This window comes from Molossus molossus, unplaced genomic scaffold (assembly GCF_014108415.1).
Source record: "Molossus molossus isolate mMolMol1 unplaced genomic scaffold, mMolMol1.p scaffold_m16_p_2, whole genome shotgun sequence".
In the NCBI taxonomy this organism is placed as follows: Eukaryota; Metazoa; Chordata; class Mammalia; order Chiroptera; family Molossidae; genus Molossus; species Molossus molossus.
Window position 1 is genome coordinate 64,180,127 of NW_023425355.1, and position 72,089 is coordinate 64,252,215.

The following is a 72,089-nucleotide window of genomic DNA, read 5'->3' on the forward strand; positions in this document are numbered from 1 at the left end:
CTCTGATCTTTACTATTTCCTTCCTTCTACTTGCTCTGGGGTTTTCTTTTTGTTTGCTTTCTAATTCTTTAAGTTGTGAGGTTAGACAGTCAATTAGAAATTTTTCTTGTTTTTGAGGTAGGCCTGTAGTGCTATGAACTTCCCTCTCAGAACTGCTTTCGCTGCATCCCATAGATTTTGTGTTGTTGTGTGTTCATTTTCATTGGTTTCCAGCAAGTTTTTAATTTCTTCCTTGATCTTCTCGGTGACCCATTCATTGTTTAATAACATGCTATTTAGCTTCCATGTGTTGAAATGTCTTTGCATGTTCTTGTTGCAATTGATTTCTAGTTTCATGCCATTGTGATCTGAGAAGATGCTTGATATGATTTCAATCTTCTTGAACTTGTAGAGATTTCGTTTGTGTCCTATCATGTGGTCTATCTTTGAGAATGTCCCATGTGCACTTGAGAAGAATGTGTATTCTAGTAGTTTTGGGGTGTAATTCTCTGTAGATATCTATTAAATCCATTTGGTCTAGTGCTTCATTTAGAGTCTCTGTTTCCTTGCTAATTTTTTGCCTAGAGGATCTATCCAGTGCTGTCAACGGGGTGTTGAAGTCCCCTGCTATGATTGTATTGTTGTCGATTTCTCCTTGGAAGTCCTCCAGAAGATTTTTAATATATTTTGGTGCTCCTATATTGGGTGCATATATGTTTATCAAGGTTATATCTTCCTGTTGGATAGATCCTTTCAATATTATGTAGTGGCCGTCTTTGTCTCTAGTTATGGTCTTCATTTTGAAATCTATTTTATCAGATATGAGAATTGCTACTCCAGCTTTTTTTTGCTTTCCATTTGCTTGGAAAATTTTTTTCCATCCCTTCACTTTCAACCTATGTGAGTGTTTTGTTGAGAGGTGGGTCTCTTGTAAACAACATATAGATGAGTCATGCTTTCTTATCCAATCAGCTACTCTGTGTCTCTTTATGGGAGCATTCAATCCATTTACGTTTAAGGTGATTATTGATATGTACTTATTTATTACCATTTTTGTTTAATGTGGTTCTATTTTTCTTCCCATTTCTACTGCTAATTACAGCAGTCCTTTTAACATTTCTTGCAGTGCTGGTTTCGTGCTAATGTATTCCCTTAGCCTTTTTTTGTCTGGGAAACTCTTTATTTGATCTTCTATTTTGAATGATAGCCTTGCTGGGTAGAGAAGACTTGGATTCAGATTCTTGTTTTTCATGACTTTGATTACTTCATGCCATTCTCTTCTGGCCTGTAGTGTTTCTTGGGAGAAGTCAGCTGAGAGCCTTATGGGGTTCCCTTTGTAGGTAACCTGTTGCTTATCTCTTGCTGCTTTTAGGATTCTCTCTTTGTCTTTAATTTGTGGCATTTTAATTACTATGTGTCTTGGTGTGGGCCTGTTTGGGTTCTTCTTACTTGGGACTCTCTGTGCTTCTTGAACTTGAATGCCTTCTTCCTTCACCAAATTAGGGAAGTTTTCTCTCACTATTTTTTTGAATATATTCTCTATCCCTTGCTCATTTTCTTCTTCTTCGGGGACTCCTATGATGCGAATATTATTACGTTTCCAGTTGTCCCATAGTTCTCTTAAGCTGTCTTCCTGTTTTTTAATAGTTTTTTCCTTTTGTTTTTCTGATTGGTTGATTTTTTCTACCCTGTCTTCTAATTCACTGATCCGGTCCTCAGCTTCCCCTACTCTGCTTTTTAAACCTTCCCGTGTGTTTTTCATTTCGGATATGTCATTTTTTATCTCTTCTTGTTGGTTTTTAATTTCCATTTGGCTTATTTTCAGTGTCTCTATGTCCTTACTCATGCTGTTCAGCTTCCTCAAGATCATGGCTCTGAATTCTAGCTCTGTTAACATGCCTAATTGCTCCACATTGATCTCATCTTCGGTGGAGGTGTCTTGCTCTTTCATTTGGCTTCTGTTTCTGTGTTTCACCATTTTAGCTATCACTGTGGGCTTTGGAGCCTGTCAAGTTCTCCCTGTGGGTGTTGGTGTTCTGCTGTTTGTGGCTCCCTCTCCTGTGTTTAGATGAGCGAGGGAGGACCCGCGTTGAACACCACTGTCAAGTCTTACTTTCCTGGTTAAAGTTGCCAGCCCAGGAAACGTACTGTTATCCTCTAGCTTTTTGCCTGGAGGCTAGCAGTCTAGGTTAATTGATCAGTTTTGGGTTGTCAGTTGATTGAAAAACTCCCTCTGGTGCTCAGGTAAGGGGCTTTCAGGAGGGTGGGGCAGATGCTGGTTGTTAGTGAGCCTCAATTAGCACTTCAATGGCCCACAGGGTGGGGTTGGATCTCTGAGGAGGGGCTGCTGCCTCTCCCCAGAGCCCTGGGAAGGAGCAATGTGGCCACCGTCCTGAGTGGCTGCACTCAGCCAAAGCTCTGAGCGCCCTCCAAACCCAGAGTGTCCCGACACAGCTCCAGTCCAGTCCGCCCTCCCTCCGCCGGAGCCCAAGGTGAGTGGCTGTGGCTGTTTCAGCCTCTGTCCCGGCTCTGCGCTGCGGGGCCGCCTGGGAGTGTAACCTGCGGGCGCCGCTTATAGCTGAGGCCGCTGCCGAGCTGCTGACCGTGCGCTCCTGGCCCCGTCTCGCGCCTTCACAAGCCTACCGGGATCGAGTCGGTGTCCCTCGTTGTATGGTCCTCGCAAGCTGCTTTTCTGTTGCTTTTTCCTGTCGATTTGTCTGTGTTATAGTTGTAATTCCAGTTTGGTTCTGGGAGACGGTCTGTGTAGCTCCGTTCACTCCGCCGCCATTTTTCCCGTTCCTTGTTCCTGTTCTTAATGGAAATGTTTTTAGTTTCTGTCCATTGAGTATGATGTTGGCAGCAGGTCTTTCATATATGGCCTTTATTATGTCAAGATATGATCCCTCTATTCCTACATTGCTGAGCGTTTTTATCCGAAATGGATGCTGGATTTTGTCGAATGCTTTTTCAGCATCTATTGATATGATCATGTGGTTTTTATTCTTCATTTTGTTTATGTGGTGTATCACGTTTATTGATTTGCGAATATTGTACCAGCCTTGCATCCCTGGAATGAATCCCACTTGGTCATGGTGAATAATTTTTTTGATGTATTTCTGGATCCGATTTGCTAATATTTTGTTCAGGATTTTGGCGTCTATGTTCACCAGGGATATTGGCCTGTAGTTTTCTTTCTTCGTAGTGTCTTTTTCTGGTTTTGGAATTAGAATTATGCTGGCTTCATAGAACGTGTTTGGAAGTCTTCCTTCTTCTTGATTTTTTTGAAACAGTTTGAGGAGAATGGGTGTTAGTTCTTTTTTTAATGTTCGGTAAAACTCCCCCGTGAAACCATCTGGGCCTGGGCTTCTGTTTCCTGGGAGAGTCTTGATTACCTCTTCAATTTCCTTAGTTGTTATTGGTCTGTTCAAGTTTTCTATCTCTTCCGGGAAGAGTTTTGGGAGACTGTGTGTTTCTAGAAATTTGTCCATTTCGCTTAGATTGTCGAATTTGTTGCCATATAGTTGTTCATAGTAGTTGTTAACGATCTTTTGTATTTCCGTGGTGTTGGTTGTTACTTCTCCTCTTTCATTTCTGATTTTGTGTATTTGGGTTCTCTCTCTTTGTTTCTTGGTGAGTCTAGCTAAGGGTCCATCAATCTTGTTTCTCTTTTCGAAAAACCAGCTCTTTGTTTCATTGATCCTTTGAATTGTTTTTTTGGTCTCTATGTCATTTATTTCTGCTCTGATCTTTACTATTTCCTTCCTTCTACTTGCTCTGGGGTTTTCTTTTTGTTTGCTTTCTAATTCTTTAAGTTGTGAGGTTAGACAGTCAATTAGAAATTTTTCTTGTTTTTTGAGGTAGGCCTGTAGTGCTATGAACTTCCCTCTCAGAACTGCTTTCGCTGCATCCCATAGATTTTGTGTTGTTGTGTGTTCATTTTCATTGGTTTCCAGCAAGTTTTTAATTTCTTCCTTGATCTTCTCGGTGACCCATTCATTGTTTAATAACATGCTATTTAGCTTCCATGTGTTGAAATGTCTTTGCATGTTCTTGTTGCAATTGATTTCTAGTTTCATGCCATTGTGATCTGAGAAGATGCTTGATATGATTTCAATCTTCTTGAACTTGTAGAGATTTCGTTTGTGTCCTATCATGTGGTCTATCTTTGAGAATGTCCCATGTGCACTTGAGAAGAATGTGTATTCTATAGTTTTGGGGTGTAATTCTCTGTAGATATCTATTAAATCCATTTGGTCTAGTGCTTCATTTAGAGTCTCTGTTTCCTTGCTAATTTTTTGCCTAGAGGATCTATCCAGTGCTGTCAACGGGGTGTTGAAGTCCCCTGCTATGATTGTATTGTTGTCGATTTCTCCTTGGAAGTCCTCCAGAAGATTTTTAATATATTTTGGTGCTCCTATATTGGGTGCATATATGTTTATCAAGGTTATATCTTCCTGTTGGATAGATCCTTTCAATATTATGTAGTGGCCGTCTTTGTCTCTAGTTATGGTCTTCATTTTGAAATCTATTTTATCAGATATGAGAATTGCTACCCCAGCTTTTTTTTGCTTTCCATTTGCTTGGAAAATTTTTTTCCATCCCTTCACTTTCAACCTATGTGAGTGTTTTGTTGAGAGGTGGGTCTCTTGTAAACAACATATAGATGAGTCATGCTTTCTTATCCAATCAGCTACTCTGTGTCTCTTTATGGGAGCATTCAATCCATTTACGTTTAAGGTGATTATTGATATGTACTTATTTATTGCCATTTTTGTTTAATGTGGTTCTATTTTCTTCCCATTTCTACTGCTAATTACAGCAGTCCTTTTAACATTTCTTGCAGTGCTGGTTTCGTGCTAATGTATTCCCTTAGCCTTTTTTTGTCTGGGAAACTCTTTATTTGATCTTCTATTTTGAATGATAGCCTTGCTGGGTAGAGAAGACTTGGATTCAGATTCTTGTTTTTCATGACTTTGATTACTTCATGCCATTCTCTTCTGGCCTGTAGTGTTTCTTGGGAGAAGTCAGCTGAGAGCCTTATGGGGTTCCCTTTGTAGGTAACCTGTTGCTTATCTCTTGCTGCTTTTAGGATTCTCTCTTTGTCTTTAATTTGTGGCATTTTAATTACTATGTGTCTTGGTGTGGGCCTGTTTGGGTTCTTCTTACTTGGGACTCTCTGTGCTTCTTGAACTTGAATGCCTTCTTCCTTCACCAAATTAGGGAAGTTTTCTCTCACTATTTTTTTGAATATATTCTCTATCCCTTGCTCATTTTCTTCTTCTTCGGGGACTCCTATGATGCGAATATTATTACGTTTCCAGTTGTCCCATAGTTCTCTTAAGCTGTCTTCCTGTTTTTTAATAGTTTTTTCCTTTTGTTTTTCTGATTGGTTGATTTTTTCTACCCTGTCTTCTAATTCACTGATCCGGTCCTCAGCTTCCCCTACTCTGCTTTTTAAACCTTCCAGTGTGTTTTTCATTTCGGATATGTCATTTTTTATCTCTTCTTGTTGGTTTTTAATTTCCATTTGGCTTATTTTCAGTGTCTCTATGTCCTTACTCATGCTGTTCAGCTTCCTCAAGATCATGGCTCTGAATTCTAGCTCTGTTAACATGCCTAATTGCTCCACATTGACCTCATCTTCGGTGGAGGTCTCTTGCTCTTTCATTTGGCTTCTGTTTCTGTGTTTCACCATTTTGGCTATGACTGAGGGCTTTGGAGCCTGTCAAGTTCTCCCTGTGGGTGTTGGTGTTCTGCTGTTTGTGGCTCCCTCTCCTGTGTTTAGATGAGCGAGGGAGGACCCACGTTGAACACCACTGTCAAGTCTTAGTTTCCTGGTTAAAGTAGCTAGCCAGGAAACGTACTGTTATCCTCTAGCTTTTAGCCTGGAGGCTAGCAGTCTAGGTTAATTGATGAGTTTTGAGTTGTCAGTTGATTGAAAAACTCCCTCTGGTGCTCAGCCAAGGGGCTTTCAGGAGGGAAGGGCAGATGCTGGTTGTTAGTGAGCCTCAATTAGCACTTCAATGGCCCACAGGGTGGGGTTGGATCTCCAAGGGAGGGGCTTCTGCCTCTCTCAGAGCCCTGGGAAGGAGCAATGTGGCCACGTCCTGAGTGGCTGCACTCAGCCAAAGCTCTGAGCACCCTCCAAACCCCGAGTGTCCCGACACAGTTCCAGTCCAGTCTGCCCTCCCTCTGCCGGAGCCCAAGGTGAGTGGCTGTGGCTGTTTCAGCCTCTGTCCCGGCTGCGCTGTGGGGCCGCCTGGGAGTGTAACCTGAGGGCGCGGCTCCCAGCTACGGCTGCTGCCGAGGTGCTGACCGTGGGCTCCCAGCCCCGTCTCGCGCCTTCGCAAGCCTACCGGGATGGAGTCAGTGTCCCTCGTCTGGTCCTCACAAGCTGCTTTTCTGTTGGTTTTTCCCGTCGATTTGTCTGTGTTATAGTTGTAATTCCAGCTTTGTTCTGGGAAACGGTCTGTGTAGCTCCGTTCACTCCGCCGCCATTTTTCCTTTTTTTCAATTTTTAATTTTTTGAGGTAACACCATATTGTTTTCCATAGGGGCTGCACCAGGCTGCATTCCCACCAGCAGTGTACTAGAGTCCCCTTTTCTCCACACCCTCGCCAACACTTGTTTTATGATTTGTTGATGGTGGCCATTCTGACAGGTGTGAGGCGATACCTCATTGTTGTTTCAATTCGCATGTCTCTGATGATTAGTGATGATCATTTCTTCATATGTCTCTTGGCCATTTGTATGTCCTGTTTGGAGAAGTGTCTATTCAGCTCCTCTCCCCGTTTTTTTATTGGGTTCTTTGTCTTCTTTTTCTTGAGTTGTATGAGCACTCTATATATATTGAAAATTAACCTCTTATCTGATATATCATTGGCAATGATGTTCTCCCATTTAGTGGGTTGCCTTTCCATTTTGATGATTGTTTATTTTGCTATGCAGAAGCTTTTAGTTTGATTTACTCCCATGTGTTCATTTTCTCCTTTGTTTCTGTTGCCTTAGGTGATGTATTAGTGAAAATTCTGCTGCGTATGATGTCTTAAATTTTGTTGCCTACATTTTCTTCTAGGAATTTTATGGATTCATGAATGATATTTAACTCTTTTATCCATTTTGACTGTATTTTTGTTAATGGTGTAAGTGGATGAGCTAGTTTTATTTTTCTTGCTTGTAGCTGTCTAATTTTTCCACCACCATTTATTAAAAAGGCTGTCTTTACTCCACTGTACACTCTTGCCCCCTTTGTCAAATATTTATTAAGCATATTGCCTTGGGTCCATTTCTGGCTTCTCTGTTCTGTTTTACTGGTCTATCTAATTGTTCTTGTGCCTCTGCCTGTCTTCTTTTGATTACCCTGGCTTTGTAATATAGCCTGAAATCTGGCAATATAATCCCTCCTACTTTGTTCTTCTTATTCAAGATTGGTGTGGCTATTCAAGGTATTTTTTGGTTTCAAATGAAGTTTTGAAGCATTTGTTCTATTTATGTGAAGTGTGTCATTGGTATTTAAATGGGGATTGCATTGAATCTATAGATTGCTTTGGGTGGTATGGACATTTTAATGATGTTAATTCTTCTAATCCATTAGCAACGTATGTTATTTTGTACTCTATGTCATTTATTTCTGCTCTTATCTTTACTAATTCCTTTCTTTTACTTGTTCTAGGGTTTTCTTTTTGTTTGCTTTCTAGTTCTTTAAGTTTTGAGGTTAAATAGTCTATTAGAGATTTTTCTTGTTTCTTGAGGGTGGACTGTAGTGCTATGAACTACCCTCTCAGAACTGCTTTCACTGCATCCCATAGATTTTTTGTTGTTTTGTGTTCATTTTCATTGGTTTCCAGGAAGTTTTTAATTTCTTTTTTGATCTCGCTAAGTCATTTGTTGTTTAATAACATACTATTTAGCTTCCATGCGTTCAAATATCTTTGCATATTCTTGTTGCAATTGATTTCTAGTTTCATGCCATTGTGATCTGAGAAGATGCTTGAAATGATTTCAATTTTCTTGAACTTGTAGAGACTTAGTTTGTGTTTTAATATGTGGTCTATCTTTGAGAATGTCCCATGTGCACTTTAGAAAAATGTGAATTCTGTAGTTTTGGGATATAATTCTTTGTAGATATCTATTAAATCTATTAGTTCTAGTGCTTCATTTAGAGTCTCTGTTTCTTGCTAATTTTTTGTCTAGAGGATCTATCCAGTGATGTCAGCAGGGTTTAAAATCCCCTCCTATGATTGCATTGCTATCTATTTCTCCTTTGAAGTCTTCCAGACAATTTTTAATATATTTTGGTGCTCCTATAATGGGTGCATATATGTTTATCAAGGTTTATCTTCCTGTTGGATAGATCCTTTCAATATTATGTAGTGGCCTTCTTGTCTCTGGTTATGGCCTACATTTTAAAATCCATTGTATGAGATATGAGTATTGCTACCCCAGCGCTTTTTACTTTTCTGTTTTTTTGGAAGATTTTTTTCCATCCCTTCTCTTTCAACCTATGTGAGTCTTTTGTTTTGAGGTGGGTCTCTTGTAAAAAACATATATATGAGTCATGCTTTCTCATCCAATCAGTCACTCTGTGTCTTTTTATAAGAGCATTCATTCCATTTACATTTAAGGTGATTATTGATATGTACTTATTTATTGCCATTTTTGTTTAGTGAGGTTATATATTTTTTTCTATTTCTTCTGCTAATTACAGCGGTCCTTTAACATTTCTTACAGTGCTGGTTTTGTACTAATGTATTCCCTTAGCCCCCCTTTTTTTTTTTGGTCTGGTAATCTCTTTATTCGACCTTTTATTCTGAATGATAGCCTTGCCGGATTGAGTAGTCTTGGATTCAGATCCTTGTTTTTCATGACCTTGATTACCTCATGGCATTCCCTCTGGCCTGTAGTGTTTCTGTTGAGAAGTCTGCTGATAGTTTTATTGGTGTTCCTTTTAGGTAACCTGTGGGTTATTTCTTGCTGCTTTTAGGATTCTCTCTTTGTCTTTAATTTTTGGCATTTTAATTACTATGTGTCTTGGTGTAGGCCTGTTTGGGTTCTTGTTTCTTGGGGCTCTCTGTGCTTCTTGAACTTGAAAACCCTTTTTCTTCACCAAATTAGGGAAGGTTTCTGTCACTATTTTTTCAAATATATTTACTAACCCTTGCTCATTTTCTTTTTTATCAGAAACTCCTGTGATGCAAATATTATTACGTTTTCAGTTGTTTCACAGTTCTCTTAAGCTGTGTTCCTGTTTCTTAAGTGTTTTTTCCTTTTGGTTTTATGATTGGTTGATTTTTTCTACAGTATCTTCTAATTCACTGATTCAGTCCTCAGCTTCCTCTACTCTGCTGTTTAGACCTTCCAATGTGTTCTTTATTTCTCATATGTCATTCTTCATTTCTTCTTGGTGGTTTTTAATTTCCAACTGGTTGATTTTTAACATTTATATGTCTTTATTCATGGTGCTCATGTCCTTACACATGCTGTTGAGCTTCCTCAAGATCATGGCTCTGAATTCTAGGTCTGTTAGCTTGCTTAACTGCACCTTATTTATCTCATCTTTGTTTTTTTTTTATTTGGCTTTTGTTTTTGTGTTTTACTGTATGGCTATCACTGTGGACTTTAGAGCCTGCCACATTTTCCCTGGGGGTGTTGGTGTTCTCCTGTTTGTGGCTTGCTTTCCTGGGTTTGGATGAGCCAGGGAGGACCCATGTTAAACACCACTGTCAAGCCTTATTTTCCTGGTTAGAGTTGCTAGCCCAGGAATAGTTCAGTTATCCTCTAGCTTATTGCCTGGAGGCTATCAATACCGATTGCTTGAAAAGCCTTGGCTTCTCAGTTGAATGAAAATCTCCCTCTGGTTTTAACCATAAGGAGATTTCCCAAGGGTGGGGCTGATGATGGTTGTTAATGGGCCTCAATTTGCATTTCAATGGCCTCCTGGTGGGTTTGAATCCCCCAGCGAGGGGCCGCTGCCTCTTTCCTTAGCCCTGGGAAGGAGTAAGATGACCACTGTCTTCCATGGCTGCAATCAGGAAAAGCTCTGAGCATCCTCCAAATCTCAAGTGTCCTCACACAGTTTCAGTCCAGTCTGCCCTTCTTGCCAGAGCCCAATATGAGTGGCTGTGACTATTTTAGTGTCAGTCCCGGCTCTGAGCTGTGGAGCTGCTTGGGAGTTTAACCGGAGGGTGCTGCTAACAGCTAAGGTCGCTGCTGTCAGTAAGCTTCCAGCTTTTCTCTTGTGCCTCCGCAATCCTACCAGGATTGAATCAGTTCCCTGGTTATGTAGTTCTCTAAGCTGCTTTTTCCTAATGACTTGTCTTTATTTTTGTTGTAATTCCAGTTTGGTTTTGAGAGATGGTCTGTGTAGCTTCCATCCACTCCACTGCCATTTTGGAATCTCCCCTGTAATTGTTTTTTCTTTCCAGTTTTCTGATTAGTTGATTTTTTCTACCATGTTTTCTAATTCACTGATCCAGTCCTCAGCTTCCTCTACTCTGCTGGTTAGTCCTTCCAATGTGTTCTTTATTTCTGCTATGTCATTCTTCATGTTCACTTTGTTGGTTTGCATTGTTTCTATATCTTTACTCATGGTGCTGATGTCCTTACTCATGCTGTTGAGCTTCCTCAAGATCATGGTTCTGAACTCTACCTTTGATAATTTTCTTAACTCCATTTCATTTATCTCATTCTTGATAAAGTTCTTTTGTTCTTTCATTTTGGACTTGTTTCTTGTTTCACCATTTTGGCTATAGCAGTGAGTTTTGTAGCCTACCTAATTATCCCTGTGGTGTTGGTGTTTTGCTGTTTGTGGCTCTCTCTACTGGGTTTGGATGGGCCTGGTCGGGCCCATGTTAAATACCAATGCCAAGTCTTACTTTCCTGGGTCAATTTGCAAGCCCAGGAAAGTTTCAGTTATCTTCTAGGTTTTTGCCTGGAGGCTAGTAGTCTCATTTAGTCATTTCCTTGGAATTTAACCCAGGTGTTTTGCATAAGAGGATTTCCACAGGGTGGGGTTGATACTAATTGTTAATGAGCCTCAATTTGCATTTCTTTCATCTCCTAGGTGGGCTGAATCTCTGAGAGGAGGGCTTCTGCTTTTTGCCACAGCTCTGGGAAAGAGCACACTGGCCACCGTCCTTTGTGGCCACAACTCAGAAAAATCTCAGTGCCCTCCAAATCCCAGTTGCATCACTTGGGATGTTTCCACAGAGTTCCAGCCCATTCTGCCCTCTCTCTTTCATAGCCCACAGGTGAGTGCCTGTGGCTATTTTAGCACTCTGGCCCAGCTCTCTGCCACTGTGGAGCGGGCTTGGTCTTTATTCCCCAAGGGCGCTGCTCACAGTGAAGACTTCTGCTGTCCCTAGGCTCCCATAATGCCACCCTGTTGTGTATCCGCAGATCCTATGAGTTTCCCCAATTATATGTTCCTGTCCTGCTGTTTTTCTGTTGCTGTATTCTGAGAATTTGTCTTTATTTTAGTTGTAATTCTTGTTTGGTCATTGGAGATCATCTGTGTAGCTTCTATTCACCTTGATTCTATTTTCACATCCTTAATGCCTGATCTGTTGCTTTTCTTGCTGCCTTTAGGATTCTCTCATTTTCTTTAATTTTTGTCACTAGTTATGATGTGTCTTGGTATGGGCCTCTTTGAGTTCTCACTTGAGGCTCTCTGTGATTCTTAAACTTGTATGTCTTTTTCCTTCTTTAAGATAGAGAATTTTTCTGTCAATATTTCTTCAAATATACTCTCTTACCCTTGCTCATTTTCTTATTCTTCTGTAACTACTGTTATGTGGATGTGGTTGCATTTTAGGTTGTTCCACATTTATCTTAAGCTGTTTTCCTGTTTTTTTATTTATTTTTTCCTGCTTGGTTCTCTGATTCGGTTATTTTTTTCTACCCTGTCTTCTAATTCACTGATCCTGTCTTTGGTGTCCTCTACTCTGTTGGTTATTTCTTCCAATGTATTCTTTATTTCTGTTATGTCTTTTATTCTGCTTGGTGGTTTTTCATTTCCATTTGGTTGATTTTAATTGTTTGTATGTCTTTACTCATAATGTTGAGCTCTTTACTCATGCTCTTGAGCTTCCTCATAGTCATTATTGTAAACTCTACCTCTGATAACTTGTTTAATTTCATTTTATTTATCCCCTTTTCTGTAGAATTCTCTTATTCTTTCAGTTGAGATTTGTTTCTTTTTTTCACCATTTTGGCTATCTCTATGGATTTTGGAGCCAGCCACATTTTCTCTGTGGGTGTTTGTGTTCTCCTGATTGTGGCTTTCTCTGCTCTGTGTAGATGAGAGAGCCCATATTAAACACCGATGTCAACTTTCACTTGTGTAGATTCTCAGGCCAAGCAAAGATTTAGTTATCCTGAAGCTTTTGGCTTCAGGCTATTAGTCTCAATTATTTGATAACCCTCAGGTTGTAGCCTTCTGCTGAATAAAAAAATTTCTTAGTGGATGAGGTACAAGTATTTCTAGTGGGTGGGGCAACTGCTTTCTTCTGGGTTAAAGTTGCTTTAATAAGAAAGTGGTTTCTGGGGTGTGGATTATTGGCTCAGTACACTGGTTCAGGCCTCTGCTTTCACAGCTCAGTCCCCAGAGCCACAGCATAGTGTTATTTTCCTGAGGGAGGAGCAGTTGCGTCTTCCAAGGCTAAAACAAAGGGCTACCTGACAGAGATGGCTATGAAGCCATCAGGGATCTCAGTATAGAAACTCATGCCTGAGACTTCACAGTTCAGTTCCTAGAGCAGGAACCCTAACTATGAGAGCCTGGTCCAAATTTCAAGTCTTTCTCAGATACTGTTTTTTTCTTTTCCTTGCTTGCTGGTAGTCTCTAGCTGTTAATGAGCCTCAATGTGTGTATCTCCAGACTGGTGGTATTGAATTCTTGAGGGAGGGGCTGTTGCTTTTCCCCAGGGCTCTGGCAAAGGCTTTTTTGAGTAATATTGCTACTGTCCTGTAATGGAGAGATTCAGTATAAAACACCTTATGGCCTCCTTCCCAGCTCTCTCCCCAGTGCCACAAACCCTGACTCTCTTCACATGGATTCTGACCAGTCTACCCTCATTCTGACAGAGCCCCACCTGAGTGGCTATAGCTGAATTAGTGCACTTGCTTCTCAGGGAAGTGCCGGTGTTCTTAGGTCCTCTACTCTGGTGATTTTCTGGTGTTATGTGGGAGCCTTTCCCTATTCCACTCTGTGTTGTAGAACTGGCTTGGGGTTTTAACCTCAAACTTCTCAGAGGAGACTTCTAACACTATGCCAGCCCTCAGCTGCTGCTCATGAGCACCCAGCCAGCCCTCTCACACCTCCATAGCTCTTACCAGGCTTGATTTTATGTCCTCTTTATGTCCATGGTTATAAGGCTTCGTTTCAACTGCTCTTCAGTTGGTTTTTTCCAATAACTTCTCTTTATTTTAGTTATAATTCCAGTTTGGCCCTCTGAGATTGTTTGTGTAACTTCCATTAACTCCAGCATCATTTTTCAGATCCCCTATAGTGGCCTTTTTGTCTGTTGGTATGGCCTTCATTTTGAAATTTATTTCATCAGATGCATCTATTGCTACCTCAGCTTTTTTTAAATGTCCATTTGCTTTTAAAATTATTCTCTATATTTTAAGGATGGGGGTTTGGTGGATGAACAAAATGTAACCTTGTGATATGCATTTTTGTGACCTGGCCAACCAAGGATCAAAGTATGTGTGTGTACAAATAAGGTTTGCCAGATGGGCAGGATAACCACCCTGTTTGAACTGATTGGATTGTTTACACATGAATAGATTAGGTTTGCATGTCGATGGGCAGAAAAACTGCCCTGAAAGGACAATGGGCAAAAAAGCCCAAGCATAAATGAATTTGTTATTTTATATCTTCTTTGATGTTTCTTTGCTGAAAAAAGTGAGAGACATGGCTTGGCTTTATGGTCAGCAGAGATGCCATTTCAAGGAAATAATAACCTAAAACAACATGTAACCTGGGGAACCTCTTTGCAAATAAATTGGGCTGCATACAGAGATCTGGAGCATTTGCTCCCTTGCTGTGCTCCCTCTCACTCCAAGCAGCATGTGCTTGTAGTTCATTACAATGCAACAACCTCTGGCAGGCTGAGAGAGATGGAAAGTGGTGACCCCGATGTGACTCAAATATGCAGCAACATGATTCGTCATGTCCAGAAATGTAGCAGCATGGAAAAAGGAATTAGAAAGGAAATTAGCAATGTGGATCAAAAGTAAAAATATGCTCGAGTTTTCTTGAGTGAGTAGCGCCCAGCTTGGGACAGCTGCCCTCATATCTAGTGTCATGAGGGTTTTTTCAGTAAGATATCATGGGCTTGAGATTTTTTTAAAGATCAGTGACTTAATGCACAAGTCTTACAACAGCTGCAGAAAACAGCTTAATTTTTCATATCAGAGCAGAAGCTCTTGCAGCTTCTAAGGGATGTGCAGGAGTACTGCCCATGGTTCCCTAAGAAGGGCACCCTGGATTCTGGCATGTGGGTCAAGGAAGAAAAAAACTTTTAGAATGCATAAAGATTTAGGATGTACGCACTCTACCTCAATCCTAGTTTTATGGCAACTGGTATTTTCAGCATTGCCATTGCTAACTAAAGAAACCAGTCCCAGCAGTGCAGTGACTCCAATCTCCCTTTCAGAGGAGACTTTGAAACTGATCACCCCCACGTGGTCAACAAAGGAAGAAAATTCTCCTCACCTTCCTCCTTTTGTGGAGGATTCCTCAACCTCTCCACACCCAGCAATGTAGGGCTGTCTTAAAGAGGCCAGGGAAGCCGAAGATTTTGGAGCTTTCCCAGCTATAATATGGCCAGGTCAACAACCTGTGCACAAAAGTTTGCCCTATCAGGTTTTTAAAAAATTCAGGCAAAGTATAATGGAAAACGGTTTGAAAAGCTTCTTTACTGTAGGGATATTAGAGGGAATAGCTGGTAGTTATCAGATGACATCCTGAGATTGGATGGCGCTCATAAAAACAGTGCTGATGCCAGCCTAGTTTGCAGTGTGGAAGTTAGAATATCAGGAGGGAGCCACGCAACAGGCAATGAAAAATCTTGGAACAGGGAGTTCTATTGTACAAGACATATCACTAGAACAAAAAAACTATTTTGACCACTGAGTATAGGAAAGGCAAGATGCTAGATTGTTTTGTCAGGCCTCATATTTAGCTACTAAAGCTTGGTGAAGAATTTCAGAGTCTGGAGGAAAAACAGGGTCTTTTGCTACAGTTAGGCAAGAAGCACAGGAATCTTATGTGTCATTCATTAATAAGTTGCAAGCAGCAGAAATTAGATAGGTAGATAATGCAGAAGAAGCTGATACATTGTTATTACAATTAGCCCAGAAGAATGATAATGCAGATTGTCAGGCAGTACTTTCTCCTTTGATGGGAAAAACCTCAAAGGCAGGGGAATATATAAAAGCATGTCAAAATGTAGGGACAGAAACATATCGGTCCAGAACATTAGCTGTTGCTCTTGGGATGTTTCAATTTGGAAAATCAGTAAAGGACAACAAGAGTAAAAATTAGGTTTCAATTATGACAAGCTAGGACATTTTCAGAAGGAATGTAAAAAAGGAAAGGCCAGAACCAGTGACATTCCTACTAAGCTTTATTTTCAATGTGGCAAAGGGGGCACTGGGCCAATCAGTGTAAGTATAAATCTGACAAAATTGGAAATTTCTTGTAAGGAAATGAAAGGAGGGGTGAAAGACCCAGCACCCAGAGAGCTCCTTGGGTCCTTACCTTTAGGCTTTTTCAGTCAATTAAGCAGAGGGTTGGAGACCTCAGAGCCTCCACAGCAGGAAGTGCTGGCCTGGATCTTATCATTACCACAAAATTAACCCATAAGGAGTCTGATGTTAATTATTTAGCTCCTATCAGGGTTTATGGCCCTTTGCTGGAAATAAAGGTGCGCTTGGTGATTGGAAGATCTAGTTTAACAGTGAAAGGAATACAAGTGATGCCAGAGATAATTGATTCAGACTTTGAAGGAGAAATTAAAATTATGCTTAAGGCAGTGGGCTCTCATGTATTAAAACTGGGAACCTGAATAACTGAACTCCTTTTGTTACCATACTGGGTCCCTTAAGCCACTTCCACAGTAAGAGGAAATGCAGGATTTAATTTATTTATTTTTTATTAATTAATTTTTGTTACAGATGTTTCTCCACTTTACCCCACTGATTCCCCCCTCACCCTCCCTCCCTGCCCTGTCCCCAGTTTGTTGTCCATGTCCACTGTTCATGCATACATGCATATGAGTTCTGTGGTTTATCTCTCCCCCACCAACCCCTCTTCTGGGGACTGTCAGTCTGCACCCAACTTCCACGTCTCTGGGACTACCCCATTCCTCAGACTGTTATGTTCATTGTATTCCACAAATAAGTGAGATCATATGATACTTGTCTTTCGCTGTTTGGCTTGTTTCACTTAGGACGATACTTTCCAGGTCCCTCCATGTAGTCTCAAAGGATAAAAGATCTTTCTTTCTTACAGCTGTGTAGGTCTCCATTGTATATATGCACCACAGCTTTTATATCCATTCGTCTACTGATGGACACTTGGGCTGTTTCCAGATCTTAGCGATTGTAAATAGTGCTGCTACAAAGATGGGGGTACATATATTCTTTCTGAGTGGTGTTTCAGGCTCCTTAGGGTATATTCCTAGAAGTGGAATTACTGGGTCAAATGGAAGTTAAATTGTTATTTTTTTGAGGTAACACCATATTGTTTTCCATAGTGGCTGCACCAGTCTGCATTCCCACCAGCAGTCTACTAGAGTCCCCTTTTCTCCACACCCTCGCCAACACTTGTTTGATGTTTTGTTGATGGTGGCCATTCTGACAGGTGTGAGGTGATACCTCATTGTTGTTTTAATTTGCATCTCTCTGATGATTAGTGATGATGAGCATTTCTTCATATGTCTCTTAGCCATTTGTATGTCCTGTTTGGAGAGGTGTCTATTTAGTTCCTCTGCCCATTTTTTAATTGGGTTCTTTGTCTTCCTTTGTTGAGTTGTATGAGCACTCTATATATATTGGAAATTAACCCCTTATCTGATATATCATTGGCAATTATGCTCTCCCATATAGTGGGTTGCCTTTCCGTTTTGATGATTGTATCTTTCGCTGTGCAGAAGCTTTTGAGTTTGAAGTAGTCCCATGTGCTCATTTTCCCCTTTGTTTCTATTGCCTTAGGTGATTTGTCAGTAAAAATTCTGCTGCTTATGATGTCTGAAATTTTGTTGCCTACAGTCTCTTCTAGGATTTTTATGGATTCATGAGTTACATTTAAGTCTTTTATTCATTTTGAGTTTATTCTTGTGTAGGGTGTAAGTTGATGGTCTAGTTTCATTTTTCTGCAAGTAGCTGTCCAATTTTCCCAGCACCATTTATTAAAGAGGCTGTCCTTACTCCACTGTATGCTCTTGCCACCTTTGTCAAATATTAATTGAGCATATTGCCTTGGGCCCATTTCTGGGTTGTCTGTTCTGTTCCACTGGTCTATATGCCTGTTCTTGTGCCAGTACCAGGATGTTTTGATTATGGTGGCTTTGTAGTATAACCTGAAATCTGGTAATGTGATCCCTCTAACTTTGTTCTTCCTTTTCAAGATTGCTGTGGCTATTCGAAGTCTTTATTGGTTCCATATGAACTTTTGAAGTATTTGTTCTAGTTCTGTGAAGTATGCTGTTGGTATTTTGATGGGGATTGCATTGAATCTATAGATTGCTTTGGGTAATATGGACATTTTAGTAATGTTAATTCTCCCAATCCATGAACAGGTTATGTGCTTCCACTTTTGTATATATTCCTGTATTTCTTTCTTCAATGACCTTTAGTTTTCTGTGAATAGGTCCTTTATTTCTTTGGTTATGTTTATTCCTAGGTATCTTAATTTTTTTTTGCTGCATTGGTAAATGGGATTGTTTTCTTAGTTTGTCTTTCTGTGAGTTCATCATTGGTGTGTAAGAATGCATTGATTTCTTGACATTAATTTTGTATCCTGCAACTTTGCCAAATTCATTAAGTCTAGTAAATTTTTGATGGTGTCTTTGGGGTTTTGTTCGTATAGTATCACGTCATCTGCAAATAATGAGTTTTACTTCCTCCTTTCCAATTTGGATCCCTTTTACTTTTTTCTTCCTGTCTGATTGCTGAGGCAAAGACTTCCAGTACTATATTAAATAAGAGTGGCGAAAGTGGGCATCCTTGCCTTGTTCCTGTTCTTAAGGGGAATGCTTTTAATTTTTGCCCATTGAGTATGATGTTGGCTGTACGTCTTTCATATATGGCCTTTATTATGTCTAGCTATGATCCCTCTATTCCCACATTGCTGAGTGTTTTTATCAGAAATGGATGCTGGATTTTTTTGAAGGTTTTTTCGGCATCTATTGATATGATCATGTGGTTTTTATTCTTCATTTTATTTATGTGGTGTATCATGTTTATTGATTTGTGAATATTGTAGCAGCCTTGCATCCCTGGGATGAATCCCACTTGGTCATGGTGGATAATTTTTTTGATGTATTGCTGGATCAGATTTGCTAGTAGTTTGTTCAGGATTTTGGCATCTATGTTCATTAGGGATATTGGCCTGTAGTTTTCTTTCTTTGTAGTATCTTTTTCTGGTTTTGGAATTAGAATTATGCTGGCTTCATAAAATGAGTTTGGAAGTCTTCCTTCTTCTTGAATTTTTTGAAATAGTTTGAGAAGAATGGGTGTTCGTTCTTCTTTGAATGTTCGGTAAAACTCTCCCGTGAAGCCATCCGGGCCTGGGGTTTTGTTTTTTGGGAGAGTCTTTTTTACATCTTCAATTTCTTCTGTTGATATTGGTCTGTTCAAGTTTTCTATCTCTTCCTGATCCAGTTTTGGGAGACTATGTTTTTCTAGAAATTTGTCCATTTCGCTTAGATTATCAAATTTGTTGCCATGTAATTGTTCATGGTAGTTGTTAACAATATTTTGTATTTCTGTGGTGTCAGTTGTTACTTGTCCTTTTTCATTTCTGATTTTGTGTATTTGGGTTCTCTCTCTTTGTTTCTTGGTGAGTCTAGCTAAGGGTCCATCAATATTGTTTATCTTTTCGAAAAACCAGCTCTTTGTTTCATTGATCCTTTGAATTTTTTTTTTTTTGTCTCTATGTCATTTAGGAAATGCAGGATTTAGGAACACTGGTCAGTGTGATGTTTTCTGGATAGTTGCTATTAACACCAAAAAGCCCTCACTCTCCATTAATATACAAGGGCCACTATTTTTAGCATTAGTGGACAGAGGGGCAGACATTTCTATTATAGCAGGTATGGAATGGCCTAAGAAATGGCCTTAGGCCCCAGTACCCCTCCTAGTAACAAACGTGGGAAGAACTCAAGCCTTTAACAAAGTACTCACTCCCTACTTTGTGTAGGTCCAGATTGACAAAAGGGATAAATTCAACCTTATGTCATGGAGCCTCCCCTAAATTTGTGGGGAAGGGATCTTGTCTCTCAGCTGGGAATGATTATTCAAACCCAGCCTTTTGGCTAGTGGTCACTGGCAAAATTCCCCTCTTTTCATTGGCCTGGAAAACAACAGAGCTGGTATGAGTTAATCCGTGGCCCTTAAAAAGGGAAAAGTTATTACAAGTAAATAAATTAGTAAAAAAACAATTAGAAGTAGGACATATATAACCTTCAGTCAGTCCCCGGAACACTTCCATTTTTGTTATTCCTGAAAAAGGTGGTAAATGGAGATTAGTACGATTTGAGGGCCGTCAATGCTATTTTAGAGCCCATGGGAGCACTACAACCTGGGCTTTCCAATCCTGCAATGATTCCTAAAAAATGGCATGTACTTATTATAAATCTTAAGGATTGTTTCTTCACCATTCCTTTAGTCCTTACAGATTGAGAGAAATTTGTTTTTTCTGTTTCTACAATGAACAATAGTAAACCAATGCAACAGTTTCAATGGAAGGTACTACCCCAAGGAATGATAAATAGTCCAACAACTTGTCAATACTATGTCCATCATGCTATTGATCTGGTAAAAAAAAAAAAAAACGATTTCCTGCCATTTATTTATACCATTATATGGATGATATTGTGTTAGCTACCTCTACCCCAAAATAATTGAATCGGGCCTATATAATGCTTCAGGAGACTTTAAAAGAGGCAGGATTACACGTTTCTTTAGACAAGGTACAGCAATTAGAACCTTGGCAATTCTTAGGGTGGATATTAGGGGCCAGAATTATATGCCCCCAAAAACTTACCATTCCAGTAAAAGTGACAACATTAAATGAATTACAAAAATTTTTGGGAGCCATCAATTGGCTTCAACCTATGTATGGTATCACTACACAACAGTTAGCTCATTTAATCCTCTCAAAGGTGATCCAGCACTAAACCCACTTAGAACTTTATCTATAAAGGCACAGCAAGAATTTAGAAAAGTAACTACTCAAATACAAACCCAACAAGCTCATCAGCGGTCATTAAAGGACCCTATTCAGCTATTTGTATATCCAACTATGCCATACCCTACAGCATTATTAGGACAATTAACACCTGAAGTAAAATATCTTGAATGGATCTTTCTTCCAGCTATCCCATCTAAAACAATAACTCCATTTGTCAAAAGGTTAGCAAATCTAATAGCAAAGGTACAAAAAAAAAAAAAAATACAAGAACTGACAGGATATGACCCTCAGATTCTTCATTTGCCTCTTAGGAATAATTTACCACTTTGATTTCCCAGGCAATAGATTTTCAAATAGCTCTACCAGATTTTACTGGGGAAATTTATTACTTTCTTTCAGCAAATAAATTATTGCAAAATTATCTCAATTACACCTTAACTTGGTGCAAAATTCAGTAATACCCCATTACCTGAAGCTAGAACTGTGTTCATTGATGAATCAGGTATATCTCACAAAGCATGAGTAGCCTGAAAAGAAAATATGGAATGGATAATTATTAGCAGGCTTGAGCCTGGGTCAACTCAGCATGCTGAATTATGGGGTGCAATATTAGCTCTTCAGAAATTTACAGAAGAGCCCTTAAATATAGTTAGTGATTCACAATATGTAAAGTGTTACAAAGAATAGAACAAGCCTTTAGCTGATCAACATCTATTAACTTTATTCTTGATTCTCCAAACTTTAATAAACCAATGAAATCATCTAATTTTTATAACCCATATTCTATCTCATATCACACTCACCAGAACTTTAAAACAAGAAAATCAAAAGGTGTAGGCCATAGTAGCAACAACTCTTGCATTTAAGCAAGCACAAATTTCACATGTCTTTTTCACCAGAATGCTCTAGCACTCACAAAAACCTTTTAGTTTACACTCTCAAAAGCTCAAGATATTATTTATTTTACTTTGTTTATTTGTTTTTGTTACATGTTTTTTCCTTTTTTCCCCATTGAAACCCTCCTCCAACTCCCTCCCCGCCCTGTCCCCAGCTTTGTTGTCCATGTCCATTGGTCACGAATACATGCATATAAGTTCTGTGGTTTATACCCCCCCTCTTCTGGGGATTGTCAGTCTGTACCCTACTTCCACATCTCTGGGACTACACTGTTCTTCAGACTTATGTTCATTATATTTCATAAATTAGTGAGATCATACGATGCTTGTCCTTCTGTATTTGGCTTGTTTCATGTAAGATAATACTTTTCAGGTCCCTCCATGTCATCTCAAAAAATAAGAGCTCTTCCTTTCTTATAGCTGCATAGTACTCCATTGTGTATATGTGCCACAGCTTTTAAATCTATTCATCTACTGATAGACATTTGGGCTGCTTCCAGATCTTAGCTATTGTAAATTGTGGGGCTATAAACATGGGAGCACATATATTTTTTCTGATTGGTGTTTCGGGCTTCGTAGTGTATATTCCTAGAAGTGGGATCACTGGGTCAACTGGTGATTTAATTTTTAATTTTTTGAGGTAACACCATATTGTTTTCCATAGTGGCTGCACCAGTCTGCATTACCACCAGCAGTATACTAGAGTCCTCTTTTCTCCAAACCCTTGCCAACACTTGTTGTTTGATGATTTGTTGATGGCGGCCATTCTGACAGGTGTGAGGTGATACCTCATTGTTGTTTTAATTTGCATGTCTCTGATGATCAGTGATGTTGAGTATTTCTTCATATGTCTCTTAGCCATTTGTATGTCCTGTTTGGAGAGGGGTCTATTTAGATCCTCTGCCCATTTTTTAATTGGGTTCTTTGATTTCCTTTTGCTGAGCTATATGAGCACTCTATATAATTTGGATATTAACTCCTTAGCTGATGTATTATTGGCAATGATGCTCTCCCAAAGAGTGGGTTGCCTTTCTATTTTGGTGGTTGTTTCTTTTGCTGTGCAGAAGCTTTTGAGTTTGATGTAGTCCCATGTGATCATTTTCTCCTTTGTTTCTGTTGCCTTAGGTGATGTATCAGTGAAAATTCTGCTGCGTATGATGTCTAAAATTTTGTTGTCTACATATTCTTCAAGGATTTTTATGGATTCATTAATCACATTTAAGTCTTTTATCCATTTTGAATTTATTCTTGTGTATGGTGTAAACTGATGGTCTAGTTTCATTTTTTCTGCATGTAGGTGTCCAATTTTCCCAACACCATTCATTAAACAGGCTGCCTTTACTTTATTGTATGCTCTTGCCACCTTTGTCGAATATTAATTGAGCATAATATTTTGGGTCCATTTCTGGGTTCTCTGTTCTATTCCACTAATCTGTGTGCCTGTTCTTGTTCCAATACCAGGCTGTTTTGATTACAGTAGCTTTGTAGTATAACCTGATATCTGGTATTGTGATTTCGCATACTTTTTTTTTTTTTTTTCAAGATTGCTGTAAATATTCTGGGTCTTATTTGGTTCCATATGAACGATTGAAGTATTTGTCCTAGTTTGGTGAAGTATGTCGTTGGTATCTGGATGAGGATTACATTGAATCTATAGATTGCTTTGGGTAGTATGGACATTTTAATCATGTTAATTCTTCCAATGCATGAACAATGTATGTGCTTCTACTTTTTTATACCTTTCTCTATTTCTTTATTCAATATCCTGTAGTTTTCTGTGAATAGGTCCTTTATTTCTTTGGTTAAGTTTATTCCTAGGTATCTTAGCTTTTTGCTGCAATGATAAATAAGATTTCTTTTAGTATCTTTTTCTGTGAGTTCATCATTGGTGTGTAAGAATGCCGTCAATTTCTTGATGTTAATTTTGTATCTTGTGTCTTTGCCAAATTCATTTATTAAGTCTAGTAGATTTTTGATGAAGTCTATGGGGTTTCTGTGTAATATATCATGTCATCTGTGAATAATGACAGTTTCACTTCCTCCTTTCCAATTTGGATCCTTTTTATTTGTTCTTCATGTCTGACTGTGTGGCTAAGACTTCCAGTACTATGTCCAATAAAAGTGGCAAATTTGGGCATCCCTGTCTGCTTCCTGTTCCTAAGAGAAGTACTGTTAGTTTTTGCCCTTTGAGTATAATATTGGCTGTAGGTCTTTATATGTGGCCTTTATTATGTTGAGATTTCATTTCTCTATTCCCACATTGCTGAGCATTTTTGTCAGCTATGGGTGCTAGATTTTATCAAATGCTTTTTCAGCATCTATTGATATGATCATATGATTTTTATTTTTTATTTTGTTTATGTGGTGTATCAAATTTATTGAATTGTGAATAATGTACCAGCCTTGAATCCCTGGGATGAATCCTACTTGATCATGGTGAATGATTTTTTTGATGTATTGCTGGATTTGATTTGCTAGAATTTTGTTCAGGATTTTGGCATCTATAGTCATCAGGGATATAGGTCTGTGGTGTCTTTGTAGTGTCTTTTTCTGGTTTTGGAATTAGAATTATGCTGGCCTCATAAAATAAGTTTGAAAGTCTTCCTTCTTCTTGAATTTTTTGAAGTAGTTTGAGGAGAATGAGTATTAGTTTTCCTTTGAATGTTCAAAAAAATTCCCCTGTGAAACCTCCGGGCCTGGGCTTTCGTTTGCTGGGAGAGTCTTGATTACATCTTCAATTTCTTCTGTTGTTATTGGTCTGTTCAAATTTTCTATCTCTTCCTGGTTCTGTTTTGGGAGACTGTGTGTTTCTAGAAATTAGTCCATTTCGCTTAGATTGTCAATTTTTTTGCTGGATAATTGTTCATAATATCTGTTAAAAATCCTTTGTATTTCTGTGGTGTCAGTTATTATTTCTCCTCCTTCATTTCAGATTTTGTGTATTTGGGTTTTCTCTCTTTGTTTCTTGGTGAGTCTAGCTAAGGGTCCATCAATCTTGTTTATCTTTTCAAACAACCAGCTCTTTGTTTCATTGATCCTTTGAATTGTTTTTTTGGTTTCCATGTCATTTATTTCTGCTTTGATCTTTAGTATTTCCTTCCTTCTACTTGCTCTGGGGTTTTCTTTTAGTTTGCTTTCTAGTTCTTTAAGTTGTGAGTTTAGATGGTCTATTATAAATTTTTCTTGCTTTCTGAGGTAGGCCTGTAGTGCTATGAACTTCCCTCTCAGAACTGCTTTTCCTGCATCCCATAGATTTTGTGTTGTTTTGTGTTCATTTTCATTGGTTTCCAGGAAGTTTTAATTTCTTCCTTGATCTCCATGGTAACCCATTTATTGTTCAATAACATGCTTTTTAGCCTCCATGTGTTCAAATGTCTTTGCATGTTCTTGTTGCAATTGATTTCTAGTGTCATGGCATTGTGATCTGAGAAGATGCTTGATATGATTTCAATTTTTTGAACTTGTAGACACTTAGTTTGTGCCCTAACATGTGGTCTATCTTTGAGAATGTTTCAAGTGCACTTGAGAAGAATATGCGTTTTGCAGTTTTGTGGTGTAATTTTCTGTCAATATCTATTGAATTCATTTGATCTAGTGCTTCTTTTAGAGTCTGTGTTTCCTTGTTAATTTTTTTCTAGAAAACTTATGCAGTGATTTCAACAGGGTATTGAAGTCCCTGCTATGATTTTATTGCTGTTGATTTCTCCTTTGAAGTCCTCCAAAAGATTTTTAATATATGTTGGTGCTCCTATATTGGGTGTGTATATGTTTATCAAGGTTATATCTTCCTGTTAGATAGATCCTCTCAATAGTATGTAGTGGCCTTCTTTGTCTCTAGTTATGGCCTTCATTTTGAAATGTACTTCATCAGATATGAGTATTGCTACCCCAGATTTTTTTTTTTCCTTTCCGTTTGCTTGAAAGATTTTTTTCCATCCCTTCACTTTCAACCTATGTGAATTTTTTGCTGTGAGGTGGGTCTTTTGTAAACAACATATATGTGAGTCATACTTTCTTATCCAGTCAGCTACTCTGTGTGTTTCTATCGGAACATTCAAACCATTTACATTTAAGGTGACAATATGTACTTATTAATTGCCATTTTAGTTTAGTGTGGTTCTATTTTTTTTTTCATTTCTTCTAATAATTACAGCAGTTCTTTTAGCATAACTTGCCATGCTGGTTTGGTGCTAATATATTCCCTTAGTTTTGTTTTGTTTTGTTTTGTTTTTTGTTTTTGTTTTTTTTTGGTCTGGAAAGTTCTTTATTTGATTTTTTTTAAATGGTAGCTTTGCTGGATAGAGTAGTCTTGGATTCAGATTCAGATCCTTGTTTTTCATGACCTTGATTTGTTCATGCCATTTTCTTCTAGCCTGTAGTGTTTCTCTTGAGAAGTCATCTGAGAGCCTTATGTTGGTTCCTTTGTAGGTAACCTGTTGCTTATCTCTTGCTGCCTTTAGGATGCTCCCTTTGTCTTTAATTTTTAGTCTTTTAATTACTATGTGTCTTGGTGTGGACCTGTTTGGGTTCTTCTTACTTGCGGCTCTCTGTCCTCCCTGAACTTGAATGCCTTCTTTCTTCACCAAGTTAGGAAAATTTTCTTTCAAATACAGTTTCTAACCCTTGCCCTTTTTTGGGGGCAGGAACTCTTATGATGATAATGTATTTTGTTTCCAGTTGTCCCACAGTCTCTTAAGCTGTCTTTCTTTTTCTAATTTTTTTTTTTTTTTTCTGATTGGTTGATTTTTTTCTACCCTTGCTTCTAATTCAGTGTTCTGGTCCTCAGCTTCCTCTAATGTGCTGGTTAGTTCTTCCAATGTGTTTTTTATTTCTGCTATGTCATTCTTTATTTCCACTTGGTTGGTTTCTAATGTTTCTGTGTCTTTACTCATGGTGTTGATGTCCTTTCTCATGCTGTTGAGCTTTCTCAAGATCATGGCTCTTAACTCTACCTTCTATAATTTGCTTAACTGCATTTTACTTATCTTATTTTCCATAGTGTTCTGTTGTTCTTTCATTTGGGATTTGTTTCTTTGTTTCACCATTTTGGTTATCTCAATGGGTGTTGGAGTCTGCTAAATTTTTCTTGTGGGAGTTGGTGTTCTGCTGATTTTGGCTCCCTCTACTGGGTTTGGATGGGCCTAGGTGTGCCCACATTAAACACCAATGTCAAATCTTACTTTCCTGGATAGATTTAAAAGCCCATGAAAGGTTCAGTTATCCTCTAGCTTTTTGCCTGGAGACTAGTAGTCTCAGTTACTCAGGGCCTTGGAATGTAGCCCTAGTGCTCTGTGTAATAGGATTTCCAGACAGTGGGACAGATGCTGATTGTTAATGAGTGTCAATTTGCATTTTTTTTTGTTTGACCTGGAAAAGGTTAAATATTTGAGGTTGGGGCTGCTGCTTTTCCTCTGAGCTCTGGGATGGAGCAAGCTGGCCACTGTCCTTTGTGGTCGTGACTCAGTAAGAACTCTGAGTGCCCTCCACATCCTAAGTTTTTCCACAGAGTTCCAGTTCAATCTGCCCTTCCTTTTCTGGAGCCTCAGTGAGTGGCTGTAGCCAATATAGTGCTTTGTTTCTTCCATCTGCACTGTGGTGCAAGCTTAGTATTTTATCTTTGAGGGCACTGCTCTGAGCTAAAACTGCTGCTGTCTTTGGTTTCCCAGCCCTCCACCTTCTGTCACCTCTGAAGATCCTACTGATGCTTCTGGTTATATGGTTTTGTCCCATTGCTTTTCTGTTGCTTTTTTTCTGAAGATTTGTTTCTATTTTTGTTGTAATTCTCATTTGGTCCTGGGAGATTGTATGTGTAGGTTCCATTCACTTTACTGCCATTTTCCTCAGTCTTGCTGAAGATACTATTAAGGCTTGCCCAGATTGCCAACTTTTGGGAGGGACTCCAACATCAGCAGGAGTCAGTTTTCTGGGTTTAACCCCTAATGCCTTGTGGCAAACAGTTGTAACACATATTTCATCATTGGCTGACTTCAGTGATACATGTTACTATATGCATTCCAATTTTCTGAATGCAACCGCTACTTCCGGGGAAAAAACCCCAAAAATATTAAGCATCACTGACTGACTTGTTTTGCATATATTGGGGTTCCATTAGAAATTAAACAGATTATAGGCCAGCCTATACATCTCAAAGGATTAAATTTTTTCTCCGACAGTTGAACATTGGGTATCAAACTAGCATCCCCTGTACCCTACAGGACAAGCTATTGTTGAACGTGCTCATGTTACTTTAAAATTATTAATTATAAAACAAGAAGGGGAGAGTATTGGTTAACCCTCTGTAAATCAGATTTTTCTGGCAATCTATACCTTTAATTTTAAAAATTGAAATCGCTTTGGCACTACAACTGTGGAGTGAAATTTTCAACAAAAAGCTTCTGCCACAGGGCCCAAGCTTTTAGTCCGGTACAGAGATCCACAGCAAGGGCTGGACTGGCAATGTCCTGCAGAGTTATTGGCTTGAGGGTGAGGGTACGCTTGTATTTTGTCTCCCACAGGTCCCAAGTGGCTGGCGGTTCAGTGGATAAATCCTTACCATGAACAGAAAGGACCTGCCCTTTAACTCGATTCCTCAGATGGCATAGCTGACCTTGGACGTTAATTGTAAAACTCACACTGGTTTTGAGGGCTTCTCTCGAACCTTTCCTGGGGTTACCTGGGGAGTCTTTAAGCAGTTACAACAAAATTTTGAGGAAATATTAACTAGAGTGGGGGCTTCTCCTACCCCAGAGAATACTTTTTTGGATTACCTATTTGTAATTTCCACAAAATCTAAGGTAGGCATTTTATGCTGTTTACTTATATCATTGAACCCAACAGCAGCAGAACAACACTTATATTGGACTCATATTATGGACCTTCCTTTTTTTCCACCCTGTCACTTGGTGGGATTTGGAGCCCCTATTATCTAGCAATGACACTTGCTAGACAGGAGGAATTTGACATCCGCCAGATGGGCTGTTACAAGAGAATGAGAATTGGTTTCAGGCCAATGCCACTGTTTCATTTCTATTGGAGCCACCCACCATTTGTTCATCCATCCATGAAACCCCTGGTTGTGTTCCAACACAATTACAATAGCATTTGTACTATATGCTGGCCACATCAGGCCAGACTGCTAACTTAACCTTTATTACAGGTGTTGAGATTAAATCACAGAATGTCTCTCAAAATTCCAAACTCCCTGCATCTATCCCCACCTGCACTAAATTTCACGGAACTACCCTTGAGTCCCTGGCCCCACATTGGAAACCTTGCCTCTTGAGAGAAGGACAGCCCACAGCTAGCCCCAATTTGACTCTTATTATTGAGGACTGGGGTCCTCAAGAATATTTATCCGGTAATCATCATGAGTTAAACTTTTTCACACCCTGCAGTGCCTCTATTTTATAGACCAATGGAGATCTCTCAGGACCTGTTCTCAGGGCTATCTATAGGAATCATACTGGCCCCTGGCATACAGGAATTTGGAGACTGGGTTTACCTTTCTTCATGAGATATACTTCTCATGGAAATTATACCCATAGTAAAAATTTTATTATGACATTGATTACCAAGCATACTCATTCAGATTTACACCTCTCACCAATATATGTTCTTGGCTGCCTTTTCTATAACCATCTCTGCAAGTAATGATAGGTTTAACATTTCTGTTAATCATCCTTATTATCTAAGTTGCATTACTCATGAAAATATTACTATGCTTGATATTACTAGCATTATTCCTATGGGTTGTAGAGCAGAAGTATGGATACCAGGAAAACTTACTTGACTATGGGAAGGTGAATCTGGCCTAGCCCAGTTAGTTGAAGCATTTGGACACCCCCATAAAAGGAGGTTTATTGGGTAGCTAATAGCATTCATCATTTCAGCTATAGTCATTGCTGTTACTGCAGCTGTTTCAGTCACGGCCTTCACAGAATCAGCCCAAACGGCACATACAATGGCTAAAGTAATGACCAATGTTACTAAAGATATGACTTCTCAGAAAGAAATTGATCAAGGAATGCTGAATCTATTATATGCCTTAGAGGAAGCTGTATTATGGATAGGAGAACATGAAGAGGCCTTAGCCACTTGCTCTACGTTACACTGTGATTGGGAATTTAGTCATAGTATGTGTGTAATTGCATTGCCTAGGAATGACAGCTCCCACAATTGAACAGTATTCAAGCAACCCTTACAAGGAGCTTTTGCTGGCAACCTTGTAGGGCAAGTATCTAATCTAAAAAGGCTCTGGAAACACAGTTAGCAGATATACAACAACTTGCTAAACAAAATGTTTTAAACACAATCTCAGATAATGATCAATGGCTTAATCCAAAATGTTGATTTGACGGTTTCAATCTTAGAATCTGGATTTTTACTGCTGTTGGTTGTTTTCTTGTTTGTGTTGGCCTCATAGTGTTCTGAGGACTCTGGTGAATGATGTCCTCTATGCAGAAGACTAAAAAGCAAGTGATGATGTTCCTGACCACTGCAGCTGTGGTAATTCCTCAATTTCAAGAAAACAAAAAGAAGGGAGATGTAAAAATGAGGGTTTGTGGATGAACAAAATGTAACCTAGTGATATGCATTCTTGCAACTTATCCAGCCAAGGATCAAGTATGTGTGTGGACAGATAAAATTTGCCTGATGTGCAGAAAAACCACCCTGTTTGAACTGATTGGATTGTTTAAATGTGAATAGATTAGGTTTGCATGTCAGGAAAACTGCCCCAAAAGGACAAATAACGAAAAAGCCCAGGCATGAATGGATTTGTTATTTTATATCTCCTTTGATGTTTCTTCCCTGAAAAATATTGAGAGACAGGGCTTGGCTGTATGGTCAGCAGAGTCACCATCTCAAAGAAATAATTACCTAAATCATGTAAACTGGGGAAAAACTTTTTAAATAAATTGGGCTGCATCCAGAGATGCATTTGCTCCCTTGCTATGCTCCCCCTCACTTCAAGCAGTGTGTGCTTGTAGTTCATTGCATTGTCACGACCCCCTGCAGGCTGAGAGACAGCACCATCCCTTCACTTTCAACCTGTGTGAGTCTTTTGTTATGAGGTGGGTCTCTTGTAGACATCATATATAAGATTCATGTTTTCTTATCCATTCAACTACTCTGTGCCTTTGGATTTGAACATTTAATCATTTACACTTAAGGATATTATTGATATGTGCTTATTTATTGCCATTTTTATTTATTATGCCTATGTTTCTTTATATATTTTTATCTGCTTATTATAGCAGTCCATTTAACATTTCTTGCAATGTTGGTTTGGTGCTAATATATTCCCTTAGCCTTATTTTTTGTCCAAGAAGTACTTTATTTTATATTCTATTTTGAATGATAGCCTTGCAGGGTAGAGTAGTCTTGGATTCAAATGCTTATTTGTCATTACCTTGAATTCTTCATGCAATTTCCTTCTGGCCTTTCATGTTTCTGTTGAGAAATCAGCTGATAGCCTTATGGGGGCTCCTTTGTAGGAAACCCTTTACTTTTTTCTTGCTGCCTTTAAGATTTTCTCTTTGTCTTTAATTTTTGACCTTTTAATTCTGATGTGTCTTGGTGTGGTTCTCCTTGGCTTCTTATTGCTTGGGGCTTTCTCTGCTTCCTGACCTTTTATGCCATTTTCCTTCACCAAGTTAGGGAAGTTTTCTGCCACTATTTCTTCAAATAGATTCTCTACTTTTGCTCAATTTCTTCAGCATCTGGTCCTCTTGTGGTGTGGATGTTTTTATGTTGCATGTCATCCCACAGCTCTCTTAAACTCTCCTCCTGTTTTTTCATTTTTTTTTTGTTTGATTGTTTAATTGAGTGACTTTTTTTCTACCCCGCCTTCTAATTTTCTGATCTGATCCTGGCGTCCCCTAATCTGTTGGTTATTCCTTTAATGTGTTCTTTATTTCTGCTATGCTATTCTTCATTTTTGCTTGGTTGTTTATCATTTCCAATTGGTTGATTTTCATTGTTTTTATATTTCTACTCATGATGTTGAGCTTCCTCGTGATCATTACTCTGAAGTCTGCATCTGATAATTTGCTTATCTCTCTTTCATTAAACCCGTCTTCTGTAGAATTCTCTTGGTGTTTTATTTGGGATTTGTTTCTCTATTTCACCATTTTGTATTTGTCAACAGGGTTTGGAGCCTGCCAAAATTATCTCCCGGTGAATATCAATGTTCCACAGACTGTGGCCTCCTCTGCTGTGTTTGGATGAGTTTGAAAGGGACCATGCTGAACACCAATATATAGTCTTACCTTCCTGGGTAGAGTTGCAGGCCAGGAAAATATTTAATTATCCAAGAGCATTTGCCTGCAGGCTGTTAGTCTCATTTACTTAATGAGTCTCAGGTTGTAGCCCTCTGCTGAATGAAAAATCCTCCAGGTGGGCAGAGTAAGATAATTTCCAATAGGTGGGGCTCTTGCTTCTCCATGAACTAAATCTGCTTTGAGAGGAAAACTCTGCTTGTAGAAAATAGTTTCTGCAGCATGGGTGAATGCCTTAGCATTGGGACCCCAGCACCCACCTTCTCAGCTCTGAATACAGAGCCTTAAAACTTAATGATCAATGACCATGAGCTGGGCCTAAGGGTCAGAGTGCTCATCTTTACTTGCAGGCTGACTATCTCTGGCAGTTAATAAGCCTCAGGTTGTGCTTCTCCTGGTTCAAGGGAGGGGGTTAAATTCCCAAGGGAGGGCCTGTTGCTTCCCTCCTGAGCTATAGCTGCTTTGAGAACTCTGCTTGAGAAAAATGGTTTCTGCACCATGGGTTTATGGCTCAGCGCAGGGACACTGACCTCAGCCTTCACAGTTCAATCCCCAGAGCCATGAAACCCAACAATGAGGGTCAGGCCCAGGGTTCAAAGCCTTCAGAGAGACTTATCCCTGCCTACTGGCTCTTTGATAGTCTCTGGCAGTCATTGAGCCTCAGGCTGCACTTCTCCCAGTTGGTGTGGGGTTAAATTTTCAAAGGAGTAGCAGTTTCTTCTTCCCCAGGCTAAAACTGCTCTGATGGAAAAGGGCTGCTTGAGAAATATGGCTACTGTAGCATGGGTGAATGACTCAGCATAGGGCTCTTGATGGCCTCCATCCCTGCCCTTTCCCCAGCACCACAAACCCTCTACTCTTCTCACACAGCTCCAGTCCAGTATAACCTCCCTCTGCAGGAGTCTAAGGTGAGTGGCTGTAGCTGTAATTTAGTGCTCTGGGCCTTCAAGAATATGCCAGTGTTAATAGTGCTTCTACCTGCTGGACAGAGCCTCTGTTCTGGTGATTTTCTCAGCCAGGTGTTATGTGGGAGCCTTTCACTATTCCACCACTCTGTGCCAGGCTTGTGGTTTAAACATTAGACTTCTCAGAGGAAACTTCTCACATCTAAGATAGCACTCAGCTGCTTCCTGTGGGATTCCAACCTGTCCTCTCACACCACTGAGCCTCCTACCAATCTAAATTTGGGGTTCTTTTTATGTCCTTTGTTATAAGGGTTATCTCCAGCTTCTCTTCAGTTGGTTTTTAAAATGACTTTTCTTTATTTCAGTTTTAATTCTAGTTTGGCCCCGGGAAATAGTCTTTTCTTTTTGTTTGCTTTCTAGTCCTTTAAGTTGTGAGGTTAGATAGTTTATTAGAAATTTTTCTCCCTTCTGTAGGTAGGCCTGTGCTATGAACTTTTCTCTCACAACTTCTTTTGCTGCATCCCATAAATTTTGTGTTTTGTGTGTTCATTTTCATTGGTTTCCAGGGAGTTTTAAATTTTTTCCTAGATCTCCATGGTAACCTATTCAGTGCTCAATAACATGCTATTTAGCCTCCATATGTTCAAATGTCTTTGCATGTCCTTGTTGCAATTGATTTCTAATTACATGCCATTGTGATCTGAGAAGATTCTTGATATGATTTCAATCTTCTTGAACTTGTAGAAACTTAGTTTGTGCCCTAACATATGGTCTATCTTTGAGAATGTCTCAAGTGCACTTAAGAAGAATGTTAATTTTGCAGTTTTGGGGTTTAATTCTTTGTAGATATTTATTAAATTCATTTGATCTAGCTCTTAATTTAGAGTCTGGGTTTCCTTGTTAATTTTTTGTCTAGAAGATCTATCCAGTGATGTCAGCAGGGTATTGAAGTCCCCTGCTATGATTGTATTGCTGTTGATTTTTTTTTGAAGACCTCCAAAAGATTTTTAATATATATTGGTGTTCCTCTATTGGGTGCATAGAAGTTTACCAAGGTTATAGCTTTCTGTTGGATAGATCTTTTCCATATTATGTAGTGGCCTTCTTTGTCTCTAGTTATGGCCTTCATTTTGAAATCTACTTTATCAGATATTGGTATTGCTACCTCAGCTTTTTTTTGCTGTTCATTTGCTTGAAAGATTTTTTTTATCTCTTCACTTTCAACCTATGTGAGTCTTTTGTTGTGAGGTGGGTCTTTTGTAAACAACATGTATATGAATCATGCTTTCTTATCCAGTTCGCTACTTGGTGTGTTTTTATTGGAGCATTCAAACAATTTATATTTCAGTTGATAATTGATATATACTTATTTATTGCCATTTTTTTTTAGTGTGGTTTCATTTCTAGTCCCATTTATTCTACTAATTACAGCAGTCCTTCTAGCATATCTTGCAGTGCTGGTTTGGTGTTAATATATTCCCTTACCCCACTCCCTTTTTTTTTTGTCAGGAAAGCTGTTTATTTTACCTTCTATTTTGAATGATAGCCTTGCTGGATAGAGTAGTCTTGGATTCAGATTCTTGTTTTTCATGACCTTGATTACTTCATGCTACTACCTTCTGGTCTTTAGTGTTTCTGTTGAGAAGTCAGCTAAGAGCCTTATGGGGGTTCCTTTGTAGGTAACCTGTTGCTTATCTCTTGCTGCCTTTAGGATTCTCTGTTTGTCTTTAATTTTGGCACTTTAATTACTGTGTGTATTAGTGTGTGCCTGTTTGGGTTCTTTTTACTTGGGGATTTCTGTGCTATTTGGACTTGAATGCCTTCTTCCTTCACCAAGTTATGAAAGTTTTCTGTCACTATTTTTTCAAATATATTCTCTAATCCTTGCCCATTTTCTTCCTCTTCGTGGACTCCTATGATGTGGATGTTATTATATTTCCAGTTGTTCCACAGTTCTCTTAAGCTGTCTCTCTGTTTTTAATTTTTTTCCTTTTTGTTTTTTGATTGCTTGATTTTTTCTACCCTGTCTTCTAATTCACTGATCTGTTCCTCAGCTTCCTCTACTCTGCTGTTTAGTCCTTCCAATATGTTCTTAATTTTTGCTATGTCATTCTTCATTTCCACTTGGTTGGTTCTCAATGTTTCTATATTTTTACTCATCGTGCTGATGTCCTTACCCAGGCTGTTGAGCTTCCTCAAGATCATGGCTCTTACCTGTACCACTGAGAATTTGCTTAGCTGCATTTCATTAATCTCATCGTTGATAGAGTTCTGTTGTTCTTTCATTTCAGATTTGTTTCTATGTTTCACCATTTTGGTATCCCTGTGGGTTTTGGAGCCTGCCAAATTTTTCCTGTGGGTGTTGGTGTTCTCCTCTTTGTGGCTCCCTCTACTGGGTTTGGATGAGCCTGGGTGGGCCCACATTTAACACCACTGTCAAGTGTTACTTTCCTGGGTAGATTTGCATGCCCAGAAAAGTTTCAGTTATTTTTTAGCTTTTTCCTGATGGCTAGTAGTCTCAATTACTCCATGCCTTGGGATGTAGCCCTGCTGTTCTGCATAAGAGGATTTCCAGAGGGTGGGATAGAGGGTGGTTGTTAATGAGCCTCAATTTTCATTTGTTCGCTTCAGTTGGGAAAGGCTTAATTTCTGAGTGCGGGTTGCTGCTGCTTTTCCCCTCAGCTCTGGGAAGGAGCACACTGGCCACTGTTCTTTTTGTCAGCAACTCAGCAAAAACTTTGAGTTTCCTCCAAACCTCAGGTGTCCCCACAAATTTCAAGCCCAGTCTGCCCTCCCTTTGCCATAGCGTCCAGATGAGTGGCTGTGGCTATTTTAGCCCTCTGTCCTGGCTCTTTGTGCTGTGGAGCGTGCTGACTTGGTCTTTTTTTTTTTTTTTTTATCCTCACCTGAGGACATTTTTCCATTTTTTGTTCAGACAGAACAGGAGGGGGAGAGAGGGAAAGAGAAAGAGAGAGAATCGATGTGAAAGGGACACATCGAGTGGCTGCCACCCACATGACCAACCAGGGTCTGGGGCAAACTGCCACCGAGGTACACGCCCTTAGCGGGAACTGAACCCGAGCCTCTCTGGACCGCAGGCCAATGCTCTAACTGCTGAGCCAAACCGGCCAGGGTGCCGACTTGGTCTTTAATCTCCAAGGGCGCTGCTCACTGCTGAGACTGCTGCTGTCCGTGGTCTCCCAGCTTGCCACCCTCTTATGCCTCTGCAGATTCTACCAGTGTCCCTGGTTATATAGTCCTGTCCTGCCACTGTTCTGTTGACTTCTTCTGAGGATTTGTCTTTATTTTAGTTGCAATTCTCATTTGGTTTTGGGAGATCTTCTGTGTAGCTTCTATGTACTCCGCCTTTATTTTTACATCCTCTATCCCTATCTTGTGGGCAGCTGGGTTGCACAGGCCTTTCTGGTATTCCGCACCCTGCAGGTTTTGCGGGCAACTGGATTGCACAGTCCCTTTGCGGACCTCGCTCTATGCCTAAGTTATGGGCTGCTGGGTTGCACAGACCTCTCTGGTGCTTCAGCATTTCGCAGGTCCCCCAAGTAACTGGATGGCTCAGTTTCTGCTGGGTTGGGCTGGCCTCTGTGGTGCTTTAGCACCTCACAGGTTACACGGGTAACTAGATGGCACAGTCCTTGCTGGGTCGCACAGGGCTCTCTGGTACTTCAGCTCCCAGCAGGTCCAGTGGGTAAGTGGATGGCACAGTCCTTCCTGGGTTGCAGAGGCCTCTCTGGTGCTTCAGCACCTTACAGGCCCCATGGGTAACTAGATCGTGCAGTCCCTGCTGGATTGCACAGGCCTCTCTGGTGCCCTTGCACCCTGCAGTTCTCATGGGTAATTGGATGGCACAGTCCCTGCTGGGTCACACGTGCCTCTCTGGTGCTTCAGCATCCCGCAGGTCCAGAGGGTAACGAACATGCAGTCCATGCTGGGTCGCACAGGCCTCTCTGGTGCCACTGAAACCTGCAGTTCCTGTTGGTAGTTGAATGGCACAGTTCTTGCTGGGTCACACAGGCCTCTCTGTTGCTTCAGCACCCCGCAGGTCCAGGGGGTAACGAGGTAGCATAGTCCCTGCTGGGTCGCACAGGCCTCTCTGGTACCTCTGCACCCAGCAGTTCCCATAGGTGGGCTGCTGGAATGTACCAGTCTGTCTTGAGCTCTGGCTTCCCACTGCTCTTGTGAACTGCTGGACTGCACAGGCCTCTGTGGAGCCCCAGGTCCTGTGGCTGGCGGCTGGGGAGTGCTGCTGCTTCGTGGGTCTCAACTCCTGCTCAGCTTTTGCTGTAGTTTTTTGGGATGGGTCTCAGCTGCTGGCCTGTGCTTTTGTTGCCTGGGGATGGATGTCTGCTCCCTAGTCTCTGTTGCTGGGGGTATATCTGGACTCTGATCAGGCTGCTACTATGGGGGATGGTGCTGGGCTTCAGGCTGTCTGAGGCTTCTGCCACCAGTACCTTGGGAGCTCCACTACTGTGCACTGGTCTGTGTTGACACAGAGTGTTTTTTGGTTTGATGGTGCCAGGTGTGCTGGTGAGCTCAAGTGTCTTGGCCCTACTTGCTCCTACTGCCTCCTCCTAGGGAAGACTTGGGATCTTCCATATTGGTGGGACTTCCCTTTGGCGCAGGGAGAATTGCCCTGAAGGGCCTCTTACAGAGGTTGCAGGCTGCTCCAGTGCACAGCACAGGAACTTTCTGCTCAGAGGCTCTTCACTGCTCAGTTTTGGTCATCCACCTTCATGTCCACTCACACTCTCTTACACACTTGCTCACTCACTCTCTCATATCTTCACCCTTCCTCTGGTCCTGCCTGCCACCATCTTCCTTCCCCGCTGTCTTTTAATAATACTACTTACTTATCTGTCTTCTTGCCTTTACTGTAGTGCTTGAGGACACAGAGTGTATTTGTCTTCAACTCTGTCTCCCCTTAGACTTGCAAGAGGTCTGAAACAACAAATGGAGGTACTCTACCTCCAGTGATCTCCACTTTCTTCCTTATCTTTATTATAAGTCTGCTCAAACCAGTTGAATAGTAATCAGGAGGTGTGACAGTTGATAAAAGACAAGTGTTCAAAATGTCATGTGACCCAGTTTTAGCCCCTTGGAACAACTCTTTAGAGTTTTTGATGGTCTTGTCTTGGAAGCCTCTTTGCAAGAACCAATAGGCTCTTTTGCAAGTTTTCATTTTTACAGTCTCCCACCACCATCTCAGTGAGTACTGCATGTTGTGCCCCTCTCCTTGATTCAAATCCCCCAAACACACCCAAACTGTGGCATAGCACTGGGGACTATCTGTCAATTTCTGAGTTTGGGAAGTCTGATCTAGGCTTTGGGAAAAGAGAGACGTGTTTTGGTAGTCCTGGAGTGTCACTAAATTGTAAGAGGACAGCTAATGTGCTTGGGACATGACTGCTCCCCTAAGACGATTTGTCAAGCAAGATGATAATAATTAAATAACACTTGCCAGACTACTAATGTCCCTGAGACAGCAGAAATGATCCAGTGGAACATTTCATGTCATGAAGCAGCCCCAAGGTAATGGGCATCCACAAAATCTGAAAGTCCTGCTTGGTTAATTCTTGGAAACATAGAATTCACATGTTTACTGAAGTTTCAAAGTGGACGAATGATTGTAATCTTCCTCATCCTGCAATTATATATATCCTTCCAAGTGACTAATATGAAATTTCTTTGAAAGCTATCAAAGCTGTACTAATGCAAGGAATTATCACTATGATCATTCAACTGGATCCAGTGCAAAAGAGTATTGCTAAAATGATCTATGTGATATTTTAATTATTTTCTCTGATACAGGTGAACATGCTTACAGATAATCTTGAATAACATGTGTCCAAATGATTTATCTTGGGCTTAGAGCCACACACACCATAATATTTTTATGGAGGAAAGTTTAAGAATGTGAGGTGTGCATCAGAGTAGAGGATGTGACTTTCAATTTCTCTTGCTATTTTGGCTTGGCTCAAATCATGATGCCCTGACAATGGGGAGAAGTCAATCACCAATATATGGTAATCAAATGGCCAGGCGCACTGTCTGATGCAGAGATACCTCAGAATCTCCAATCCAGCAGTGGCATTTGAAAGTTGGCAGTGTTCTGCCCACTGATCTGAGTTCACATAATTAGATAGAGGTTTCTCATAAGATCTGCCAGAGGCTGAGGCTTTGGGTCAGAGTTATTTAAATGTTGACACTGTCAGGTACTGTTTTAAGCATTTTATCTGTACCATCTCATTTAATCCTCACAACCACCCTATGGACTTAGCTACTGTAATTATCTTCATTTTACAGATGAAGAAATTTAGAATAAAGGAGATTAGTAACTTGTCCAAGTTCACATCTCTAGTAAAAGACAAAGCCTGGTATTAAACCCACATTACCTCTACAACTTGTATATGGAACCACTATACAATAATGCCATATGAATGAACCTAAGACTTTGGGAAGGAAAGTAATGCAACCTCCCTGAGGCCACCAAACTATTTAGTGAATCCAGTATGTTTACAGCAAGTGAGGATTATAAATTCTCATGTTATAGATTTAGCTCAGGTCTTGTAGTAATGGTGATGATAATGACAGTAATATCAGTGGCAGCAGCTATAAATTATTGAGCATCTATTACATGCTAGGCACTGTAATAGCTACTTCATATGTACATTCATTTATTCATTTATTGAACAAATGTTTGTTGAGAACATACTCTAAACAAGGCAACGTTATAGGAACTAGGTATACAGCAACAGACAAGACAAACTCGATGGAATCTTAGATAAAGAATACTGACTATATACATGAAAACAAATTATTCTTTTCAATTCAGTGACATACAGATGGTGCTGGATTTATGACAGTTATATTTATGATATTTTGATGTAATAATGGTGTGAAAGTGACATGCATTCAGTAGAAACTGTTCTTCAAATTTTGTATTTTGATCTTTTCTAGTGATATGTGGTATGATATTCTCTCATAATGTTGGGCAGTGGCAATGAGATGATTTTGTCCAAATGTAAGCTAATGTAAGTGTTCTGAGTATGTGTAAGGTAGGCTAGGCTAAGCTATAATTTTTGATAGCTTAGGCATATTCAATTAAGTTTCAATTTTTGATGGATTTATTGAGGATATAACCCAATTGTAAGTCAAGGAGCATCTGTACTTTTACATTGTTTGAGTGCACAGTGGGGATGAGGACACAGAGATGTATGTGGCAGTATTTCTGCAGACATTCTTAGTCCTTTTGTGTAATGGATCCCCTTAAAATCTGAAAGTTATGAACCCCCATACAGGCATGAATTAATGTGTGCACTTGTGTGCGCACACACATTTCTGCTTATGATTTTAGCTTTGTATCAGTGATTCAAAAGGTTCTCCACAGGACAATACCATACCCTATAAAATATTTCAGAGTTAATGGGGATTCTTATTGACACATAACAAGTAGAATCTAGGACAGTCCTCATAATTAAAAATGCTCCTATGTGTCATTAGACTTTCAGATATTCTGCTGTACATTTATGCAGGTGAAAAACTTGTTTATAAATTATCAGAGCCTAGAATAGAAATTTCTTTTACATAACATAAAGGGTTTTGGTAGACGGTAAATTTTTTAGCAACCTAACTACAGTGTAAATTGAAATGGAATTATAACTCTTTTCTTAGAAACTATATAATTTTTTTTCCATTTTGGAAAATTATATTATCAACATCAATAACATTCAGAGTATTAGAGTCACTATATCAGTTTGTATTTGTAATTGGTGTATTATTGGTGATTTCATGCTGACCACTTCATCTTATGAGTGAAATTTACATATTGCTTTACATATTCTATAAATATCTAAATAATTGTGAATACATAATGCAGTGTACCAATGACATGTTGTGGAACTGTACATCTGAAATCTATATAATTTTGTTAATCAGTGTCACCCCAATAAATTCAATGAAAAATAAATAATTTTTTTTACATCATAGGGCAATATATTGATATTTTTGAAATCATATGTGTAGGTGGGTTTTATTATTTGTGAATTTTATTTCAGAGCAATAATGGAGATGTCACAAAGTATATTTAAAAAAGAATGGGTCTTATAAGATTGAGAACAACTTACCTAGAGTAAGAATTATAGTCTGAAGAAAATTAAATCTAGTAGAAGAGATAATAATGACTTCCATTTATTAAGTACCTACCATGTGTCATTTATAAGCTAAAGGTGTTTTCCATGAGCTTACATATTGCTCACAAGTCACACCCCATTTCCTAAACTATGAGACAGAAAATGAGGAGCACCAGAAAAGACACAAAGAAGGGGTGATTGAATGTGTAGAGTCCCAGGCTAGAGATGCCTGGTCCAGGTCTAGGTCTGCCACTCTTTCACTGTTCTCTAGAGTGATTGCACTGTGAACTATAACTGAGCCCACAGAGGTCTCTTACTCTCCAAAATAGGTTGCTCTTAAAACCTCTTGTGTATGTGCTAATGGAGACAAGGTTCAGAGAGCTGGGAGAATATCTCTGAGACAATAAGGCCTAATTACTGCATATGTATCTTTCTTCTTCTAGGACCATGATGAATCTGGTAGTATATTAAAATATATTTTCCAAGAATCATTCATTCCTTCATAAGTTTTGCCACTGCCATTGAGGAAAATCTCTGAGCCATAGCTCTAGAGATGGATGTGTCAGCCATGCTTTATGACCAGGCTGCTTGACCAGGGCAAGGGCCTTTCCCAGTGTGAGACCACTGCCCTATGATGGAGCTGAGATAAGGGCAATTAGGACCCCAATATTCTTATTTATCCAGAGACTTAGGGAACAGTCTCTGCTCTATGAGTGGGGGCAGAGTGGAGAAAAGGATCTATCACCATTCCTATTGGCCAAAATTACTAGGAATTCAGCCCCGGAAACTTATATTTCAGGAAGGGAAATGATAAATTCTGGAGTCCTGCCCCCTTCGTGAGTTACTGGGTCCCTTGACTGGGAAGTGAAGGGAGAAGGAGCCTTGTCAGTCTCAGCTGGGGAGGAGAAAGATAGGAGTGGGTCATGGCTCAAGTGCCACAGATTCCCACTCTTCCTACCAAGATTTAGTAGATTTTCTTAAATATTTATCTTTCCAATTTTTATTAATTTATTTTTGTTACAGATGTTTCTCCTTTTTCCCCCTAGACACCCTCCTTCCCATCCCACTATCCCAACCCCCAAGAATTGTTGTCTATGTCCCTTGGTTATGTATATAAGCATATAAGTTCTTTAGTTTACCTCATTCATCCCACCCCCCTTAGCCTCCTCCTCTGAGGTCTGTCAATCTGAACATTGCTCCTTTTTATGTCTCTGGGTCTATTTTGTTCATCAGCTTATTTTGTTCATTATATTCCACAAATTAGTGAGATCATGTGGTATTTGTCTTTCTATGATTGGCTTATTTTACTTAGAATAATGCTCTCCATGTCCCTCCATGTCGTCTCAAAATAAGAGATATTTCTTTTTTACAGCTACATAGTATTCCATTGTGTATATGCACCACGACTTTTTTTTATCCACTCAAATATTGATGGGCACGTGGGCTGTTTCCAGATCATAGTGATTGTAAATAGTGATGCTATGAACATAGGAGTACATATATTCTTTCTGATTGGTGTTTTAGGCTTCTTAGGATATATTCCTAGAAGTAGGATCACTGGGTCAAATAGCAGTTCAATTTTCAGTTTCTTGAGGAAACACCATATTGTTTTCATAGTGGCTGCACCAGTCTACATTCTCACCAGCAGTGTACTAAAGTCCCCTTTTCTCCACACCCTCGCCAACACTTGCTGTTTGATGACTTGTTGATGCCAGCCATTCTGGCAGGTGTGAGGTGATACCTCATAGTAGTTTTAATTTCCATCTCTCTGATGATTAGTGATGTTGAGCATTTTTTCATATGTTTCTTGGCTGTTTATATGTCCTGTTCAGAGAGGTGTCTCTTTAGGTCCTCTGCCCATTTTTTAATTGGGTTCTTTGTCTTCTTTTGTTAAGTTGTATGAGCACTATATATATTTTGGAAATTAACCCCTTATCTGCTGTATCATTGGCGATTATGCTCTCCCTTATAGTAGGTCCCCATTCCATTTTGACGGTGGTTTCTTCTGCTGTGCAAAAACTTTTAATGTTGATGTAGTCCCATGTGTTCATTTTTTTTCTTTGTTTTTCTTTCCTCAAGTGTTGCACCAGTGAAAATTTTGCTGCATATAATGTCTGAAATTTTATTGCCTACATTTTCTTCTAGAATTTTTATGGATTCACAGGTCACATTTAAGTCTTTTATCCATTTTGAGTTTATTCTTGTGAATGGTGCAAGATGCTTTTATAGTTTCATTATTTTTTGCATGTAGTCCAATTTTACAAATATCATTTATTGAAGAGGCTGTCTTTACTGTGTGCTCTTGCCACCTTTGTCAAATATTAATTGAGCATTATGTCTTAGGTCAATTTTCAGGTTCTCTGTTCTATAAAATGGATCTCTATGCCTGTTCTCGTGCCACTACCAGGCTGTATTTATTACAATGGCTTTGTGGTATAACCTGATATTCAGTATTATGATTTATCCTACTTTTTTTTTCTTTTTGAAGATTGCCTTGGCTATTCAGTATCTTATTTAGGTTCCATATGGATTTTTGAAGTATTTTTTCTAGTTCTGTGAAATATGTCATTGGTATTTTGAGGGGGTTCACATTGAATCTATAGATTACTTTGGGTAGTATGGACATTTAATGATGTTATTTCTTCCAATCTATGAACAAGGTATGTGCTTCTACCTTTTTATATCTTAGTCTATTTCTTTTTTCAATGTCCTGTAGTTTTCTGCAGACAGTTCCTTTATTTCTTTGTTTAAGTTTATTCCTAGATATCTTAATTTTTTTGCTGCAGTGGTAAATTGGGTTGTTATTTTAGTTTCTCTTTCTGTGAGTCCATTATTGATGTATAGGAATTCCATCAATTTCTTGATGTTAATCTTTTATCCTAATACCTTGCCAGATTTGTTTATTAAATATAGTAAATTTTTTGATGGAGTCTTTAGGGTTTCCTATACACAATATTATGTCATCTGCATATAATGACATTTTTACTTCCTCCTTTCCAATTTGGATGCCTTTTATTTTTTCTTCATGTCTGATTGCTGTGGCTAAGACTTCCAGTACTATGTTAAATAAGAGTGGTGAAAGTGGGCATCCCTGTCTTGTTTCTGTTTTTAAGAAAAATATCTTTAGATTTTGCCTATTGAGTATGATGTTGGCTGTGGGTTTTTTTTATATATGGCCTTTATTATGTCAAGATATTATCCCTCTATTTCCACACTGCTGAGCATTTTTATGAGAAATGGGTGTTGGATTTTGTTGAATGCTTTTTCAGCATCTATTGATATAATCATATGGTTTTTATCTTTCATTTTCATTATCTGGTGTATCACATTTGTTGACTTGCAAATACTGTACCAGTATTACATCCCTGGGTTAATCCCACTTGGTCATAGTGAATAGTTTTTTTAATGTATTGCTGGAAACAATTTGCTAACATTTTGTTAAAGGTTTATCATCTATGTTTATCAGGGATGTTGGCCTGTAGTTTTTTTTTTTTTTTTTTTTTTTTGTAGTGTTTGTCTGGTTTTGGATTTAGAATCATGCTGGCCTCATAAAACAAGTTTGGAAGTCTTTTTTCTTCTTGAAATTCTTGGAATAATTTGAGGAGAATGGGTGTTAGTTCTTCTTTGAATGTTTGGTAGAACTCTCCTGTGAAGCTGTCCAGACCTGGCTTTTGTTTGCTGAGAGAGTCTTGATTACATCTTCAATTTCCTTAGTTATTATTGGTTTGTTCAAGTTTTTTTTTTTTTTTTAATCTCTTTCTGGTTCAGAATGGGAGACTATGTGTTTCTAAAAAGGTGCAGCCACTGTGGAAAACAATATGGTGTTACCTCAAAAAATTAAAAATTGAACTTCCATTTGACCCAGTGATCCCACTTCCAGGAATATACCCTAAGAAGCCTGAAACACTAATCAGAAAGAATATGTGTACCCCCATGTTTGTAGCAGCACTATTTACAATAGCTAAGATCTGGAAACAGCTGAAATGTCCATCATTAGACAAATGGATAAAAAAGCAGTGGTACATATACACAATGGAGTACTATGCAGCTGTAAGAAAGAAAGATCTCTTATCCTTTGAGACTACATGGAGGGACCTGGAAAGTATTATCCTAAGCGAAACAAGCCAAACAGAGAAAGACAAGTATTATGTGATCTCACTTATTTGTGGAATATAATGAACATAACAGTCTGAGGAATGGGGTAGTCCCAGAGATGTGGAAGTGGGGTACAGACTGACAATCTCCAGAAGAGGGAGTGGTGGGGGAGAGATAAACCACAGAACTCATATGTATGTATGCATGAACAGTGGACATGGACAACAAAGCTGGGGACATGGCAGGCAGGGGGGGAGGGGGGAATCAGTGGGGTAAAAAGGAGAAATATCTGTAACAAAAATAAATTAATTAATTAAAAATATAAATACAGTGATACCTCGGTTCTCGAACATAATTCGTTCCAGGAGGACGGTCGAGAACCAAATTGTTTGAGAACCGAAGCAATGAAACCCAATAGGAAATAATGGAAACTGGATTAATTCGTTCCAAGCCCCAGAAAATGCCTATTTACTGGCCTAATTTGTATATAATATGTAGAAAAACATGTCTCAACAAGAAATAAAAGTGTACAGTATGTCTAAGGGTTAAATTCAGTGTAAAGCGTGACTCTCTCCACAAAGCGTGACTCTCTCCACAAAACATGACTCTCTCTCTGCACTCACACTGATGACGCAAGCAAGGCGCGCTGGGCCGAATGAACGCCATTCGGCTCAACTTGGCTCATCTCGGAAGTTCGAGTTCCAAATATTTGTTCGGATTCCAAGACAAAAGTTTCTCGAATCTCCTGGTCGAATACCGATTTGGTCGAAATCCGAGGCGTTCGAGAACCGAGGTATCACTGTAACTAAAAATGTGTCCATTTCTCTTAGATTGTCCAATTTGTTGCCATATAATTGTTCATAGTATTTATTAATGATCCTTTGTATTTCTGTGGTGTCAGTTGTTACTTCTCCTGTTTCATTTCTGATTTTGTGTATTTGAGTTCTTTCTCTTGGTTTTTTGGTGAGTCTAGCTAAGCGTCCATCAATTGTGTTTATTTTTTTCAAAGAACCAGCTCTTTGATATTGGTCTTTTGAAAATTTTAATCTTTTTTTATGTTCTCTTTTTATTTTATTTTTTTAAATTAATTTATTTTTGTTACAGATGTTTCTCTCCCCCCCCACTGATTATCCCCCCCCACCCCCCCCACCCCGTTCCCACCTTTGTTGTCCATGTCCATTGTTCATTTAAAAAAAAATCTCTATGTCGTGTATTTCTGCTCTGATCTTTACTATTTTTTTCCTTCTATTTGCTCTGGGTTTTTGTTGTTGTTGTTGGCTTTCTAGTTCTTTAAGTTGTGAAGTTAGATAGTCAATTAGAAATTTTTCTTTTTTGTTGACGTAGGCCTGTAGTGCTATAAAATTCCCCCTCAAGACTGCTCTTACTGTGTCCCATAAATTTTGTTTTGTTGTGTGTTCATTTTCATTGGTTTTCAGGAAGATTTTAATTTATTCATGATCTCTTTGGTAACACATTTATTGTTTAATAACATGCTATTTAGCCTCTATGTGTTTAAATTTTTTTGCATGTTTTTGTTGTAAATGATTTCTAGTTTTATGTCACTGTGATCTGAGAGGATGCTTGATATGATTTCAATCTTGTTGAACTAGTAGAGACTTAGTTTGTGTCCTAACATGTGGTTTATCTTTGAGAATGTCTCATGTGCCCTTGAGAATAATGTGAATTATGCAGATTTGGGGTGTAATTCTCTGTAGATATCTATTAAATTCATGTGATCTAGCACTTCATTTAGAGTCTGTTTCCTTGTTAATTTTTTGTCTAGAAGATCTATCCAGTGATGTCAGCAGGGTTTTGAAGTCCCCTGCTCTGATTGTATTGCTATCGATTTCTCCTTTGAAGTCCTCCAGAAGATTTTTAATATATTTTGGTGCTCCTATATTGGTTGCATATATGTTTATCAAAGTTATCTCTTCCTTTTGGATAGATCCTTTAAATATTATGTAGAGGCCTTCTTTTTCTCTAGTTATGGCCTTCATTTTGAAATCTATTTTATCAGATATGAGTATTGCTACCCCAGCTTTTTTTTTTTTTTTTTTTTTTTTTGCTTGAAAGAGTTTTTTCCATCCCTTCACTTTCAACCTATGTGAGTCTTTTGTTGTGAGGTGGGTCTCTTGTAAACAACATAAATGTGAGTCATGCTTTTTTATCTAGTCAGCTACTCTGTGTCTTTTTATCAGAGCCTTCAACCATTCACATTTAAGGTGATAATTGATATGTACCTATTTATTGCCATTTTTGATTAGTGTGGTTCAATTTTTTTTCTATTTCTGCTACTAATTACAGCAGTCCTTTTAGCATATCTTGCAGGGCTGGTTTGGTGTTAATATATTCCTGAGCCTTTTTTTTTTTTTTTTGGTCTGGAAAGGTCTTTATTTGACCTATATTGAATAATAGCCTTGCTGGATAGAGTAGTCTTGAAATCAGATCCTTGTTTTCATGACCTTGATTACTTCATGCCACTTCCTTCTGGCCTGTAGTGTTTCTGTTGAGAAGTCAGCTGAGAGCCTTATGGGGTTTTCGTTGTAGGTAACCTGTTGCTTATCTCTTGCTGCCTTTAGGATTCTCTGTTTGTCTTTAATTTTGGCATTTTAATTACTGTGTGTCTTGGTGTGGGCCTGTTTGTGTTCTTACTTGGGGCTCTTTGTGCTTCTTGAACTTGAATGCCTTCTTCCTTGCCCAAGTTAGGAATGTTTTCTGTCACTATTTCTTCAAATATATTCTCTATCCCTTGCCCATTTTGTTCCTCTTCAGGGACTCCTATGAAGCGAATGTTATTATGTTTCCTGTTGTCCCATAGTACTCTTAAGCTGTGTTCTTGTTTTTTAAGTGTTTTTTTTTTTTCCTTTTTGTTTTCTGATTGGTTGAATTTTTCTAACCTGTCTTGGAATTCACTGATCCAGTCCTCAGCTTTCTCTACTCTGCTGTTAATCCTACCAATGTGTTTGTAATTTCTGGTATGTCATTCTTCATGTCCACTTGTTTGCTTTTCAATGTTTCTGTATCTTTACTCATGGTGCTGATGTTTTTACTCATGCTGTTGAGGGTCCTCAAGATAACAACTCTGAAGTCTACCTCTTATAATTTGCTTAGCTGCATTTCATTTATCTCATCTTCGATAGAGTTCTCTTGTTCTTTCTTTTGGGATTTGTTTCTTTGTTTCACCATTTTGACTATCTCAGTGGGTTTTGGAGCCTCCCAAATTTTCCCTCTGGGTGTTGGTGTTTTGCTGTTTGTGGCTCTTTCTACTGAGTTTGGATGAGCCTGGGTGGGCCCTTGTTAAACAGTACTCTCAATTCTTACTTTTCTGGATAGATATGCAAGCCCAGGAAAGGTTCAGTTATCTTCTAGCTTTTTTCTGGAGGTTAGTAGTCTCAATTACTCAGTGCCTTGGAATGTAGCCCTGGTGTTCTGTCTAAGAGGATTTCCAGAGGGTGTGATAGATTCTTGTTGTTGATGCGCCTCAATTTGCATTTCTTTCCCTCACCTGGGAAAGATTGAATCTCCGAGGGGGGCGTGGCTGCTGCTTTTCCCCACAACTCAGTGAAGGAGCACACTGGCCACCGTCTTTTTGGCCACAACTCAGTAGAAACTCTGAGTACCCTCCAAAATCTGGGTGTCCCCAGAGTTCGCTCCCAGTCTGCCCTCCCTCTGCCATAGCCCCCAGGTGAGTGACTGTGGCCATTTTAGTGCTCTGTCCTGGCTCTCTTGGCTGTGGAGTGGGGTTGGTCAATTTTCCCCGAGGGCACTGCTCACAGCTAAGACTGCTGCTGTCCATGGGCTCCCAACCCACCACCCTCTCACACCTCCCAAGATCCTACCAGTGTACCTGGTTATATGGTGTTCTCCTCCTGCTTTTCTGTTGCTTTTTTCTGAGGATTTATCTTTATTTTAGTTTTAATTCCTGTTTAGTCCTGAAAGAACTTCTGCGTGGCTTCTATTCACCCTGCCTCCTTTTTCACATCCTCTAAGCTTATCTTGTGTGCAGCTGGGTTGCACAGGCCTTTCTGGTGCCCCTGCACCCTGCTGGTCCCATGGGTACCTGGATCGCAAAGTTTCTCTGGGGACCAGGCTCTATGCCTGTTATGGGCTGCTGGGTCACACAGGCCTCTCTGGGGCTTTAGCACCCCACAGGTCCCATGGGTAACTGGATGGCACAGTCCCTGCTGGGTCATGCAGGCCTCTCTGGTGCTTCAGCACCCCCAGGCCCAGTGGGTAACTAGATTGCGCTGTCCCTGCTGGGTGGCACAGGCCTCTCTGGTGCTTCAGCACCCCACAGGCCCCATGGATAACTAGATCGTGCATTTCCTGCTGGATGGCATAGGCCTCTCTGGTGCTTCAGCATCCAGCAGGTCCCATAGGTAACTGGATGGCACAGTCCCTGTTGGGTCCATAAGCCTCTTTGGTCCCCCTCACCCTGCAGTTCCTGCGGGTAGACAGCTGGATTGCACAGGTGTTTCTGGGGCTAGGGCTTCCCACTGCACTTTTGAGCTACTGAATAGCACAGGCCTCTGTGGAGCCCCAGGTCCTGCTGCTGGTGGCTGGGGAGTAGTGGGGCTCAACTCCTGCTTAGCTTTTGCTGTATATTTTGGTGAATGGTCTCATCTGCTGGTCTGTGCTTCTGTTGCCTTGGGATGGATGTCTGCTGTCCAACCTCTGTTGCTGAGGGTGTATCTGGACTCTGATCTGGCTGCTACTATGGGGCATGGTTCTGGGCTCCTGGCTGTCTGTGGCTTCTGCCACCAGTACCTTGGGAGCTCCACTGCTGTGCACTGGTCTGTGTTGACACAGAGTGTCCACTGGTCTGATGTGCCAGGTGTGCTGGTGGGCTCATGTTGCTAGGCCCTAGCCACTCCCACTGCCTCCTCCCAGGGAAAACCCAGGATCTTCCAAAATATTGGGACCTCCCCGAGGCTGCATTCCATGGTAGCCAGCTGCCCCCATCCACAGCACAGGAACCTTGTGCTCCGTGGTTCTGCACTGTTCGGGTTTGGTCATTCACCTTCAAGTCCACTCACACTCTCTCACACACTCGCTCACTCTCTCACACACTCACCCTCCCTTTGGTCCTGCCTGCTGCCATCTTCTGTCCTATCTTCTCGGTTTTTAATTGTTTTTTTTCTTTTGATTTTTTGATTGGGTGATTTTTTTTACCCTGTCTTCCAATTCACTGATATGGTCCTCAGCTTCCTCCACTCTGCTGCTTATTCTTTCCAGTGCATTTTTTTTTTCCCTCACCCGAGGACATTTTTCCATTTTGTTGTTCAGGTAGAGTGGGGCGGGGGAGAGGAACAGAGAGAGAGAAAGAGAAACATCGACGTGAAGGGACACATCAAGTGGCTGCCACCCACACAACCGACCAGGGCCGGGGACAAACTGCAACCGAGGTACGTGCCCTTAACGGGAACCGAACCCGGGTCTCTCCAGACCGCAGGCTGACGCTCTAACCGCTGAGCCAAACCGGCCAGGGCTCCAGTGCATTTTTTATTTCTGCTAAGTCATTCTTCATTTCCACTTGGTTGGTATTTAATGTTTTTATATCTTTGCTCATGGTGCTGAGCTTTTTACTCATGCTGTTGAGCTTCCTCATTGTCATCAGTCTGAACTCTATCTCTGATAACTTGCTTAAGTGCATTTCATTGATCTCATCTTTAGTAGTGTTCTTTTGTTCTTTCATTTGGGATTTGTGTCTTTGTTTCCACATTTTGGCCATCTCTTTGGGTTTTGGACCCTGCCAAATTTTCCCTGTGTGTGTTGGTGTTCCACTGTTTGTGGCTCTCTCTACTGGGTTTGGGTGTGCTTGTGGGAGGATGCACGTTAAATACCACTGTCAAGTCTTACTTCCCTGGGTAGATTTACAAACCCAGAGGTGGTTCAATTATCTCCTAGATTTATGCCTGGAGGCTGTTATTTTCAATTACTTGATAAGCCTTGGGTTTTAGCCCTCAGCTGAATAAAAATTCCCTCATGTATTTAAGGTAAATGGATTTCCATAGGGTGGGGCAGACACTGGCTGTTAATGAGCCTCAATCTGCATTTTTTGGCTCAGCTGGGTGGTGTTACGTTTCTGAGGGAGGGGCTGTGTTTCTTCTTGGGGCTCTGGGAAGGGGCTCTTTGAGTAATATGGCTACTGTTCTGTGAGAGAGTGATTCAGCACAAATCTTCCAATACACTTCCAGCTCTCCATGCTCTTGAGGCTACACACAGTTCGAGTGCAGTCCACCCTCCCTCTGCTGGAGCTCAAGGTTAGTGGCTGTACCTAATTTAGTTCTCTCTCTTATCCCTCTGTGCTATGGAGCTGGCTTGGGATTTTAACCCCGAGGGAGCTGCTCACAGCTAAAACAGGTGCTATCCCTGGTTATATGGGTCCTCTCCAGCTGCTTTTCTGTTGCTTTTTCCCAATGATTTGTCCTTATTTTATTTGTAATTCCAGTTTGGTTCTGGGAGAATTGGTTCTGGTCTATGTAGCTTCCATTCACTCCACCACAATTTTGGAATCTCCTCTTAAATATTTCTTTACTTGCTAAATTAAGGGGCTTTAGATGGTTGTTTTTTTTTTTTTTTTTAATAGTATTATCAATTACACTTGTTTTACTGGGCCGTGAAAATCCTCATTATCATATACTTTTTTAATGGCCAATTTTTTTCTATAACTTGAGAGGAATTCTGAATTCCAAATAAACACTGTCACAGTTACCATGCTACATTGTGTTTGTATGATGTCATCCCTGGACCATGTGCTCAGATAGATATTAAGTTCTTAGAGGAGAGGACTAGATTTATTACAACCACCATATTATATAGGACTAAAGAAATCAAAGAATGAATGCACAAATAAATAGCTATATCTTCTACTGCAAAATGATATCTAAAGTGGAGCATAACCACCCCTTAAGTCTGAACTCTGCATGTGACTTCCAAATAGTACCTTATGGAAAGGGGAAAAAGAGTGACTTGATAGTGGAGAAAATTGACAAACAGTACCTCACATCATATGATCCAGGTTAACATTAATAGTGAGGTTATATTATTAGTGTATACTCTTGATATGATGTGATGAAATTGGCACTTGGCCTTTTACTTCTTTCTGCCAGAAACTCAGCACCACAGTATAATCATGATAGAAACATCAAACAAATCTGGGTTGAGGGACATTCTTCAAAGCACGTAACTTTCAAGGTCATCAAAAACAAGGAAAGTTCAATAAACTGTCCCAATAAAGAAAAACAGAAGATATTATGAGTAAATATAATATGTATCCTGGATGGTATTCGGAAGTATAAATAAGTCCTTAGGAAAAAAGGAAATCTGAATAAAGCTTGGACTTTGTTAATTATGGTGTATTGATATTGGTTTACTAATTGCAACAAATGTATCATACTAATGTACTATGTTAATAATAGGGGAAAGTGGCTATTGGGTACATGGGAACTTTCTATACTATCTTATCAGTTTTTACTTAAAACTTAAAATTTTTCTACAATAAAAACTTTATTAAAAGAAACCTCTTCTACAAAGAAGCAGATCTTGAACTGGGATGAAAGAAACTCAGACTGAGTGAGATTCTTTTAGGTCCTTGTGAGGTGGGGTCTATGGATACTCAGCAAAAAAAGCTAGGTAAGGAAGAATCAGAACTCCATTTTTTGGGCCTGTTATTTTTTTTACAAGGAGAAAGCCAGATGAGTGCACAAAGATTTCTATACAAGTATGGTTATGGCAAAATGATTTGTAAAACACTGCAACATCCTAAATGTCCACACTGGCACAGAATCTCACTATATTTGTTCTAACATCTGTCCAAGGAAATGCTCCACTTAGAAAAGGGATCCGTCAACAAACAGTAAATGCTACACACCATGTTGCTTTGGAGAGTTCAGTACACATTGATGCAAAAGGTTCTGAGATCAGTCTTGCTAAAAATAAACGCCAATTTCTGTTTGAACCAAGGTTTGAAAACTCATTTGATCATGGGTGGCTTTTTATATTGTATCTTTTTTTTAACCAAATGTTAATATTTTCACATTTTGGAAACTGCTGCCTGGGTGTTAGACTATATAAATTATGGCATATAGTTTTATTGAAATATGATATATAAATTAGTTAAATAATGTTTTTGAGAATATTTAATTAATTGGGAAAGTATTAATAAGTTTAGATAGCAAATAAAATACACATTTGTATGCACAATGTAATCTTGTTTAATTTTTTCTATGCATAAGAAAAGACAGTAGAAAAACTAAAGAATTAATAGTGGTTATCTCTGAGTTATAGAGTTACAAGTGATTTTATTTTATTTTTTTCTTTATTGATTTTTAGAGATAGAGGAAGGGAGAGGGAAATAGAGATAGAAACATCAATGAGAGAGAACATCGACTGGCCGCCTCCTGCATGCTCCACACACTGGGGCTATGGCCCACAACCAGGGCATGTGCCCCAACCAGGAATCAAACTGGTGTCCTCCTGGTGCATGGGTCAATGCTCAACCACTGAGCCACACTAGCCAGGCATACAGGTGATTTTTTCTTTTTTTGGTACGTGCCCCTAGTGGGAACCGAACCTGGGAGTCTCTGGTCCGCAGGCCAATGCTCCAGCCACTGAGCCAAACCAGCCAGGGCCATACAGGTGATTTTAAGTGTTTTCTTTATAATCTTGTAATTTCTTAATGTTTTACAAAATAAATATATTATTTAACCCATAAAGGAAACATGTCATAAACCATAGTTTGTAAGCCAAAATTTTTGTCTCTCTCATGCATTCTAAACTTATTTACCTTTTATTATAACTATTTGTCATACTTTAAAAAAAAAAGCCAGATTATTTAAGGTCTGGGAAGGCAATTACAGGATGTCCCAAATGTGCTTGATTGAATTAGTGGAGCATTATAAAAGTATCTATCTGTGGCCAGCAAGACGATGACTGTGGTAGCCTGAAAAAACAAGCAGTCCAGGCTATTAGGCTGATGCTTTCTTTTGCCTAATACTGGACTCTTCAATGTGAGATAACATTCCCTTACAAATAAGTACTTTTCCTTTAGTTGCCTTGAGAAGGTAATGAACATATAATAATTCCCTATGTCAAATTGACTTCCTTAAGATAGATACTTTATCTGCCTGCTTGTGTGCAGGACCAGGTTTGAGTTTCCTCCTATCAGACTCCTATGTCTTACTGACTAATGTAAAAATACCTGCTCCTTCTCACGAGACTGGAAAGATTGGGGCTGGGCTGGCAGCTTTCAGTGTCTCTCTGTGCAGAAAAACCTGTTGTGTTAACCCATTGTCAGTGTGTGACATGGGGCTGAGCACTAATATTTGCACTGCAGGACTTGCTGAATAAATCACCTGAAACACATTTTCAGGTCACCAATTTTCTTAATATAAACTGCATTTAATGAATTTGTAGTGTTATGATATAATTTGCACATAATATGACATAGCTGAAAATCAAATGCATGATGCTGGGGAATCAGGGAAGGTTGGTTTTCATTTCAGGTTTGCTACTGATTCTTTGTGAAATATTGGACAATAACTTCCCCTCACTGGGATTTAATTTCCCCATATAAAATACAGGTGGGTGGGCTATGAAATTGGTTCCATACTGCATTTATAATACAACTTAAACTTTACATGGACTCCAAGTCTCTATATGATCAGGCCTCTGTCTCCCTTTTTGCCCTCATCTCCTACAACTTTATCTCTTCCTTGTTCTATTCCAGTTACACCTCAGGATATTTTCACTATCTTTTCCCTCTGCCTGGAAGGCTGTCTCCCAAGATCTGGCTTGGTTTTGTACTCAGGTTCTAGCTAATGTCACCTTCTCATAAAGGCCTTCCCTGACCACCTTATAGAAGAATGCCCATCACTATCTCCCCATCACTCTCTTTTTTATTACCTTGTTTTATTTCCTTCCTCAAAATAATGATCTTATATTTTCTCTGTTTATTTTATCTTGATTTACTTATTATTTGTGTTACCTCACTGGTAAGACTGAGCTCCACAAAAGTAGGGACTCTTGTTCACTACTTAGCACATAATAGGCAGTTGATAGATATTTATGGAATGAAGAAAAATCTAACATTGACTTATTTAACAAACACCTATATAGATAGCACTTACTGTTTACTGCTATAAGTGATTTATAAATTTTAACTCTAATTCTAATAGCATCCCTATGAGGTAGATACTACTATTCTTCCCATTTTAGAGACAAAGAAACCAAGAAGCGAAGTAACTTGCCCCAAATTATGCTGTAGTTTACATGGGTTATATCGTTTAATCCTACAAACACTCTGCAAAGTAGATGTTATTCTTACCCCATCTAGTAGATAAGGAAACAAAGACTTATAGAAGTTAAGCAACATACAAGGATTACAAAGCTGGGTATATGACAAACGAGGACTTCAAATCTAGAGTTTCTGACTTTAGAACCCTGCTTTCTTGTGACTGAATAGCTGGGGCTATTGCAGAAGTGCCCTACCTGCCTTTTCTGTACAAGGGACAGAATGTGAAAATGTGCAGGTCCTGAGTCTGCAAAGGCCATGTAGCAAGCAATGCTGTATTGGAGTGAAACACTGCTTTGGGGAGAAGCTGTGGCTGAGCCATCTGGAAAACACGCTAAAGTAGTTTGGGTCTCCCTCTGATGCTGGTTTATATCTGTCTCCCAGTGGAGACAGTTCCTTTAAGGTGCCAGGCTAAAGGTATGTTCATAGGACCAAAGGACCCTGAGTTCTAAGAGGAGTTGTTGAGCCACCCCAAATTTTTTTCTGCTCCAGGGTCCATCATGCTACTCTTGGTTGTACGTCCAGCCAGAGAAACATCATACAGGCCTAGGAAAGGTACAGAAAAAACCCAGAGGTATGACCAATAACTTGGATTACTGACAGAACAATCTAGAAACACTGACAAATTAGAAACATTGACAACTCTGGAGGTGTAATACGTTTAGGCGTATTGAGCAGATACCTCTACCCACCAGGCAGAGCCATGGACTAGCCTGGATAGTCAGGCTAGATTCTGGCCAACCCAGGCAAACCAGACATTCTAGATAATGTATTATCTATCTCTTTACATAGAATATCTTTCCCCCTTTTTCCTTTTGTTCTGCACAGGACCACCACATTGTACAACTCCAGAGGGAGTCATTCATTTCATAGTATATGTAAATAGTGCCCCTGGAGTTTTTACTAATGTATATGGTGGCTCTAGTGCTACAGTTTCACTTGTGTGTCTTGATGTGGGTTCATTCAACTTAGGAGTTCCCTGCCCATTCCATCTTCAAAGCCTATAGGCTCATTTGTGATCACTGAGAGCCTCCAGAGTGCCACTTACTATTTTCTTCTATCAAGATAAAATACTCAGATGTCTTCTGTAATGTTTAGCTAAGTGAGATTTTCACAGATATGTTTAGCCAATATGTTTGCCAATCATCCAATGGTCATGAGAAAACCATTCCATTAAATTTATAAATGTTCATACAGAGATGAGACTGTAGGCCTTTCTGACTATTTATTATCTTACATTTAAAAATTAAATCACTGTGTTTCTTTTTAATGTGTAATGTTAAATGTATTTTATCTATTTGGAAATTAATAAGTACATGAAAGCATTATTAGAATTATGTGTGCTTCTGAGTCTAGGTGAAGACCTTTGACAAAAAGTGCTTATATCTTTCTAAACCATCTTTTGTCACAGATAGTCCAACTGCTCACTCAGCAATTTGATCACTCAGGAGTTTGGTCATTGGGTTCACTAGAGATTCTATTGCATAGAATAAGATTGTTAATTTTGTTTACAATGAAGTATATTATAAATAAATAAATTAAGTCCTTTAACATTTTATTAGTAACTATTAAGATCTACTAGAACAAGATATGTTATGTTGGGTGTGGCTGGTAATTAATAATAGCATTGCATGTGCCTGTACTATGCTAGCGTGTTTTATATACATTCTCTTAATTTTCTCAGTGCCCCTAAAAGAAAGTAACAATTACTTGCATTTATAGATGAAGATCCAGATAATCAAGTGACTTACCTAAGACCTCATAGTTGGCGATTGGTGGAGCCAGGAATTAAATATTTCAGGTGCATTTTCTGTTTTTTTTTCCATCATAATTTTGTTTTTATTTTATTTTCTTCGCAATTTTTATTAATTTATTTTTGTGACAGATGTTTCTCCTTTTCCCCCTAGACACCCTCCTCCTCATCCCGCCCCCCTAACCCCCTAGCATTGTTGTCTATGTCCATTGATTATGCATACATGCATATAAATTCTTTGGTTTATCTCATCCATTTTCCCGCAACCTCCTCCTCTGAGGTGTGTCAGTCTGAACCGTACTCCTTTCTATGTCTTTGGGTCAATTTGTTTATCAGCTTATTTTGCACCTTATATTCCACAAATAAATGAGATCATGTGGTATTTGTCTTTCTCTAACTGGCTTATTTCGCTTAGCATAATGCTCTCCAGTTCCCTCCATGTCATCTCAAAGGATAAGAGATCTCTCTTTCTTACAGCTGCATAGTACTTCATTGTGTATATGTACCACAGTTTTTTATACACTCATCTATTGATGGACACTTGGGCTGTTTCCAGATCTTAACAATTGTAAGTAGTGCTGCAATGAACATAGAGATACATACATTCTTTCTGATTGGTGTTTCAGGCTTCTTAGGGTATATTCCTAGAAGTGGTATCACTGGGTAAATGGAAGTTCAATTTTTAATTTTTTGAGGTAACACCATATTGTTTTCCGTAGTGGCTGCACCAGTCTGCATTCCCACCAGCAGTGTACTAGAGTCCCCTTTTCTCCACACCCTCACCAACACTTGTTGTTTGATGATTTGTTGATGGCAGCCATTGTGACAGGTGTAAGGTGATACCACATTGTTTTAATTTGCTCTCTCTGATGATTAGTGATGTTGAGCATTTCTTCATATGTCTCTTAGCCATTTGTATGTCCTATTTGGAGAGTTGTCTAGTTCCTCTGCCCATTTTTTAATTGTGTTTTTTTTGTCTTCTTTTTGTTGAATTGTATGAGCACTCCATATATTTTGGGAATTAACCCCTCATCTGATGGATTGTTGGCAATTATGCTCTCCCATATAGTTCCCTTTCCATTTTGACGGTTGTTTCTTTTGCTGTGCAGAAGCTTATTAGTTTGATGTAGTCCCATGTGTTCATTTTCTCCTTTTTTCTCTTGCCTTAGGTTTTGTATTAGTGAAAATTCTGCTGAGTATAATGTCTGAAATTTTGTTACCTATATTTTCTTCTAGGATTTTTATGGATTCACGAGTCACATTTAAGTCTTTTATCCATTTTGAGTTTATTCTTTTGTATGGTGTAGTTGGTGGTCTAGTTTCTATTTTTTTTATCCTCACGCAAGGGCATTTTTGCATTTACCTTCAGATAGAGCTGAAGGAAGAAAAGTAGAAATAGAGAGAGAGAAAGATTAATGTGAGAGAGACACATCGACTGGTTGCCATCCACATGACCCCACCTGGGGCTAGGGACAGACCACAACAGAGGTATGTGCCCTTAGCAGGAACCAAACATGGGACTCTCTGCTTCATAGGCCGATGCTCTAACTGCTGAGCCAAACTGGCCGGGGCTCTAGTTTCATTTTTTGCATGTAGCTGTCCAATTTTACAAACACCATTTATTGAAGAGGCTGTCTTTACTCCACTGTAGGCTCTTGCCACCTTGGTCAATTATTAATTGAGCATAATGTCCTGGGTCAATTTCTGGGTTCTCCATTCTGTTCCATTGATCTATATGCCTGTTCTTGTGGCAGTACCAGGCTGTTTTTATTATAATGGCTTTGTACTATAACCTGACATTCAGCATTGTGATCCCTCCTACGTTGTTCTTCTTTTTCAAGGCATTTTCTATTTCATAACCTTAATGACCATGTACATTTAGACTATAATGTTGTGCTACAATAGGCACTCAATTATTATTATTATTTTAATTTAATGAAAATTCCTATGATTTGTAAGTGTCCTTCCTAAAATTTCATACTCTCCTCCCTTAGAGATGGCAGGGTAGAAAGGGGTCCAATAGGGTAGCCCTTAACATTTGAGGCATTAGTAATAAAGAAGTTGTGGCAGATGAGAGTGAGAGTGGGGGGGAATAGGAATAGGGTTCTGGGCCAGTGTGGCAGGCCCTGTAAGGCCCTGAAAACATGACAGGTCATTTTGACATGACTGCCAGCTGTCCATCAGTAGCTTGTGAGGGAACCTGGGAACATCAGAGCACAGCGGCTTGGTAACTTTTTTGAGCAGAACTGGCCTGAGATTTGACTTCTGTTCTTCCTCCAATTTTCCTTCCTGTGCTCCTCATGGTTTCAGCATACAACATTATGGCATAGTGGAGAGAATGTTTACTTTGGAGAGACAGACACAGGTCCAAGTCCTAGTTCTGTTACCTCCAGTTGTGTGATTTCAAGAAAGTCATTTAACTACTCTGGTCTTTGGTTCCTGATCTGTGTTGGTCTGAGGATTAAACTAGCATCTAGTACACTAAGGTCTCAATAATTAACATAATTCTTATTCCTTCTCTGCCCTTGCATTTCTACTCCAGATTCTCTCAACACTTTACCGACCAGTCATTTTCCACTTGAAATGAGCCTGGAGCCTAAAATAATTGCTGTGTGCCCACCAGGTGGTGCTAAACCCCCATCCCAACCACCTTAGGACTTCAGGGAACCTCTGTGTAGATCCATATCTTGTTCCATTTTACCAGTGTAGGCCTGTCTGTCCCTTTTAATTGATCCCTCTACACACACATACCTATAGCATGGCCAGGTCAAGGTAGCATGGACATGGAAAAGGGTGAAGACCCCATCTCGACAAGATTAGAATCCTGATGCTAACTCACATTGACACAGCTCCTAACCAAGAAAGGGAAAGAGTTCAACTTAAAGTCCAGTCCCCAAGCAATCATATACAAAAGACTATTTAAGAGCCCTTCTTGAATTTTGGTCAGGATGGTGGCATAGGTAAACGTGGTATCACCTCCTCCCACAACCACATAAAAAATACAACTAAACTACAACACAACCATAACTCAGAATTGCCTGAAATTGAGCTAAATGGGAATCCTACAGTTATGAAATTAAAGAAGCAACCACATCGAGACTGGTAGGAGGGACGGAGGCATGGATGGGCTGGTAGATAAAAATCAGGAGGGACACCTTGGCTGGGAAGGTCCTCCCTGAGGAGTGAGGAGTGAGGGGTCCCTGCCCTATACCAGGCACCCAGCTCAGGGTTCCAATAACAGGAAGATAAGTCTCCATAACTTCTGGCTGGAAAAACCAGCAGGAACTGAGGTTGAGGGAGGGTGCAGCTGCTGGAGGCCCAGGCAGCTTCTCTTAAAGGGCCCGAGCATTGACTTACTCAGACTTGCTCCTTCTAAGCTTGGAGGGGAGGCAGTTTGAGGGCTGCCAGAGACATACAGAGAAGAACTAAGCTATTTGACCTTGAGACAAGGGCTGGAGGGGAAACTTTCTTATGGACAGAAGTGCTGACAGAGGCTGATGTTCCTTTGGTGAGCCCTTCCCTGGGGTGCAGATGGCCGCCATATCTGGGACTCCAGCAACCTGGCTCACACTGTTTTCTCTGCCATGGTGATTCCCTGACGCCCCACCCCACCCAACTTTCAGGCCCACCCAAGCTGTTTCCAAAGGCTTTACCGTAGGATTGGCCTGTCTTGGATCCTACTTCAGAATTTCCTAAAATCTCTCAAACAAGCAGTATCTGGTCCCAGTGAGCCCCATAACTCTTGTTAAGTCACCCCAGGCTGGCACTAGAAGCAACCAGCTTTGGTTCACACTTGGCTTTTCCTGGGCACTTCCAAGCCCAGCACAAGGAGCAGCCATCAGCAGATCACTTTGTAGCTTATGCTGGGTGGCACCAGACAGAACACAGGCAGTAGCTGACCTTTCCTCAGAGCCAACGCACCCAGTGGACAGCATCAGACCACATTGAAGCACCACCACTCAATCACAAGTGACACACTCGATGAACAGACTCAGTGGGTACCAGAGCCCTGATGAAGTAAGTCTTGTTACAGAGCTGATTCTCCAAGGTAGTTAGAGGCCAGTGGCTAGTGGGCACAGTCAGTCCTTGCAGGTGATCAGCCTGAGTAAATCCCTCCCATTTATATGCCAACAGCAATCAAGACTCAATTACAACAGAAAGGTGTATAGTCCACACTAGGGGTTCACCTGGAGGGCTCAGCTGGGGTGATCAGGGAGGCTGTGCCACTGGATCCTACAGGACACCTACAATAAGAGGCCATCCTACGAAGCCTAGGAGACATAGCAACTTGACCTCATACACAGAAACAATTACAGGGAAGCAGCCAAAACGAGGAGACAACGAAACATGTCACAAATAAAAGAAAAGAACAAAAATCCAGGAAAAGAACAAAACAAAATGAAGATTAGCAATCAATCAGATGCAGAGTTCAAAACACAGGTTATAAGGTTGCTCAAGGAACTTGGTGAGACATTCGAGGTACTTAGTGAAACCTTCAAGGAACTTAAGGAGAACTCCAAGGAACTGAGTGAGAACATCAACAACATAAAAAAGAATCAGTCAGAAATGAAGGATGCACTAACTGAAATAAAGAATAATTTACAGGGAATCAGTAGTAGAGTAGGTAAAGCCAAGACATAAACCATAGATTTGGAAATAAGGAAGAAAAAACAACAACAACAACACCCAATCGGAACAGCAAAAAAAAAAAAAAAAAAAAAAAAAAAATCCGAAAAAATGAGGATAGTGTGAAGAGCTTCTAGGAGAGAAGAAAGAGAACAAGAAATTGAAAACCTATTTGAAACAATAATGACAAAAAGCTTTTCTAAGTTGGTGAAGAAAACACACATACAAGTCCAGGAAGCCCAAGGAGTCCTAAACAAGTTGAACCCAAAGAGGTCCACACCAAGACACATCATCATCAAAATGCCAATGCTTAAAGACAAAGAGAAAATCTTAAAAGCAGCAAGAGAAAAGCAATCAGTTACCTACAAAGGAGCTCTCATAAGACTGTCAGTTGAATTCTCAAAATAAACTTTGCAGGCCAGAAAGGAGTGGAAAGAGATATTCAAGGTGATGAAAAGCAATGCCTTACAACCAAGATTATTCTCTCCTGAAAACCTATCATTTAGAATTAATGGACATATAAAGAGTTTCCCAGACAAGAAAAGCTAAAGGAGTTCATCACCACCAAACCAGTATTATATAAAATGTTGAAGGGTCTTCTTAAAGGAGTACAAAAAATTAACAATAAAATGGCAATTAATACATATCTGTCAACAATTGAATCTACAGCAAAAAAGATGGCAGCGGGCAGGACCGGAGGAAGGGTGAGTGTGTGAGAGAGTGAATTAGTGTGTGAGAGAATGTGATTGGACGAAAAGGTGGACAACCAAACCTGAGCAGTGCAGAGACGTGGAGCAAAAGATTTCCTGTGCTGTGGATGGGAGTAGCCGGCTACCACAGTAAGCATCTCTTTGGGTGCTTCTCCCTGGCTGTGGGGAGGTCCCACTGTTTTGGAAGATCCCAAGTCTTCCCTGGGAGGAGGCAGTGAGAGTGGCTAGGGTTCAGCAAACTGAGCCCACCAGTGCACCTGGCATCATCAGATCAGTGGACACTCTGTGTCAACATAGACCGATGCACAGTAGTGGACCTGCCAAGGTGCTGGTTGCAGAAGCCACAGATGACTGGAAGCCCAGCACCATCCACCACATTAGCAGCTCAATCAGAGTCTAGATATACCACCAGCAACAGAGGCTGGGAAGCAGACATCCATCCCCAGGCAAAAGAAGCACAGACCAGCAGCTGAGACCCATCCCCCAAAACTACAGCAAAGGTTGAGCAGGAGTTGAGCCCCATGTGGCAGCAGCACTTCCCAGCTGCCAGCAGCGGGACCTGGGGCTCCACAGTGGCCTGTACAACCCAGGAGCCCACAAGAGCGGTGGGAAGCTGGGACTTGAGATGGACCAGTGCCATCTAGCTGCCCGTGGGACCTGCGGGGTTCGTGGGCACCAGAGAGGCCTGTGCAACCCAGATACCCACAAGATAGGTGTAGAGCTGGGTCTCCAAAGGGACTGTGTGATTCAGTTGCCCACGATATGGACAGGGAGTGTGGCTACAACAGGGCCTGAGCTATAGAGCTACAGGTCACACCAGCTGCCAACTGAACACTCAGCTCCAGAGGAGCCACGTGATCCAAAAGCAGCACCTACCAGGACACACCAATACCAGCTCCCAGTAGTCAATCCTCCAGGATCCACATCAAGCAAGAGGCGACACACAATAAAACAGTCTGGGAGGCACAGTAGCATTATTTGATATACATTGAGCTGCATACACATCTAAACATCCCTCAGTGGGTATAGAGCTACCAGACAGCTAAAATGGGGAGACAAAGAAACAACACCCAAAAGACAGAAAAAGAGGAATCACCAGAAAAGGAACTACAGAAATGGAAGACAGCAACTTGTCAGATAAAGAATTCAAAGCAATGATTTTAAGGGTTCTCAAACAATTTGGTGAGAACTACAAACAACTTAATAAGAATTATGAAGAGTTTATTGGGAACTACTTCAGCTTAAAAAAAGAGGTAGAAGCTACACATAAAAGTCAAGAGGAAATACAGAATGACATAGCTGTTATGAAAAATACCATAGAAGGGCTTAATAGTAGATTAGAAAAAGCTGAAGACTGAATCAGTGACTTAGAAGATAAGGTGGAGAAAAACACTCAGATAGAGCAGCAAATGGAAAAAAAATAAATAAAAAGCAGGAAGAAAGTTTAAGGGAGCTGTGGGACAATACAAAACGTATCAACATTCACATTATAGGGATACCGGAAGGAGAAGAATCAGAGAAAGGAATAGAGAACCTGTTTGAAGAAATAATGACAGAAAACTCCCCTAAACTGGTGAAGGAAAAAGTCACACAAGTCCAGGAAACACAGAGAGTCCCAAGCAAGATGAACCCCAGAAGACCCACAGCTAGACACATCATAATAAATATGGCAAACATTAAAGACAAAGAAAGAACCTTAAAGGAAGAAAGAGAAAGACAGAAAGTTACATACAAGGGAGCTCCCATTAGAGTGTCAGCTGATTTCTCGGTAGAAACGATGGGAGTTTCTATAGAAGCAATAGAATAGGCCAGAAGGTAGTGGCATGAATTGTACAAAGTAAAGCAAGGCAAGGGTCTGAATCAAAGGCTACTCCATCCAGCAAGGCTATCATTCAAAATTGAAGGAGAAATAAAGAGCTTCACGGATAAAAAAAAAAAGCTAAAGAAATTTACCACCACCAAACCAGCACTGCAAGAAATGCAGAAGGGACTGTTGTAAAAAGAAGAAGAAATAGAGAGAGAGAGAGAGAGAGAGAGAGAGAGAGAGAGAGAGAGAGAGAGAAGCACTGGCATAAAATTAAAATGGTAACTAATAACTACCTATCAATAATTACCTTAAATGTAAATGGCTTAAATGCTCCAATCAAAAGACATAGGGTAGCTGACTGAATAAGAAAACATGACCCATATATATGCTGTCTATAAGAGACCCACCTCACAACACAAGACTCACACAGGATGAAAGTTAAGAGATGGGAAAAAATTTCCAAGCAATGCAAATGAAAAAAAAGCTGGTGTAGCAATACTCGTATCTGACAATATAGACTTCTAAACAAGGGCCATAATAAGAGACAGAGAAGGTCACTACATAATATTAAAAAGAGCAATCCAACAAGAGGATATAACCCTGGTAAATATATTTGCACCAAATTTGGGAGCACCAAAATATATTTAAAAACTTCTGGAGGACTTCAAGGGAGAGATCAATCGCAACTTGATCACAGTGGGTGACTTTAAAATACCACTGACACCATTGAATAGATCTTCCAAACAAAAAATTAACAAGGACTTAGAGGCATTACAAGACAAACTAGACCAGTTGGACTTAATTGATATTTACAGAACATTTCACCCCAAAGCTGCAGAATATATATTCTTCTCAAGTGCACATGGGTCATTCTCAAAGATAGACCACATGTTAGGACACAAAGCAAGTCTCTACAAATTCAAGAAAATTGAAATCATATCAAGCATCTTCTCGGATCACAGTGGCATGATACTAGAACTCAATTACAATGAAAACACACAAAAACATTCCAACACTTGGAGGCTAAATGGCATGTTATTAAACAACAAATGAGTTACTAACAAGATCAAGGAAGAAATAAAAAAATTCCTGGAGCTCCGGGCAGTTTGGCCCAGCAGTCAGAGCATCAGCTCACAGACCAGAGAGTCCTGGGTTTGGTTACCTCTAAGGGCACGTGCCTTGGTTTCAATTTGTCCCAGCCCCAGTAGGGGGTATGAGTGGCAACCACTTGATCTGTCTCTCTCACATTGATGTTTCTCTCTTTCTTCCCCCCTCTATCCTTCACACTTTATCTAAAGATAAATGCCAGGGTGTCTTCAGGTGAGGATTAATAAAAATAAAAAACTTCCTGGAAATCACTGAAAACAGACACATAACAAAATCCTGGGACACAGTGAAAGCAGTCCTGACAGGGAAGTTCATAGCACTACAGGCCTACCTCAAGAAACAAGGAAAATTTCTAATTGACTTTCTAACCCTACAACTTAATGAACTAGAAAGTAAACAAAAAGAAAAACCCAGACCTAGTAGGAGGAAGAAAATGGTAAAAGTCAGAGCAGAAAAAAAAATGACATAGAAACCAAAAAGAAAACAACAACAACAAAAAAAAACACAATTCAAAAGATCAATTAAACAAAAAGCTGGTTCTTTCAAAAGATAAACAAGATCAATGGACCTTTAGCCAGCTTTACCAAGAAACAAACAGAGAGAAATGAAGTAAACAAAATCAGAAGTGAAACAGAAGTAACAACTGACACCACAGAAATACAAAAGATCATCGAAAAATAATATGAACACTTATATGACAACACATTGGACAATCTAGGAGAAATGGACACATTTCTAGAAACACACAGCTTCCCAAAACTAAACCCTGAAGAGACAGAAAACTTTAACAGACCAATAACAACAAAGGAAATTGAATATGTAATCAAGAAACTCCCAGCAAACAAAAGCCCAGGCCCAGATGGCTTCATGGGGGAGTTTTACTGAACATTCAAAGAAGATCTAATACCCATTCTCCTGAAACTATTTCAAAAAATTTGAGAGGAAGAAAGACTTCCTAACTCATTTTATGAGGCCAGGATAATCCTAATTTCAAAACCAGATAAAGGCACTACAAAGAAAGAAAACTACAGTCCAATATCCCTGATGAACACAGATGCCAAAATCCTTAACAAAATATTAACAAATTGAATCCAGAAATACATGAAAAAATTTATTTATCATGACCAAGTGGGGTTCATCCCAGGCATGCAAGGATGGTACAATATTTGCAAATTAATCAATGTGATTTACCATATTAACAAAAGGAAAGGTAAAAACCATGGGATCATATCAATAGATGCTGAAAAAGCGCTTGACAAAATCCAGCACCCATTTTTGATCAAAATGCTCAGCAATGCATTAATAGAGGGATCATATCTCAATATAATAAAAGCCATATATAAAAAAACCTACAGCCAACATTATACTCAATGGGCAAAAACTAAAAGCATTCCCCTTAAGAATGGGAACAAGACAGGGATGCACTCTTTTGCCACTTTTATTTAACATAGTACTGGATATCTTAGACACAGCAATTAGACATGAAGAAAAAAAGGGGATCGAAATTGGAAAGGAGGTAGTGAAACTGTCATTATTTGCAGATGACATGATATTGTACGTAGAAAATCCTAAAGATTTCATCAAAAATCTACTAGACTTAAAAAATAAATTTGGCAAAGTAGCAGGATACAAAATTAACATCAAGAAATTAACAGCATTCTTATACACAAATGATGAAATTACAGAAAGAGAAACTACAATGCCAATCCCATTTACTATCGCAGCAAAAAAAATAAATAAATTTTAAAAAATGAAGATACCTAAAAATAAATATAAGCAAAGAAGTAAAAGATATCTTCACAGAAAACTACAAGTCATTGGAAAAAAAATAGAGGAAGTTATAAATAAGTGAAAGCATATACCTTGTTCATGGATTAGGAGCATTATCATCATTAAAATGTCCACAGTACCCAAAGCAATCTGCAGATTCAATGCAATCCTCATCAAAATACCAAAGACATACTTCACAGAACTAGAACAAAGAACAGATACTCCAAAAGTTTATATGGAACCAAAAAAGATCATGAATAGTCACAGCAATCTTGAAAAAGGAGAACAAAGTAGGCGGGATCACATTACCAGGTTTCACATTATACTACAAAGCCACTCTATCAAAACAACCTGATACTGGCACAGGACCAGGCAGATAGACCAGTGGAACAGAACTGAGAACACAGAAATTGACCCAAGACAATAAGCTCAATTAATATTTGACAAAGGTGGCAAGAGCATACACTGGAGGAAAGACAGTCTCTTCAATAAATAGTGTTGGGAAAATTGGACAGCTATTTGCAGAAAAATGAAGCTGGAACACCAACTTACACCTTACACGAGAATAAACTCAAAAATGGATAAAAGACTTAAATGTAACTCGTGAATCCATAAAAATTCTAGAAGAAAATGTAGACAACTAAATCTCAGACATCATACACAGCAGAATTTTCACTGATCAATACCTAAGGCAACAGAAACCAAGGAAAAAATGAACACATGGGACTGCATCAAACTAAAAAGTTTCTGCACAGCAAAAGCAACAACCATCAAAATGGAAAGAGATCCCTGTATGGGAGACCATAATCACCAATGATGCATTTGATAAGGGGTTAATTTCTAAAATATATAGGGTGCTCATAGAGCTCAACAAAATAGGACAAAGAACCCAATTAAAAAATGGGCAGAGGAACTAAGTAGACACCTCTCCAAAAATGACACAGAAATGGTCAAGAGACATATGATGAAATCCTCAACATCACTAATCATCAGAGAGATGCAAATTAAAACAACAATGAGGTATCACCTCTCACCTGTCAGAATGGCCGCCATCAACAAATCATCAAACAAGTGTTGGCATGGGTGTGGAGAAAAGGGGACTCTAGTACACTGCTCGTGGGAATGCAGAGTGGTGCAGCCACTATGGAAAACACTATGGTGTTACCTCAAAAAGTTAAAAATTGAACCGCCATTTGACCCAGTGATCCCACTTCTAGGAATATACCCTAAAAAATCTGAAACACCAATCAGAAAAAATATATGTACCCCTATTTTCATAGCAGCACTATTTACAATAGCTAAGATCTGGAAACCACTTAAGTGTCCATCAGTAGATGAGTGGATTAAGAAGCTGTGGTACATGTACACAATGGTATACTAAGCAGCTGTAAGAAAGAAAGATCTCTTATCCTTTGAGATAAAAGGGAAGGACTTGGAGAGTATTACGCTAAGCAAAACAAACCAAGCAGAGAAAGACAAATATCACATGATATCACTTATTTGTGGAATATAAGGAACTAAACAAACTGCTGAAAAAATTAACCCAGAGACATGGAGGTGGGGTACAGACTGGCAAACCTCAGAGAAGGGGGCATTTATTCGGGAAGGGATAAACCACAGAACTTACATGCATGTATGCATGACCAATGAACATAGATAACAAAGCTGAGGATGGGAGGGACGGAAGGGAGGTGGGTGTCAATGGGGGAAAAATGAGAAACATCTGTAACAAAAACAAATTAATAAATAAAAAAACAATTGAATCTACAAACAAAATGAGCAAGCAGAACAGCAACAGACTCAAAGATACAGAGAACTCTGTTACTTGCCAGATGAGTGGGGGCAGGGGGGATGGGTAAAAATGATGGAGTTAAGAAGAACAAATAGGTTGTTAGACCAATAATTGTCAATGGGAAGCGGGGAGGGAGGGCAGGATGAGATAAACCAAAGAGCTTCTCTGCATATGTGCATAACTATTGGACACTGACAATAGTGTGGGGAAGGCAAGAAGTGGGTGGGATGGGGTAAGAGGGGTCAATGGGGAAAAAAGTTGGGAACATCTGTAATAATACATTCAACAATAAAGATGAGTTTTAAAAAAAAAGGTTAAAAAAAAAGCCCTTCTGCCATATCTCATATTTGTACCATGTCCCACCATGTTGGTATAGCATTCTTACCACTCCTAGCACTGTGGTTAAGAGCACCTACTCAGCAATCTGAAAAACCTTAGTTCAAATCTTGGTTTCGTTGTATACTATCTATGTGACTCTGGGTAAGTTATTTAACTTCCCTGAGTATCTAGTAGCTTACTTCTATCTCATTAATTTATTCAACAATATTATTAAGCCCCTAATTGCATGACAGGTATTGTACTAGGCCCTGGGAATTCAATGATGAGAGGGGAGATAGGCAAAAATATTTATACTCATAAATGTAAAATTGCAACCTTTTAATACAGGAACAAAGGTACATGGTATTATGAGACAGTATCTGACCTAGCCAGGGAGGTGAAATTGATAGGTTTTACTGGGTAATGGATTGCATGTGGAAGATAAGGTAGAGGAATGAGTCAGGAATGATTCTTTGCTCTCTGGCTGGCAGCAGTTGCCATTCATTGAGGCTAACAGCAGTGGAAGAGGGTCAGGTTTGGGGAATAGCTATGGCTGGGGGAGCTACATATGCATGTACATGAACACACAGAGATTGATTGAAAGCCTCTTCTAGGTGTTGGGAACATTTACTCCTTTTGTTTCATTTAAGTAAATCTTGATGACAGCTTTATTTGAAGAATTACTCTTCCCATTCTGCAAGAACAGAAATAGACTCAGAGAATTTATGTGACTTGTCCTGGATCTGATAACTAGTTAGTGGTAGATCCCACATTAACTTTCATTCTATAGCCCAAACATGTGCTTTTCCCATTATTCTGCACTTTGAGGCCCAGCAATGCCTGCAGTGGAAGAAAAGGGCTAGCCAAGGAAGGCACAAAAGATGGTGGGCAGAAGGAGGACAAGAGGAACAGAGAAAAGTACTTGTGGTGAGAGCAGGAGGGATTCTATCCAGTGACTTGATTAAGATTTATTATTATTATTATTATTTTGGAGACAGTTTAAGCAGGCCAAACTGAGAATTATATTTCATAGCTTCCCCCTTCTACCAACTTCTGGCCCTGAACTTTCAGGAGGTGTGGGGAGGAGAAAAATGAGGAGGCAGTTTATGAAGTGACCCAAGGCCCAGGGCTAGATTTGAATATAGCATAGGGATTTCAGTCAGAGTAGTCAAATTTCCAGAGTCATGGCTAAGTCCAGCAGCTGAGGTTCTTTCTGGCTAGCACTTCGGCCCCATCCTTCCTGTCACCTGCTCCATGTTCCTAGCATTATAGAAAACAGTGAGAGTCATTCTTTTGGCTTACGGTTTCTCAAAATGTCAGGAGCAGTGTTCTGTGCTGCTTTGTGTGGTAAGGAGAAAGGGAAAGGGAGTTGGGTCTAACAAGGGGTTGGGTCTACCCAGAGTAGGTGAAGGTAGTATGGGGCTGTTGTCTGCCCTCTTTTTCCAAAATAGTGTTCTTTTCAATCAGGATTCCCACATAGCCCTCTTCTAGTCTGAGATACAGGTTCAAGGTTAGGTGATCCCCAAGAAAACTTCAATGGTCTGTACCTCATCACCTGAGTGTTATGTTCCTATATCCTTTCTGGATAACAGCTACTAATCCAGAGTGTCTATTGAGTTCTGACAATCTCTTGGGGTATGAAGTATTTTTAGTGGTTAGAGAATCTTCTGTGATACTTTTAAAATTATGTTTTTTTTATTTAATTAATTTATTTATCTTTGTTACGAATGTTTCTCCTTTTTTGCCCACTGATTACCCCCTCCCCGCCCTCCCTGCCCTGTCCCCAGCTTTGTTGTCCATGTCCATTGTTCATGCACACATGCATATACGTTCTGTGGTTTATATCTCCCAACCCCTCTTCTGGGGATTGTCAGTCTGTACCCCACTTCCACGTCTCTGGGACTACCCCATTCCTCGGACTGTTATGTTCATTATATTCCGTATATAAGTGAGATCATATGGTATTTTTCTTTTTCTGCTTGGCTTATTTCACTTAGGATAATACTTTCCAGGTCCCTCCATGTTGTCTCAAAGGATAAGAGATCTTTCTTTCTTACAGCGGCATAGTATACCATTGTGTACATATACCACTACTTTTTTATCCATTCGTCTACTGATGGACACTTATGCTGTTTCCAGATCTTAGTTATTGTAAATATTGCTGCTATGAACATGGGGGTACATATATTCTTCCTGATTGGTGTTTCTGGCTTATTAGGGTATATTCCTAGAAGCGGGCTCAGTGGGTCAAATTGAAGTTTAATTTTAAATTTTTTGAGGTAACACCATATTGTTTTCCATACTGGCTGTACCAGTCTGCATTCCCACCAGCAGTGTATTAGGGTCCCCTTTTCTCCACACCCTCGCCAACACTTTTGATTGATGATTTGTTATAGGTGGCCATTCTGACAGGTGTGAGGTGATACCTCATTGTTGTTTTAATTTGCATCTCTCTGATGATCAGTGATGTTGAGCATTTCTTCATATGTCTTTTAGCCATTTGTATGTCCTGTTTGGAGAGTTGTCTATTTAGTTCCTCTCCCCATTTCTTAATTGGGTTCTTTGTCTTCCTTTCGTTGAGATGTATGAGCACTCTGTATGATTTGGAAATTAACCCCTTCTCTGATACATCATTGGCAATGATGTTCTCCCATACAGTAGGTTGCCTTTCCATTTTGATGATTGTTTCTTTTGCTGTGCAGAAGGTTTTTAGTTTGATGTAGTCCCATATGTTCATTTTTTTCCTTTGTTTCTGTTGTCTTAGGTGATGTATCAGTGAAAATTCTGCTCCATATGTTGTCCGAAATTTTATTGCCTACAATTTTGTCTAGAATTTTTATGGATTCACGGGTCATATGTAAGTCTTTTATCCATTTTGAGTTTATTTTTGTGTATGGTGTAAGTTGATGGTCTAGTTTCATATTTTTGCATGTAGCTGTCCAATTTTCCCAACACCATTTATTAAAGAGGCTGTCCTTACTCCACCATATGCTCTTGCCACCTTTGTCAAATATTAATTGAGCATATTGCCTTGGGTCCATTTCTGGGTTTTCAGTTCTGTTCCACTGGTCTATATGCCTGTTGTTGTATCAATACCAGGCTGTTTTATTACAGTCGCTTTGTAATATAACCTGGTATCTGGTATTGTGATCCCACCTACTTTGTTCTTCTTTTTCAAGATTGCTGTGGCT